The 72089-nt window shown below is 39.2% G+C and overlaps 1 protein-coding gene across 1 annotated transcript; it reads left to right on the top strand.

Annotated features, from left to right (window-relative positions):
- The first annotated feature begins 31061 nt into the window (after window positions 1-31061).
- Window positions 31062-58186, top strand: LOC118760014 (putative vomeronasal receptor-like protein 4). The gene is made up of 4 exons (XM_058670461.1): window positions 31062-31577; window positions 47556-47701; window positions 52058-52098; window positions 58009-58186. The coding sequence occupies exons 1-4, from the start codon at window positions 31103-31105 to the stop codon at window positions 58184-58186; spliced, it is 840 nt and encodes a 279-aa protein (XP_058526444.1). The 5' UTR covers window positions 31062-31102.
- The last annotated feature ends 13903 nt before the right edge of the window (window positions 58187-72089 follow it).

Genomic DNA, 72089 nt, shown 5'->3' with positions numbered 1-72089 from the left:
AGTCTCCACTTACGTTATTACTAAAAAATGTGAATTTTTTCCAAGCTGGCATTGGAATCTTAGCCAATGTCTTCCTCCTTGTTTTCCACATCTTCAAAATCCATTAGGTTCATAGATCATGTCCACTGATATAACCACCTGTCAGCTGGCTTTTGTGCACCTAGTGATGCTACTCATTACACTGGATATTCTTTCTGCATACATGTTCAAACTGTTGAATTTTCCAAATGAGTTGAAATGTAAGCTGTTGCTTTTACTGAGTGGAGTGATGAGGGGTCTCTATTTCCACCACCTGTCTCCTGAGCATCATTCAGGTCATTAGCACCAGTCCCAGCTCTTTCTACTCATCAGGATTTAAACACAAACTCAAAAATTATATTGTCATCACTTTCATCTGCATGTGGTCCCTCAACCTGTCTTCCTATAGCAACGGGATCATCTACACTGTAGCTCATTCCAATAGGACCAGTCTACTCAATGTCAGTAAGTACTGCTCAGTTTCCTCAATGAACTCAGGCATCAGAAAATATTTTTCATGCTAGAATCATCCCAGACTGTCTTCTCTGTAGGAATCATGCTGCTTATTAGTACATATATGGTGATTTTATTTATGTGGCCATCAGAGGAAGTCTAAGTACCTTTACAGCATGAGCATTTCCCCAAAAATCTCCCCAGCAAATTGGGCCACCTGTACTGTCCTAGTGCTGCGGAGTTTCTTTGTGATTGTGTATTGTTTGCATATCATCATCTCATCCTTCTCAGCTGTATTGTGGAACTATGAGCCAGTGTTTTTGGATATCCTGAGACTGGTGCTAAATGTCTATGCTACTGTGAGTCCTTTGGTGCTAATTGATTCTGATAATAGAATAGCTGTCCTTCTGGAAAAAGAAGTGATTGATTTGACAATAATTGTAATGCTGATGAAGCAAGTCTGAAAAGATAAAATCTATTGGTGAAATATATGTAAATATATAATTTCTAGTGTAATATAAATTTGCAGAATTTTATTTTCATTTTAACACGGGTTTTATCTTCACTTTGGCACTGCCCAATGTACATGTTTCCTAGTTCAATATTTTCCCTCTAATGACATTTCTGCCTCTTGTACTTTCCTAATTTTGAGTAGGAAAACATTTACTGAGTTTTCCCATATGAAAGTTATTTTGACTCTTAATCTTTAGGTCTTGTTAGTTCAGAAAGAAATCTAAATTTACCTTTGTTTGTTGAAAGCCTACTAACTAAATACCCAATTCTAGCTTTGCAGTGTATCTGTGATGATTACTATTTATTTTTGTTGTAATACTATATAAGCTGTGGCAAGTTTACTGTTGTTTTGTAGATTATTGTCTTTTTCTCTGATTTTTAAAAATGCATTTCACTGATTGACACAGTAAATTTCTAAATGCACAGATTTGTGTTTTAGCTAATTTTGGAAACTTAATAAACGTTTATATAATACTTTCTTTAATTTCTTTTACACAGTACAAATAAATGCTGGATTATTTAATTCCTTCTCAATTAAATTTGTCTATATGTAGGATTATAATTTCAATCACATTTTAATTTGGATTGATTTTAATGTATTTAACTTAAAATTACTGAACTTAAATGAACTTAAAATGAACTTGAAATTACAGCTCAGCAGTCTTTTTTAAGCATGATTTTATTTATTTAAAGTGAACAAATACAATTCCCAAGGAGGCTTTGGGATGTGAATTTTATTATGTAAGTTAATTTATTTCTTGTGTGAAAAAATAATGGATTTATTCTTATATGAGACATAAGTCAGCCTATGATGTTTGCAGTTGGTTATTTTTAATTCTTTTCCCCTCTCTAATCTGAATAATCCAAATGGATTGTTACATATCTGATGAATTTTACATGAATGGAAAACTTGCTTCCCTAATGATTCATTTGTTTTACCTATTCATTTAGAAATTCTCAAATGTTCCTCTCAACTTTTTAAGGCATTTTGTGAGTCTACTGAATTTTGAGTATAACCTTCTGGACCTGAACTTGTTATACTGTATAACATTCTCTCCCTAAAATCACACTTTCCAGAAATGTGCAAAATGGTATTTTCACCTAAGTTTTCTGTAATAGACATGTACATGTCATGAGAAATCCCTTTATAGAATTTGTGGCATTCTTCTCTTCTCCAATTTAGTAGAGTGTGAAAATCTGTAGAATGTGATTATTTTAATAGTAAAAAAGTAATTTTATATTTTTCACAAATTTCAATCTTAAAAAAATGTACATGTAAGCAGATGTCTCTTGTGGTTATATGTGACTAGATGATTGTTGCTGTCATTCAAGTGCCAAGAAAATATGATCTACTGGAATTTTGTGAGAGGTCTAGTAACAGATTTTGTACATAACATATCCTTATATTTAAACATGTACAGCTAGTTCCAAAATGTTGTCGGTTTACTTCTGTGATTAATTGGACACACTTTTAAATGAGCTATTTAACATTTGATTCACAACCTCTAACCACAGGATTGATCACCTTGGAGGAGGGCAGATGAGACTGTGATATTGCCAGTAAATGCCACTGTATCCTCCCTGTTGCTGACAAGAGAAATCTAATATCCTACCTGGGTGTTAAGAGTTCTTCCCATACTTCCCTGGTGCAAATATCACAAGCCACTTGCTATTTGCATAAGAAACATAGTTAAAAGAAATGAAAGTCCCCAGTGAATGAAACTAAGAAAATTTTCTGCAAATGCCAAAATTTAGTGGAGAAATGTGAGAAACAAGAGAAAAGAAAATGATATGACTTTCCCAAAGTAACATGATTTCAGTTTTATATTAGAGTATGAAACTATTACTGAAATGCATGAAAAAGAATTCCAGAAAATGATCATAAGATTACCACAAAATGAGCAGCAATGCATTGCTGAGCTGAAGAAATCCATACATTATGTGAATGAAAAAATATTGCTGAGATAGACATATGGAAGTGATATAAAACCGAAATATTGCAAATGAAGAATTCAATATATTTACCAGAAAATACAGTGGCAACCCTTATCAGTCATCTTGATGACACATTAGAAAGGCTATGCAAGCTACAGGGCAAATCCTTGCAAATAACGCAAACAAAAAAAAATTAGTGAAACTGAAAGTGATCTTCTAGATTAATGGGATATTATCATGTCAACAAATATAAATATCTTACAATTCTTGAAGGTGTAGAAACACAGAATTGATTACAAGGCATAGTTAGTGAAATGCTAGCAGCAAATATTCCTAATGCAAAGATCCAAGTATAGGAAGCATAATGAACCATTAATTGGCATAAGCAGGAATGTTTATTTTCATGTCATTTCATGGGCAAATTTTCAGCAATAAAGCATAAAGATTCTATAATGAGTGTGACAGAAATGCCAAATTGCATCAGAGGGGCCCCAAATAGGATTGAAAGCCGATTTGTCTTCATAAGCCCTACAACCCTGCAGAGAATAGAGACATAGTCCAGGTACTGAAGCAACTCTCAATCTGCAACTCCGAATAGAGCAAACCTCTTATTTGTAAGTGAAAGTGATATAAGGAGTTGCAAACAAACAGAAATTGAAAGAACTTGCCTCCATCCATCTACCCTAATAACCAATGCTTAAGAATGTCCTACATACAGAACTTGAGAGAATCAAGATGCCTGAATAGGGTAAGGCCATGATTAAACGGATTGAAAAACATTTAATCAGGATGAAACAGAGTGGATATATTACAGAAAATAGGAAAAGATAGAACAATAGCGGAGGGGTACCTGGAGACTGACAGACACAGCAAAGCAGTGGACACAACGGTGTGGTGTTGCAGTGGCTGATATTCCAGTGGCGCTCAGCTAATGGAGATCTGAACTCCACCAGTAACCAGGTGGGAACTCCAATAGTGGTACTTCAGGTGCCATGTTGTACACTGTGGCAATAGTTTTTGGACTACAGGGTACAATAGTGAACTGTGCATGTGCTGAGCTTGCAAGAACTCACTGAGGTCCATGGATTGCACTGGTCCTGCAGGAAAATAATACTGACTGTGGCATCATACGGGTCAAAATAGGTCTGTGTGGCACCCAGAACTAACGTTCAACAGGTTTCAGCAAGATCAGTGCCACCAACAACCCAGCTATATAGGACACTTGGTATCTAATCCTGGGACATGCTCCAACTGGAAGTGGGAGAAAGGTTGCAGAGCCTCACCACGGTATCACCACGGTATCACAGGAGGTGGTGAGTGGTGAGCCAAGAGCTGGGGCTGTGGAGACCACGGTGGAAATCTAACATAAGAACCCAGACCTGGAACTCGCTGGGAGTTGTAGCAGAAGTGGCTGCAAGCAAAAAGTTGTGTACCAACTGCAATAAGTAAAATCACATTGTAGACCTGTGGGTGACACAGCTTAGAAACCTGCCCCAAGGAGAACTCTGCTACCCAGAAGTACAATGATCAAGAGCAGAAGAAGAGACAAAGGCACAATGAATATTGCCGAAAACTCCCCTGCAAAGGAGCAAAACCCTTTGCCAACCTCAGAGTTAACTGAGGAAGACATTGAGAAAATGGGGCACACAGAATTCAGAAAGCTCATTTTAAAGATTCTGATCGAAAATGAGAAGCACTTACAAGAGTACAAAGAATTTAAAGAACAAACAAAGCAAATCAAGGCTGATATATCAGAAATTAAGAACACAGTAGAGCAAATTAAAAGTACAATGGAGAGTCTCCAAAATAGAATGAAGCAAGCAGAAGAAAGAATCTCAGAATTGGAAGATATTTCCTGTCATCAGGGGGAAGCAAACAAAAAGCTGGAAACAGAGCTGGATCAGGTCAAAAAAAGTATTCAGTAATTGAAAGACACTATTATGAGGCCCAATATAAGAGTCATGGGAGTTCCAGAAGGTGCAGAAAGAGAAGCTGAGTTTGCAAATGTATTTAATGAAATAATAAAGGAAAATTTTCCTAATCTAGAGGAAGAATTGAGAAACAAGATCCAGGAGGGGCACAGAACTCCCAACAGGCTTGATCAAAAGCGATCTTCACCATGACATATGATCTTCAAGCTCTCTTCAACTGAACATAAGGAAAAGATCCTTAAATGTGTACGTGAAAAAATCAATTGACATATAAAGGAATGCCAATTACACTCACAAGAGATCTCTCATAGGAACCTCTACAGGCAAGAAGAGAATGGAGTGATATATTCCAGATTCTAAAAGAAAAAAATATCCTTGTCAGCCAAGGATAACATATCCAGCAAAGTTTTCTTTCATCTTTGAAAATGAAATCTATTTTTTCCACAGTAAAGAAAAGTTAAAAGAATTTGCCTCTTCCAAACCTGCCCTACAAATGATACTTCAAGATGTTCTCTTGACAGAGAAGAATAGCACCCAACAAAACCAAAGGCAAACAGGAAGTACATCCCAGATATTAACCCTGAATGTAAAGGGCTTAAGTTCTATGAAATGTCATAGATTAGTACACTGGATTAAAAACAAAACCCATCTATTTATTGTCTAGAACAGACACACTTCGCCAACAAAAATCACCACAAACTATATCACATGGGTTTTGTTGTTTCCTGTTTTCATCTCTTGAAAACACTTTCTTCTGATTAAATCATTCAATGACTCATAGATCATACAATAGCATCATTTTCTGCAAGAAGGTTCTTGATTTTCATTTCTTCAGCTACACGTTAGTCATTTAATAGCATATTATTTAACTTCATGGTGTTGTTCTTTTTTCTCCCTGATGTTGATTTTGTTTTGTGGCTTTTCATTTAAGGGGATGTATAGTAGGTGTGTAATGGAGACTGTCATATCTAGTAACACATTGTTTAACTTCATATCATTGTAAATGTCTATTTTTCTTTCTGTTGCTGACTTTGCATTATGACTTTTCATTTGTAGGGGATGTACAGTAGCTGTGAAATGGAGACTAACATCCAGATGTGAGGATGCAGTGTGGTATGCATTTCTACTTCCAGACAAATATGGACTTACAATGAAACTGTTTACTGTATCTTGACAATAGGATGCTGGACTCTCTGCCATTGTCCATGCTTGCAATGCTGGACATATGACTGTGTATGAAGAACTATATTTTAGTAATTATATAGAGGAATTTGGTGTGGAGAAGGAGTTAGGGAGGGGATAAGAGAAATGCCAGGAGGCTATGGAATTGCATCATAAAATGATAATAATAATAATAAAATGTAAAAAAAGAATGTCCTACATACATAACTAGAGAAAATTAGTCATAATGAAAGAATGGGAAGGAAGAAAATCTCCTAGTGAAAGCAAAAATAAATCCAAAGTAAACAATTAATATGCAACAAGGGAGGAAAAAGTCACTATTTACCAATAATAATCTTGAATGTCGATGAACTCAGTTATTAAATTCGAAGAAATAAACTTGAAGAAAAGATTAAAAAACAACACCATGTGTATTTTCTGCCCACAAGGAACACACCTGGCTAACAAAGTTTCTCACAGACTTCAAGTGAACAATGGAAAAAGATATTATACACCAAGGGGAAGGAAAAAATGAGCAGGTGTGACCGTTTTAATAATAACCAAAATCAACATGTTACAAAAAATCTGTTTAAAAAGATGAAAGGCATTATATAACAATTAAGGTATCTATTCAACAGAAAGGCATATGATTCTTCAACAAATCAAAGCAGTATGTGAACATCCATATTCATCATCATACTGACTGGGATAAAGGAGGAAAGAATTTGAATTAATATCTGGAATCACTAAGCGTGTCCAGCCTCAATACTGCTATATAATGTACTAGAAGTCTTATACAAAGTCATTCAATAATAAAAAAAGATATCAGAACAGTGCAAATTGGAAAGAAAGAGTTCAAACTATCTCTGTTTGGATAGCGTCTCCAGGTTCCCAATTTTGATCAGGAAGTTCTGGCTTTTGTGGTCATTAGGAGAGTAATTGGCATGTTAAAGAACCCTTTGTATTCTGTTTGAGAGATCTGACTTTTGATTAAAAATACGTCTTCATAAAATGATGCTGAAATTCATTTGGAAACACCTGAGACCGTTAGTGATTAAAGCAATCTTAAACAGCAGAAGCAGAGCTGGAAGCATTGTCAGTCTTCAAGACATATTCAAGATAGCTGTGATCATAACAGCCTGACACTGGCCCAGAATGTCCATGTAGATGAACTGAACTGAACAGAAACCTGAAAGATGAGCGCATGCATACAAAGACAATAAAACTCTGGCAAGAAAACTGAAATTACTTCAGGGAGAAGGAACAATCTCGTCAAAAGTCTTGCTGAGAAAATTGTAACTATGTGTGCAGAAATAGCAAACACGTTCCTTACCTCCAACCTCTTATCTCAAAATGGGCTATGGTTATAAACCAATGCCCAGATACCATCAAATTAGTAGAGGAGATCATCAGGAAACTCTGCAAGATGTAGGCAGAGGGAAAAATTCTCTTGTAAAACACCCAAGAAGAACAGGCAATTAAACTAGAAATATGCAGTCCATATTGCATCAAGCTAGGAAGCTTCTGCAATGTAATAGAAATTGTCCGAACAGTGAATAGATAACCAAAAGAATGGCAAAAAATAACAAATTTTGCAACTCATGGAGGATTAATATCCAGAATCTATGAAGAGCTCAAGAAGCTCAACATCAACAAAGCAAACAATCCAGTTAAGGAATAGATAAAGAACCAGAGCAGGCAAGTTTCAAAGGATGGAGTGCAAATGGACAAAAAGAGCTGCAAGGATTGACTGTTGCTTTTAGGCTATATATATATATATATATATATATATATATATATATATATATATATTTGCAATTGGAGATTAGTTTGGTCTTTGAATATACTTACTCCAGAATTCTATGTTAGGGTCAAATTCAGCATGTGAAAATAGATCCAGGATTGGGAGTGGGCCCATTACGGAAACAGTGGGCACCTCCCTTTTGGGTTACTACCCCAAATGCTGACCATGAGAACCAGGACCAGGACAGGCATGGCTAGACAGAAAATGACACTCATCTGCATGTGGGTGGGTTGGATAGTGGGGCTGGGTGGGTTAAATTAGGCATCAATGCCCATTGACATGTATGAGAGCTGAATGAGATGCGGGACAGATTGGACCAGACTGCACTACAAGTTGGCAAGCATGGGAACAAGGGCAGGGGCAGCTCTGGTGGGGGTTATTATGGGTCATCCCAAATAGACTGCAGCTCCCACTGATTAATGTGCCCAAGTGCGAGGTGGGTAGGACTCAGCTTGGCTGCAATATCTATTAATTTACGTAGAGGACAGGGCTGGAAATAGAACTTACCCAACAACAGCAACAACCAGTGTGTACATAGCCTGACTGGGATGTCAGACTGTGCCAGACCCTGTATTGCCAAACACACAAGAATCAGTTATGAGATCTGATACCATAACGAAAAATGGAGGACAGGACAAATTGATCAACTATCTCAGCCATATCTTGGCAGTGAAAATCTAAGCCAATGGAGGCTTTAAGGTGGATTATGTCAGTCAGTGGATTCTGGAGAGATATCATCATGCTTGGACTGATGAGAGCTACAGCATCTCACAACTGTTGAACTATCAAAATCACTTGGGCAGAGCCCTCAGAGCAGTCCTCACATATTGGGGTCCCTGGGCATTGGGATGGTTGTGAAGCTGGGTCTGACTTTTGTCTTTATCTTCCCTTTTCCCGCGATACAGGGAGGTAAAAAGAGAATGTGGAAACAATGGTGTTTCCCACTCTCCTCTAGCACTTAACCCTTTGCAGCCTAATCAAGTATGTAAAAATCATCAAAAATATAAAGAAATAAGTAAAAAAACAAAACAAAACAAAGAACAAAATTACATGCATATTGTTAAGATAGAAAAGTGAGAGGGGCCTATTGGGGGTAACCAGGAAGTGATGGGTATGTGATTGATTTGTTGTTTTTATGGAATATGTAAGCTCTGTTCTCTGTATTAACCAATATTGTAATTATTGTCACTTTTATTTCATGCTTATACTGCAATAGAAGTGTGGTCTTCCTACTTTTCAGTTTTGGAATATCATGCAAATTAAGCCTGTGAAAATAATGCAGATTAAACTTATGTCTTATGAAAAATGATGAAGAGGGGCCTGGAGTCATGTCCTAGCAGCTAAAGTCCTCACCTTGAAAGCCCCGGGATCCCATATTGGCACCGGTTCTAATCCCGGCAACTCCACTTCCCAACCAGCTCCTTGCTTGTGGCCTGGGAAAGCAGTTGAGGACGGCTTGCACCCGCATGAGAAACCCAGAAGAGGTTTCTGGTTCCTGGCTTCGGATAAGCACAGCACCAGCTATTGCGGTCACTTTGGAAGTGAATTATCGGATGGAAGATCTTCTTCACTGTCTCTCCTCTTCTCTGCATATGTGACTCTGTAATAAAAATAATTACATCTTTTTTAAAAAAGGAGGAAAAATGATGAAGAGAAGAGTGAAAATGGGTCTGGAGGTGTAGCAGGTGTTGAGGGAAAATTTGTTGTGTTCTTGGGTTTATACTTACGGAATACACAAAATTTTTTCTTATTAGGAAAACAATTTTTACACAGGTATTTCAAAATATGCTTTTCAATGTAAGCATGTAGAGTTATTTCATAGCCAAACAACATTATATCTCTCCCACATACACACAATGTAGATGATTGAAAACACAGAAATTGGTGAATTGATTTCTTAAGGAAGTCTTTCAACATGTTACGCACATAGAACCAATGACTGATGTTAAGCCCATTTTCATGCAACTATTCTTAGAAGATAATGTGCCTAAAAGCCCAGTGTACTGCCATTAACGCACACTGATTCAGCCTGTGGTTTACTGAAATCAGGACTATGGTGGTAATCTCCCTGCTGTTGTCATCGTGTGCCTTAACGATGAGCTTACTGAACTTGCAGTGATGGTAAAGAGCACTAGCTTTCCATGGTGAATCAGGAAATAATAGAGAGGCTGGACAGCCCTTTGCTAACACTCTTGAAAGAAATACTGTTTCTCTAAAAATGTATTTGTTATGTCTGTCTTATTTCCCGCATAAGTGTCATCCAACAGAACTTGCTTTTATCCTCAACAATATTGTTCTGTTTGTTTTCCAGAGTGTTTGTAACCAGCCACCCATAGTCATTGAATACTTCTACTGTGATTGTGAGTAAAGAAATGATACCTGTTACTGTCTGTTAAATAATTAATGATGAAATGTAATTTGTTATATATTATACTCTCTCACAAGAGTGGAATCCTGGATTTAAACTTCTCGGATGACACAGTAAACAATCCATTTGCATGACTTGAAGAAATTGACTAACACCTCATCTTGTTAAAAAAAATGTGGTTGTATAAAAATTTGATATCCTTAAAATGCTTGTATAGCATACCGTAATTTTGCTAATTAATTACATAGTTGAAGATTAGCAGAATCTCATTTCTTCAATAAATCCTAATTACATTTTACAAGACCAAAAAGCAAAAAACTGTAAATGCAATGAACCATGTACAATATGAGACCATGAAATTTCATAATTCATTTAACATTGATTTTCTTTCAAGATATTTATGTCATTTAATATCATGCAAATCACAAATTTTGCGTGGATTTTTTTTCTTATTCTGAATCCAAACTAGTAGTTACAAACAATTTCATATATGGGAACTTTTAATATGACATTAAACAAAGATTATTCATAGATGTGTGTGAGATTATCAGATCACAAACCTATTTCTCCTTTACAAAGCTTCATAGATATTCAGAAGATTTATTATCTAAAGTGGATTTATCAATACACCTGATCTGTTTAAAATGTTTATCATTAATCCCATCCTTAAGTTTTTATGTCACATAGGCAACATATAGCCCCCCAGAACAAAATGTCTCGCGTGCCTGAGGACTTAAAGAAAATTGTGAAGCACTCACTGTTCTGCATGTTGCCATAATCATCCATTGCATACAGTCATAGAATGAATGACCTCTGCATGTGTATGTACTCACAGGGCATGACGACCAAGATTCTGTATCCAAATATGCTGAGCTCAAGTATTTAACTTGTACAATAGCCAATCCCGCAGCTGAGATGTGATTTTTTAGAAAGAGAGAAGCTTTCCTTTGGGCAATGTCTGGGTCATTCCTTAGAACTTCAGATTTTTGATTACCTGGATCATCACAGAGGTTTCATGTGTTTACTGACATGCACACAAATGCTTTGCTTCATGAGGCTGTATGGGTATGGCACAACGCGAGTGTGAGCTAATTGTGGGCAGTTGTTTTACCTAGGCAAGGAGGCACTGATTGCATCAATCATGAAGGTTGAATTATCACACATTTCATCCTGATCATAGGTCAGAGGATATCTACAACTAACTTGATTGTTACTCTGGGCCTTTGTCCCACATTCCCAACTCTGACCAAGCTCTCTGGCCCCATCCATCACAGCCTTCTGAATAACCCCTAAAGCAACAAACTTCTTTATCAACTGAGGGATATTTACTTTGTTTTTAAAGATTTATTTATTTTTATTGGAAAGGCAGATATACAGAGAGGAGGAGAGACGGAGAGGAAGATCTTCCATCCAATGGTTCACTCCCCAAGTGGCTGCAATGGCTGGAGCTGAGCCAATCTGAAGCCAGGAGCCAGTAACTCTTCTGGGTCTCCCACGCGGGTGCAGGGTCCCAAGGCTTTGGGCCATCCACGACTGCTTTCCCTGGCAACAAGCACAGAACTGGATTGGAAATGGGGTTGCTGGGATTAGAACCAGCACGCACATGGAATCCCAGTGAGTGCAAGATGAGGCCTTTAACCACTATGCTATCGTGCCGGCCCCCACTGAGGTATATTTCAAAGTTGAAACCCTATTAGAATTTCCTTTATTGCGAGGGAAATTGAGCATTTTTTTTCCTATTACTATTAACCGATTACATTTATTTCTTTAAAAAGTATCTAACTTTTCTTTCATCCATTTCTTAACTGGTTTGCTTTGTTACTGTGTTTATTGAGTTTTTTCTTTTTAATATCCTGAATATTAGCCGCTTATCTATTGTGTAATTTGAAGAGATTTTCTCACTCTGTTGACTGCTTTTTATTTGTTGATTATTTCATTTCTTTGTGTCCCATGTTGTTTATTTTGGTGTTGAATGTGTTTTATTTTGATGATTTTTCTGGCAAGTCTGCCTATCCTTATAGATTTTAGAGGATTTAATAAATTTTCTTCCACTAGTCTGACGGTTTCTGGGTGTAAGTTTAGATCCTTTATCTAATTGGATTTAATCTTTGTGTGTGGTGAAAGGTGAGGGTCTTGTTTTTTTACTTCTGCAGCCTGCTACCCAATTGTCCCAACGGCATTTGTTGAAACGACCATCTTTTTTTCTTGGGTTGCTTTATGTTCCCTCTTTGATGATTAGGTAAACAGAGGTTCCATAGACGCTATTGAGAAGGGCACATGTCAGGAAACTGCCAACAGCTCCTGTTGATGAGTATGTGGGGAAAATGTACCCTACTGGTGGGAAATGTAGATTGGAGCAACTACTTTGAAAGTCAGTGTGGAGAATACTCAGGCAACTGAAAATTCACTTACAATATGGTCCAGCGATCCTGTTGGGATTACATCAAAAAGGTGCACACAAAATGGATTTTAATGGATAGAAAAAGATGTTACATGCTAGCAGAAAGTAAAAAAACAAGCATGAAAAGTCATCCTAATAAAACATGATAGATTTTAACACAAATACTATTAAATTAGCAAAACAGAGAACTGTGTCGTGGTAAGAGATTAAATCAAGATAAAATGTAACTGTAGTAAATATATATGTTCCCATTGCTAAGGTACTTAGCTATTTAAAACAAGTGTAAGCATATATAAAGGCAATATAAACTGCAATACAGCAATAATGGGTGACTCGACGCCACATTTCATCAACTGGCAGACCAAATTGAGAAAGGATCAAGAAACAGGAGATGTGATTACACCATTGATATCTAAAGGACATTTCATCACAATGTTAAATCACTAAGGAAGACAGTATGGAAAAATCCTCCCTTTCCACTTTTGTGTGTTAACTCAAAGTAAATGAATTTAGCATATCAAAGAGTCAACTTTACTTTCATGGTTACAGTAGCTGAACTCACAATAGCTAAGAAACAATATGCACCAAGGTGTCCTTCAATTGTTGATTAAAGAAAGAACTTGTGGCATGTATGCAACATGGAATACTACTCACCCATTGAGACGAGGAGAGTGTGTCTTCTGCAACAAAATGGAATCAATAGATTTTCTGCTTAGTGAAACATACGAATCTCTCCAAAAGACAAATGCTTTATGTTTTCCCTGATTTGTCAAGACTAATAGAGTACACAAAAACTGTCATATGTATGAGTGAAGTGGGCAACTTGGGATATGACTGTTTTCTGCAGAACTTGTCTATAATTCTGAGGACCAATGATTTTTCTACTTACTAGTTGCTGACTGTTTTCTTTAATAGAGAATCATCATTACCAAGAAACAAAAAAAATACATTTTTCTAAATTTGAGAGAAAAAATGAGCAAAGCTAGAGTGATGGTCTTGGAGATGAAGGAAATAAGACACCATGGGAAGTATGGTACCTTAACATTTTTTGTGTGTGTATGGAGTAGACAAAATAATATGTGATCATCTTACGTAAAGAAAAGGGAAAAAAGGTGCAGGGCCTCAATGTCCCTTTGCTAAAACATGAAGAGTAGGTAAATGTGTTGAATCCTACAGTCCATAAAAAACAGAAAAAAAATTAATGTAATTTTAATCTTGTGTTCCCTGAGAACTATATCATAGGATTACAGTGATGGGGAAAGTATGCACTTGTTCTGTCATTCCTATCCTAGATTATCACTTTCTATCTGGAAATCGGTGGATGACAAATTATGTGGCAAATTCTTAAGAAATCTGCCTACTCTCAAGTGCCAAATTTAACACCACTAGAGGAGCAAAGGCTCAGAGAAATCTGTCCTAAGAGTCTTGACAGCATTTACTTCACAGATACAATAGCATGTGGCAGGGAAAAGCTTTCTACAGGTGTCAACCCAGTAAGTTTTCATTGTACTCCAGGATACTCAGCCAAACTCTACCAGTGTTGTATGTGGAATACGAAGCACTGATAATGTTCTAGCTTTTAAGTCAAATATTGTGGAAGCTTCGAGTCTCTTGTCTCTCCATGTAATGTTTTTTCTATTTCCTTTTAATTTTATGGTATAATTCCATAGGTTCTGTGGTTTTTCCATATCCACTCCTTAAATTGCCTCCTCCAACCAATACCCCCATATTATTACAACAGTATAGTGCTTCACAAGCATTCATAAGCCCATTATTCTGTTATTTAAGTGTGTCGTGACATTCCTGGTGCAAACAATGGCAGATACTCCAGCAACCTACTGTCAAGATACACCCAATAGCTTCTTTGGGGGGTCCATTTATAATTTGGGAGCAGAGATGCATACTGCATTGTTTTTCACATCTGGATGTCACTGTTCTATTATGCAGTGACTATACATTCACTTAAATGAGAATCCATGAAACAAGATCAAGGAATATATTTAAAACAAAAAATCTATAGCACCATGGAGTTAAGTAACATGCTACTGAATAATCAATGTGTTGATAAAGAAATGGAAAAGAAGACACAAAAGCTTCTGCTGCTGTATGATGTATGAGTCAGTAAGGAATTAACTAAGAATAAAACCTATTTTGAATGTATGAAAATAAAACTATCAACACCCATAGTTGTAGTAAAAACAGCAATGAAATGGTTATTGATCTTATGATTTGCATTAAAGTTACCTTATATCAGAAAGAACACATGGTATTGAACATTTGGGATTAACCTATTTCACTAAGCATAATGGTCTCTAGTTGGGACCATTTGGTTGCAAATTGAGTAATTTCATAATGGCTGAGTAATAGTCTGTGGAGTAGATGTACCACAATTTCTTTAACCACTCTTCCTTGGATACACATCTGGACTGTTTCCATGTCTTTGCTATTGTAGATTGTGCTGCTGTAAATACAGGATTACAGATCCCCTTCTCATATGCAGTTTTCATTTCTTTTGGGTATATTCCTAGGAGCAGGGTAGTTGGGTCATATGAGAGGTGTATTTGCAATTCTCCAAGCACTGTCCACACTGATTTCCATAGTGGTTTTACTAGCCTACTGTCTAGGCGGTAGTGAAGGAGGATACCTTTCTCCCCAAATCTATAGCGGCAGGTGTCATTAGTAGATTTATGAACGGAGGGTAATCTCACAGCAGTTAGGTGATAGCTCAATGTGGTTTTCATCTATATGTTCCTGATGGCTAGGGAGACTGAGCATCTTTTCATATGTCTGTTAACCATTTGAAATTGTTCTTTTGAAAAATGTCTATTCATTTCCTTTGTTTATTGCTTAACTAGGTTGTTTTTTGTCTCTGTGTTACCTTTTACATCCCTGGATTTCTGAAGCTCTTTGTAAATCATGGATATTAGTCCCCTATCAGTTGTATTGTGTACAAAGATTTTCTCCCATTTCATTGGTTGCTTTTTCACTTTGTTTCCTCTGCTGTACAGAAGCTTCTTAGTTTGATGTAATCCCATTTGTTTATTTTGTTTTGACTGCCTGTGCTTTTGGTGGCTTTACCAAGAAATTTTTCCCCATTGCTATATCTTGGAGAGCATTTCCTATAATATTTTGATGATTTATGTGTGCAGATAGAGGTCCTTGATAAATTTGGAGCTGATATTTGTATAAGGTGACAAGAGGGGTCCTGCTTCTTACCTCTGCAGGCTGTTATCTAATTGTCCCAACAGCATTTGTTGAAGAGACAAGATTATTTACCAGGATTATTTTTAGTTTCCTTATCGATGGTTAGTTGATATTGCATGGTCTCTTGTGTTTCCAGATGAACTTTTGTATCTTCTTTTCTATTCTGAGAACAATGTTGTTGGGATTTTGATTGAGATTGCATTGAATCTGTATATTACTTTTGGTAATATGGATATTTCAGGATGTTGACCTGCTGATGCTATAATATGGTAAGTTCTCCATTTTTGTTGTTTTATTCGTTTTTAAAATGTTTCATAGTTTTCATCATAGAGGTCTTCCACATGTTTGGTGAGTTTAATTCCTCAGTATTTAAAGTTTCCCTCCATTATTTTAAAGGGGACTGTGCTTACCATTTATTTTCACAGCCAAGCTGTGTCTCTTGGATTTTGTTGTTTTTTTTTTTTTTAATTTTCATTTCTTCAAAACAGTTATTTTTAAATTCTTCACTGATTCATAGTCCATTCAGTACCATTTTTTTCTTCAAGAGCGTTTTTCATTTTCTTGTTCATTTCTTCAGTGACACATGAGTCATTTAATAGCATGCTATGTAACTTCATGGTATTGTTAACTTTGATCTTCCTGTTTGTTTTGTTTTGTTGGTTATTATTTAAGAGAACATATATTAAGTGCGTAATGCAAACCTTCATCTTCAAATGTGAGGATACATGCAGTATTCATCTCTACTTCCAGATAAAAGATGGACTCTCAATGAATCTGTTATATATTATCTCGATAATAGGATGCTGGGCTTTCTGCCATTGTCCGTGCCTACAATGATGAACTTATGACTGCTTATGAAGAACTATACTATTGTAACAGTATAAGAATACTCAAAGTAGGGTGAAGGGATTTAGGGAACAGGTAAAGGAAATCCCTGACCCTATAGAACTGTATCATAAAATATGCGAATTGCATTAAGAGTTATGTAGGGCAGAGTTGATGCTTACTAAATGTACAAAATGGATTGATGAGATTAGCCAGTTAAATCTTTTCACCAGTAAGGCACGCAACAGCCCATGAGTTATTTATTAAAAATGTCAAGTAAATCCTCTTATTTTTGTATCATAGTGTCAAATAGCAGTAAAACAAACATGTTAAGATCCTTAATCTACTGCTATGTTTCACTGTAAAATTTTCTGTTCAAAATTGTTGAGACCGCACGTAAAAGTATCCTAATATTACTTTGGCTGGTATTTTCTAATTATTGTATAATATTTGGGAATGCAAATTTCATTTGAATGTCAACCACAGTTAAGCATGTGCCGTTTTTTTTTCTTACTCAGGTTTTGTAATTTGATAGAATTTTTTATCATAATTTAATAAATGTTTGCTTTATTTGAAAAAAAATAAAGTAAAAAAAAAGACATTTCTGGAAGACATGGAAGACAAATAAATAGCTTTGAATTCTAAAAAAAAATTGGAAAAGTAATTTTAGGATATAAAGTTCAATACACACAAATCATAAGCACTTTAATACCCCAAATGTAAAACAAAATATTTTCCTTACCGAAAAAATGTGTCTATTTTAGTTTGATTTTGGGTTGTGTTTACATAGAAGATGAGAAAGTTTGAGAATTGGGGACAGTGGGCAAGACCATTGTCTATACACTTTCTTTCTGTATCTTGGGAGAGAGATGGATACCAGGGGAGAAACCACACTTGGCCTCCCAACCACCTCTTTTCCTGTTCTTTGGGAAAAGCCACCTGATGTCATCCCAAAGTCCTCATACCAGAGCATTTCCAGAGGATTCTTGTCAAGTGCTATTGACAGTTTAGAGATGCTGTTGACATCATTGCTCCAAGCATGAGGGAATCCTTTCAAGCTCAGCTGACTGACATAGAGCACCTCTGAGTCTCTACTTGCCCAGATATATGCTGTCAAGCTTCACTATGTTAGTTGATCCATGTGTTCTCCCCAATTCCTCCTCAAGGCAATTGGTGCTGTGGCCCAGTCCTGCCCTGTCTACCACATCCTCTGCTACAACAATATTCACTAAATACAGTAAAGAGATAAGCAAAAAATTTATATATTACTTTTCAAAAGAAGAAACACTTTGGACCTAATCTTCACCCAACTGCCCTGGCATCCCAAATGTGTACTTGTTCCAATTCAGCTATCTGCTTATTGACTGGAAAGTAATGGAGGATAGCTCATGTCTTGGGGCCCCTGCACCCATGTTAGACATGGGGAATGAGGTCGTACTGTTAGAGTGTGGGTAAAATGTTATTGTTGGGCAGTGTGAGATTCCATTGTACTGAACAACTGTTACTTTGCTAGGCCAGGAGGCACCTGGACTTTGGGAAGATTCCACTTTAGTAATAAATCTGTTCTTTGCTGCCTTGCAACATTGTGAAGGCAAGGGCACAATTCTTCTCTGGTCTCAGGAACAGGAGGAAGATTAGGGTGTGAGAATGGGATGAGCCATAAGGATAGTGGGTATGGGAACAGAACAGGCTCCCTGTGCCTGAAGGCCCTAAAAGAACGAACATGTCTAAGGTTGTTACTTTTGATGTATTTCCCAGCCCCAAAGGGCCTATATAAGCTACTGTCTTGGGTTGTTCGGGGTCCGACTGCCCGGCTTGGCTGGCCTGCATGCCCCAAGTGCGGTCTGACCCCAGCATGCTGGCGCAATAAACTCTGTTTGCTGTTTGCGTTACCAGCGAGACTCTTTGTCGTTCTCTGGGGGTTGACTAGCTCACACCCTGAAGTCCGGGAGCTTTGGCCCGGACTCTAACAGTACTAATTCTTTTATTTCAGTTGATGCAGTTCCAAACATTGTGACGCATATTTGAGAAATGATCCATCAGATGGAAGAGCTTTTTTTTTTTTTTTTTTTTTTTTTTTTTTTTTTTTTTTTTAGTCTGGTTTCTGTAGAAATAGAAGAGTTTTGCAATAAAAATAAGATCGTGATTTTTTTTTAATGGAAATACTTGTGGCAAATGTACCTGCCAAAAAAAATGCTCACTATTAGTCATTAAGAAAAGCAAGTCAGCAATTCGCTGAGCATCTGGAGCAGTGTGGTTAAATGTCACTTGGATACTCACACCAAATACCTAAATTTCTTGTGAGAGCCCTGATTCTGCTTTGATTTCAGACTCTTTGATTAGGCTGTCATAATATGCCTTCTATTCACACCTCCAAATCCCCTATTGATAATTAAGAGCACGGTCATATGGTGGTGAGGTTGGCCTGATAGCATTAAAAGGAAAACCATGACAAAAAAAAAAAAAAAAGCAGAAAAATCATGACCAAGTATCAGCCCTGAGGCACAGCGGGGTCCCCTATGTGGCCAAACTCCCTGTGGTGTCACAAAGACACCCAGCTAGACTCTGTCTTGCAGTCACCATGGAGACCTCTCTGTGACTTAGGTCTCAGACCTTGAGCCTTCAGGCTACCTTCTCAAGTCCTAGAGAAATGTGGGAGCCTCACTCTGCACTTCTGTGTTTGTTGTCCTGGGACCTGGATGCCACTTGTCTGTTAGAGATGGAATGGTGGCTTGAGCTTTAGAGGCCTCAGACTTGTCATAATGGTAGATGAGCTCTGGCATCAAGTAGTGAAGGTGGAAGTTTCCCAACCTTCTAAAGAGGCTCCATGACAAAAAGAAGATCATGGTGAATATGGTGGTTTCAGTGGTAACACAGAGGAGGACACCATGACTTCTGGCTAGGGTACTGGATATTAATGTTCACAGTAGATAAGAAGGGCTCCTTATAAATCTCCCACACAGACAGGATGTCTGTTCAGGAGTGGGAGGATGACCTTGTGCCACAATGATCATCTGTTGGAACAGTTCAGTCTGACATTCCATGGAATGTTATGCTATGATGGGATTTGTATATGAACTTGTCTGTGTCTGCATGTGTACATGTGTGTGCAGCCTGGATTGGAAGGAAGAAATTTGTTATTCTATTTTTCTCAGGTGATGAAAACAGAATAGATAAAATATCCCTTTGTGTTCGAACATACTATTGTAGGAAATCAGGTACAAGGGCTAAAAGGCAAATATACATTCTGAGGATGATGGTAATTCCTAAGGAAAAAACAAAGCATTTATAGGGGATGAGAGGGAGGAAGATATCAACAATGAATCTGGATTCTTTTTTTTATTATTTTGATAATTTTTACATAGTTGATTAGGACTGAAAGGATCAAGGGCTACAGGAAAGTAGACAAGACCGTTGTTTCCACAATTTTTTGTGTGTCTGGGGTAAGCAGGGAGATAAAGGGAGAAGCCTTACCTGACCTCCCATCCCATCCCAGCATCCCTGACACAGGGCTTGCTCTGATGGCACTGCTCCAGTGGTTATGATAGTTCAACAGTTCTGAATTGCTACAAATCTTGCCATTCCAAGCACAATTAAATCTCTTCAGTCTCCACTGGCTGACATAGTCCAACTTAGGGTATCCATTTGCCCAGATATTCACTGCCATCACACAGCTAGGGCAGATGATCAATTTGTTCTGTCCTCCATCCTGTGTTGTGGTACCAGGCATCCTCTGCAGGCTCCAATGGACTGCTATTTCCTCCATGTGTACTTGGATATGCTGTCCACTGTTCTATCGGAAGCTCTGAGGAGGCTCAGCTTTGACACATGCACTCCATGGTCAGACCATGGTACCTGCAATTCTCTTCATGATTCAGGTTCTGAGATCAGCAGTTCAGCTGGAGGGATCCCCTAAGAAACTTTGTCTAAGTGAGCCCATACCTGATAACTGTGTGTGTTTGCCAGTAGAGTGTCCAACACAATCTATTCCCCAATCAGATTATGCATATGTTGATGGTTGCATCTACTGGATCATTTCTGTTTCCAGCCCTGTCTTCCACACAAACCAATGGATGTTGCAGTCAAGTCTGATTCTGCCCAGCACACACTTGACCCTCTCACAAATCAGTTGGAGCTGCAGTCTAGTCGGGATGACTCCCAATAACCCCACGAGGTCTGCCACCTACCCTGGTTCCTGTGCTTGCCAGTATGTACAGCAAATTTGTCCAGTCTGTCCCACATTCCATTCAGCTCTTATACATGTCAATGGACATTGAAGCCTAGTCCAACCCAATCAATCCTACTTTCCAGTCCACACATGTACTGGCAGGTGCCATTCTGTCTAGCTATGCCTGCCCCCGTCCTGGTTTCCATGCTGTCCAGTGGGAGTGGTAGCCTGAGAGGGAGGTGCCCTCTTTTTCTGTACTGGGCCACTCCCACTCCCAGATCATGCTCTCTGCAGGTTGTTTTGTGGTATAATTTAACAGAATTAAGAACCAGTGCCAGCCTCTGCCTGCTGATGCTAGAGCAAAGCTGAACCAACCCTCAACCACTCAAATTTTTGTGTGCACAAGTAGGAACAGTCAGCCCAGCCTGGCTTTACCCTGATCTACCTCACATGAGGAGCACAGGTTTTGTAGCCCTGCCAGGTCTGGTCTAGCCCCTTCCCAACTCACACTCTCCAGTTGGAGTGGCAGTCCAGCAGGGGAGCACTCCACGTTACCTTTCATGGCCTTTTCCCCTCCTCCACTGGTTCTCACGTGTGCTGACTGGATGCTGTGGCCCAGTTTGGCATGTCTCACCTCGGCATTTGCTAGTGGGTGCTGTACCTTGGCCTGGTCCACCACCAATTTTAGGTCCCCTTGTGGGTTACAGCCTAGCCTAGCCTATTTGGCACCCTATATTAGCCGTAATGTGTACTTTTATGTGTTGTATCTGAACTTGGCCCAACCCACACTCTGTACTGGTGCTCGGATTCACCAGCAGGTGATGTGAACTGATTTAGCCTTGTCCACCCCAGACCTGTACCAAATGTATGCCTGTGAGTACCTCTCCGTGGCCTGGTCTGGGCTGCTCCCTCTTTTGGTTCTTGCACTTACCTGCAGGGATTGTGTCCTGATACAGGGTTTTCCCAAGCTCCTCCATCAGAATCTCTCCCTATGCCAAGTCTTGCACATGCCATTGAGTCCATGAAGCAAACCTACTTAGTCCACCACCTGTCCTGGCCTTCACCCCATTCTGGTTCCTATTGTTGGATGTTTCAGACCAGCGAAGGCTTTCCCATACCAAGAATGAGCTCACATATGGCTCAGTAGGGGCAGAGATTTAGTCTAGTCCGTCCCACAGCTACGCTGGTCTTCCAGAACACTAGCTGGTGCTGGAGTCTAGCCCGGCTTGGAGTGCCCAGCCCCAGTCAAGACTTCTGTCAAGGGACAGTTCAGCCATACCCAGACCAGAACACAGCCCCTATTCTGGTCCCCACATTCACCAGGGGGAACCCCAACTCAGCCAGGGTGTTTTCTTAGCTCCCTATCCAGGTTTGTTCCCAGCCATAGATCTATCACATGCCAGTGGTTGCACTGACTCAGCTTGGCATAGCCACTCACCTGTCTTGGCCTTCGTCTTAGATGCTGTGTCCTGGCATCCTTGGCGCATGCAGACCAGTAGGTATAAAAGCCTATCCCAGCATGACCTGTGTTCCAGCTGGATTTCTGTTCTTGCTTGTGAGATAAGGTTTGCTCGGCCCTATCCAGTCTGCCCCCTTCCATGAACCATCCACACATTAGTCAGCCTTTGGAGCTATTATGCCCAGCTTGCCCGACCCCCAGGCCTGGGCCATGTGATCATCAGTGATCCTTGTCACCCACTAGGGGAGTTTCCCCAGTTGCCCCCATTGACCCACTCCCAGAAACAGATCTCATACAAGCCAATGGGTGTTAGGCCAGTGCCCAACATAGTCTGCCCTTCCATTTTGGCCTTGTATGAGCTGGTGACTGTTGCAGTCTGGCCCATTCCACACCCTGTTTTAGGACTCACATTTGGATGCTGCTGCCTTGACCTGCCCAGACTGTTGTTATCCATGTTATTCCAGACTGTTCCTTTATCCATGAGTTATTGCAGGTTCTATGGTCACACATAGATCAGCCCATCACTGCTCCAGCTCTTGAGCTAACCAGCGGGACTTGTATTTCCACGGGGTTTGGATCACACATCCCCCACAGAATCTACCCCAGGAACTGATTTTCTCATGTGCTGATTAGTGTAATGTACCTGCCTAATATGAGCCATCCCCTGTTCCAACAGTCAGTCAGCTACTATTATCCAGCACTGTGAGACAAGCCCCCAGCCATAGCTTTCATGTGGACTGGCATGTGGTAGTAGTCAGAGATGCTCTATGCTAACAGCCTATCTGTTGACTCCCATGTGGGCTGGCGAATCAGTCTGGTCAAAATGGATCTTATGGTCTCTCCCCTCCAAACCACCAGGTCTCAGTCCTCACACTTGTCAGCAAGTTCTATAACCCCGTTGCTGGGCATCACAAAGGATTCATTTTTCACCTATACTCACATTGGCCTTATCAATGGATGTTCCTATCAGCAATAACATACCCTAAAAACCCTAGAGCTTGGTGCCGGGCAGCCAGAAGGCAGAGCCTGACTCAAAATAGGCACTCTGGCTGCCCAAAGCCGAAGATTCATTCACCGTGTGGCAACAGAGACCATAGCCTGAGTCCCAAACATTGGGTCTGGCCTAGCTCAGGCACCCCCTGCAGGGGGGATCCTTTCATCCCAGCCCCACAGCCAACCCAAGAAATCTGGATTCTTGTAAATAGTGTAAATATTTTCCAAATTTCCTTCGTAGCTTACAATTTCTCAAATCCCATGTAGACTCTGTTCATGTTATTAAGTTGATTAACTCTTGCTTTGAAGCAATCCAAAAAGTCAGCATGTATGGATTTTCTTATTCTCCTAAATGCAGAAGTGGAAGGAGATAGAAAATTCTCTAGCAAATTTTCGTATGTGATATCTGAGACCACACAGGCCTGCTGAGGTCTTGGCCACACCTTCAGGTGGGTGGCACCAGTATTGCCCACTCATTTCCTAACTGATTAAGAGACCACCAATGGGGAACATCTTACCTGTAAGTTCCCTGCCCAACAAGGAGGGGTCAGGGAATGTTTAAAATCCCAAGATGCTTCCTGAAACATTTGGTGTCTCTCTCTCCCTCCTACTCCCAGCTTTCTCCTCCCAGCTTTCTCTCCAGAGGTGCTTTCCCCTTCCCTCTCTCTTTCCTGCTCACCTGGTCCCTTTGCAAAGAAACTTTTCAGTCTGCAACAGATTCTCGGCTTTTTATTTCTATACTAAGCTGAGCAAAGGACCCACGGGGCATTTCTGGTACCACTATCTTAGAGGCTTCCAGTTTATTTCTTCACATACCTTTAGTCAATTTTATTCATCCAATTTCCCATGATTAAAAAGGAACTTCATGTAGTTTCTGGATTGTGGATTTCCCTGTTGTTACCCTTGCTAAATCTTTACTCTCTGCTCTGAATCTTCCTGAGATCCTATTAATTGGGTCTCTTAGGCACTGACATGTTTTAGATTTAATTAATTTTCTTAATCTTAAAATAAGGAACAAAACCAAAACAAACCTGGCTGCGAGTTTAGTGGAATTTAGTAAAAGTGTAGATACGTTTGGGAGGGTTTCCATCATGGTGCGACTGAGTTTCTTCAGACCCACCATCCTTTTATTTCATTACAACTTGATGCAAACAGCTTTTAATAATTTTTATTTTGATTTGTATAACACACATTAGCTGTTCTGCAAACTTAGATTTTCAAATAGGCTTTGCACTGAATCAGAACACATTCAAATTCATTAAAAGTTGTCTTTTAGAAATTGATGTAGAATTTCATGAGTATTTGTCCATCTGAAATGCATAATACTTTGAGGATTCATTAAGTCAAGTTTTTCTTAAAAAAATTATGTAATTTCAGATTTTGGAGAAAGACAGCAGATATCATTTGAAACCTAATTTTAATGAAATTTATTTCCTTTTAATTTCAAAACATAAGTATGGTGAGCAAAATTCACAATATAAGCATAGAAATATTTCACATCTTCATGCCATTCTCTTCCTACTTCCATTTATTATTATTTTTAAATTTTTTACCTTGGCATAGTTTCATTTCATTTTGCTGTCACAGACTTAAAACTCCATTGTGTAAAAATTTCAACAAATAGGACTTGACACAATGAGTCAATGGCTAAATCCTCATCTTGCCAAAGCTGAGATTCCAGCTGGCTGCTGGTTTGCATTCTGACTGTTCCACTTTTTATTCAGCTCCCTGCTTATGACCTGGGAAAGCAGGAGAGGATGGCACAAAACCTTTGGACCCTGCACACAAGTGGGAGACCTGGAAAAAACTCCTGACTCCTGGCTTTGAAGCAGCTCAGATTTGGCTGTTACACCCAGTTAGTGAGTAAGCCACAATATGGAAGTTCTTTCTTTTTTTTCATAAAAATCACCTGCAATTGGGCCCGGCAGCGTGGCCTAGCAGCTAAAGTCCTCGCCTTGGAAGCCCCAGGATCCCATATGGGCGCCGATTCTTATCCCGGCAGCTCCGCTTCGCATCCAGCTCCCTGCTTGTGGCCTGGGAAGGCAGTCTAGGACGGCCCAAAGCTTTGGGACCCTGCACCCGCGTGGGAGATCCGGAAGAGGTTCCAGGTTCCTGGCATCGGATCGGCGTGTACCGGCCCGTTGCAGCTCACTTGGGGAGTGAAACATAGGATATCCGCCTTTCCAATAACAATAAAATCTTTAAAAAAAAAAATCACCTGCAATTACAATAAAAATAAATCTGAAAAGAAATTTCAAGAAATAGCAATTAGAAAAATCCTACTGTTATTACTAAAGAGAGAAGACACAGTCTGCAATAAATAATCAAATGTCAGGTTGGCATAGTTGTTCTGGGTAGATTACATCTGTTTTGTACACTGAATATTGCAACATATCCTTTCACTAGATGTTCTCACTGCACACTCATTCATTGTGGCAATAATCATTCTCGTTTCTATTGAAAGCATACCTGCAAGCATATGTCCTAAGGTTCCATGTATTCTGGAAAATTCAATTTCTGTTTGTGTAGGAAGGCTTCAGATTGATGAATACAGTTTTCTGTTTGGCAGTTCCTTTGTGTAAGGACCTGGGCTATTTCTCTGCATTCTCTTCCAGCTTGCAGGGTTTCTGATGAGAAATCAGCTTTTGGTCTAACTGGGGATTCTCTGAAGGTAATCTGGCATGTTCTCTCAGACATTTTAAAAGCATTTCTCTGTTCTAATGCTAACAGTTTGACTTTAGTGTATTGAGGTGAAAGTTCCTGTTTTTGGTGTCCTTTTTTTTTCTATTCTCATTAGGGAGGCTCTCTGAATTTATAGGCCTCCTAATCCAATTTATTTTGCCATACATTATGGTCTTTATTTAATCTTGAAACTTCAGTTTTCATGTTCCCCCCCCCACCCCGGCTCTTTGTTAGACTAAAATAATTTCAAGGATTTGTTTTATTCTGTCTTAGGCAGTTTTTCTTCTTCCTATGATTCTATGGAGACTTTGTATGTCATTTTCTATTCAGATTGGATTATTCATTGTTAATATTTCAGACTAAATAATTTTCATAATCTCAAACTTTTGCAGAATCTTTCATACATATCACCTGCTGATATCTTTATCTCAACAATTTGTTTCTGTGTGCCTTTTGAGCAATCCTGTGATGATTGGTTTTCATTCATCTTAAATACTTCAACAATCTTCCACACTTCTAAATAGTGCTCAAGAAGTGAGAGTGCTGGGTGACCCCAAAACTGGACATAGGCAACCTCTTTTGTCAGCATGAAGAGGGCAATGATTACGATTGAAATTGTAGTCACAGCTTCACCTCCTCTTGCGACATACCAGAAAATTTTTGTCTCAAAATGTTGAAAAATGTGAAGAATCATATAACAATAACTAACATCATTTTGTAAAAATTACACATTGCCATTAATCATATAGAATAAAATATTCACAAATTTATCATGTGTCAATACAAACAAAATATTCTATTTTTGAATGTGTACTTGCATGTGTGTACTGTACCTGCTTGATGTAAGAAAGGCCTATTATCATATATATTCATATGTTGTATCAGGTACCTATTCAACTGGTATCAATTTTTACAGTGTCATGATAAAATCCTTCAGAAAAATTATAATGCTTTCTATTTCCCAAAATTTATTTATTTATGTCATTTATCACTTTTTTTTAACATTTTGAGACAAAAGTTTTCTTGTATGCTACCTTTCTTTTTTTTAGATAGAAAAGCAATGAAGAGACAGCAGTTCCTGGATATCATCTAAAAACCAAATGGAGCTAATTAATAACTATCGAATCTATAGAGTGTCTCGCACCACAATTGTAGGCACATATTATTATCTTGAGTATATGAAAATTCCTTTAGAATAGAAAATAGCAAAAGCCAAAAAGCAAATATCACAAATTTCAAAAAACAAAATTAGAAGTTACACCACATGTCTCTTCTGGCACAATGCTATCAGTCTGGAACGTTGCAACCTATGAAACACTAGATATTACGATATTATACTAGATATCACACAACCACAAAGAATAATGTGTCAGTTGCCACAAAATCCTGCTGTCCTACTATGTACCAGATAATCTTGTAGGTGTTATGGACAGAACAGTAAAGAAAACAGACACAAACCAATACTTTCTATTATTGACAGAACAGTTTTTACATGTGTTATCCTTTCTTGAACTTTCCATCCTAGTCTTCCCTTCCAATGTGATTAATGATGTATATTCAGTTAAGACATTTGAAGTAATTTCATTTCCAACAATGATTTGTTAGATTATTTTGCCTGGTATATCTCCTTGGGAATCCAGCAGTAATGCAGACATTTTCATGCAATAACGTTCTAGCTTTCAATGAAAATGTGAAATGGCAAAGTTGTGAGGATGCTCTCAGCCATCCTAAAGACCTATATTGTTCATTGAGTAAAGACATAATGATATTAAAAATATCATTGATATTGAGAGGGTGCCACATAGCATAGGGTAGTAATTTGGAATTGAAAAATGTTACTTACACGACATAACATTTCAGTTAGACTCAAAGGATACATTTAGGTGATTGTAAGGTGATCACACTGAATAATATATTTTATAATTCTATTTTGCATAAAGGAGAGATTTTTAGAGGTGGTGGTATGATATTTGACCTAGTGTTAAAGTCCTGGTTGGAATATTGACTCCCTGTATTTAAGTGCCTGTGTTAGAGAGTCTTGCATATGATTCTGATTTTTGCTTCTGAGTAATATAATCCCTGGAAGGTAACAGTGGAAGCATCATGTAGTTTCGTACTTGCCACCCACAGAAGCCATTTGGATGAATTTCTTGGGTTACAAAATTATGCAACCTCATCCTGAAACATCAAAGTCTTCTGTGGGAGTAAAAGATGGATAGAACCTCTATCTTTCTCCATGGATTTCAGGTTCTCAATGAATGCATTCATTTACACATAACTGCATGTACACAGGCATACATTTATATAGAAGTATGTTTCACCAAAAAATTATACATTGGGTAATGAGGGACATGGTAATCCTCTTGACTGAATAATTAAAATTAAGGACAGCAGCAGCTTTACACCATGAGCCTGACAAGACAAACTTAGCATGTCTATTTCCAAAGAAGTCTCCATTTTAAAAACCAGCTTTCATATATGACTGGGATGGCTGGTCCTCACACAGCTCACATGGGTAACTGTACCATAAAGAATTAATTATGGTACATGAAAGGCCCATAAGAAGGGAACAAAGAGGCTGTCAGTGTGCAGGTGAGGATAAGCTTATGATTAACAACAACATACTTTCAAATCAGGAAGCACTGGATTTATAAAGGGGATCAAAGATGTAGCTGTTTCACTCAGGTTAGATTTAACTTTAGGTAAGTTACAAAATGTGGTGGTTGCTGAGTATAGATGCTGGTCAAGTTCCTGTGTTTCTGAGTGCTTGGAACAAGGTGATTGTCAGTAAAATTGGCAGAGAAGATGCAGAGTGATGTGGCACAGCACACAAGAGTGGGTGTGGCATCCTTGACAAGCCATTTGAGCTTTATCCTCTGTGCTGTTGAAACAGATTCTACCCTTTCTGTCCCAGGGAACTGCATTATCATGGAGAGGGAGAATGCAGCTTGCATTCTGCTACCAATTCAGATACCCTGGGTCAGGGATGTTTCTCATTGGGTAAAATGTCCTTTCTAAGGAGCAATGGGAGAGGGGATTGTTCCTGATTTACAGGTGCTTTTTTTCCCCCTGAGATCCACACAGTAGAATTGGTTCGGATGTCATCATGAGTCTCCAGGACAGGAGGACTTGTTTGAGAAATCAACTGTGGTTGTACTTGTCATGAAGTCAAGCTTACTGTTTTTCTTTTGTCTGTTAAGAACTGAGATCAACCTGCCCAGACAGGCCTGCCTTGGAGATTTGCGTGCATAGGTGAGAAGAGTGGAACCCAGATGCTCTCCATTGATGTCTCTCAGAAAGCAGGAAACTTTGAATTTTCCCTTGAGTGGATACTCTTCTAAAGATGACAGGCCAGAATTGTCCTGCTTTTACAAGTGAAGTGAGAATAGCCAGCCTTCAGGGAGATGAGCTGGTACAATCCCCTCACTATAAACACATCTTGAGGATTTAGTTCACTATGGATTCACATCAGATGCTTAGCTGGGTGAGTGTCTTTCTCTGTGGCTTCTGGGTTGAAACATTTAATTTTTCTATGTAATGTTAAGAAATTTTTGGCTCATGATATCAATGTTAGATGAATAAATTCAGCATTTTTATGAATTATAGAAGCACCTGTGTGAAGAGGTTTGCGAGATTACAGTTGTGTTCATTTGCTGACTCAAATTGCGATTGCATATATTATTAATTGGAATATATTTACAATTAACTTCATTGATTTCAATTTGCTCTAATTGGATATTACACAGCTGCACTGACTCAGCATGCTTTGGTGATACTGTATAGCGAAGGTGAAGTTCATTTAAATTCGAGCCAATGTTCTTGCTCAGGGAATCGTAGAGCAGAGGGCACTTTTAAATTTTTCGAAACTTAGTAACTGACAGGTTGCTTTACCTAACACATTCTTCTTTTAGTGGTTTATAGGTTGGCATGTGTGAAACATTAAAAGCGCATTTTCATTTCTCTTTCTTCTATGTACGTGATTCTGTTGGTTTTAGCAATTCACTGCTAAGGAGTATACGTTGTGCCACAAAACTTGCAGTTTATGATTTCCTATGAACTTATCTTGTTGCAGTTTTCGTTTCCTACTTTTCTCTGCATTTGTTGTTACCTCTGTTTTTTTTTTCTCAATGGTGCTATGAACACAATTTTTGCGATATTGCATATTTTTAGCATAATTCTGTATTTTTTCATTTTTCAACTTTAAACAATGTTTCCAAAGAACAGACAGCACATTGTAGTTATTCAATGCTGTTGGATCCTTATTCTCTTTATTCTTCCAAAATTTGTCCATCTTATTAAGAAAAGCATTTGAGTGGACTTACAATAGTGGAAAAGATGTTTACTGCTTGATTCTGCCAGCTGATTCAATTTTGTCAATAAACACACATGTGTGTTCATCAAAAGTTCTTGTTACGTTTTAGTGTTGTAAATGTCAAACATCTTCAAATGCTTCTTCCTATAAATATGATGAAGCTTACGAGAACATCAGGCAAATATTGCTGTGGTGTCATTAATTTGTTTTACTGAATGCCTCATAATGTATGAATATTGCAAAATTGTTACATATTTACTGTAATTAGTGTAATAGATTTTTTCTTCCTTAAGGGTATTACTAAATGAGTTGCTCATAATCATTCAGATATGGAAATAGACAATCATTTGGTGAGTTTGAAGGTGATATAAAATTCTTTTTTTCTTTACTAGATTAAGCTTTGGAGAATGTTCAGCCTTCATTTAATCAACAAAGCATTGATTTCTACCTCAACTCATGGCATGCCATGTTGTTGTGGAAGGGTTTTGTACTTCTGCACTTTATTTCTGAATGTGAGTGGTTTTTATTCATATACATATGCATGTGCACATACGTACTTAGAAACTTTTCCACATGTTTGGGAAATCAAATTAAAAATATTATTTTCTTGCAGAATTTAAAGACTGTAAAAGTTTTAAAAATTATGTATACTGACAAATTTTCACATGCTTTTTTATAAGTAGCACAGAAGTTTGACTACCAATAATTTTTACTTAACATTTAGAGTTTATTAAAGCAGTGGGTAAAATAGAAAGTATAATTTTTGCATGATTTGTATATAAACACAAAAATTTATGTTGACATGCGATCTCTGTTTTGTTTCATAGAAATGTGAAATATTTTCAAATATGCTGAGATGAGCAAAATATCCAGTAATGTTATTACTGAAAAATGTGTATGTTTTCCAAGCTGGCATTGGCATCTTAGCCAATGCCTTCCTCCTTGTCTTCCACATCTTCAGATTCCATCAAATTCATAGACCTAGACCAACAGACATGATCATTTGTCAACTAGCTTTTGTCCATAAGGTGATGCTACTTACCACTCTAGATATTTTATCTGCAGACATGCTCAAATCCATTGGATTTCCAAATGAATTAAAATGTAAAGTTTTGCTTTATGCAAGTAGAGTATTTAGGGGTCTCTCCATCTCCACCACCTGTCTCCTGAGCATTGTTCAGGTCATCACCATCAGTCCCAGCTCCTTCTGCTCGTCAAGATTAAAACAGAAACTCAAAAAACATATTGTCATTGCTTTCTTCTGTATTTGGTCCCTCAACCTGTCTTCCAATAGCAACATGATCATCTATGCTGTAGCTCAATCCAACAGAACCAATCTACTCAATGTCAGTAAGTACTGCTCAGTTTCCTCAATGAACTCTGTCATCACAACACTATTTTTCATGCTTGCATTGTCCCAGAATGTTTTCTTTGTAGGAATCATGCTGCTTTCCAGCATGTACATGGTGATTTTCTTATGTAGCCATCAGAGGAAGTCTGAGTACCTTCATAGCATGAGCATTTCCCCAAGAATCTCTCCAGCAAAACGGGCCACCTGTACTGTCCTAGTGCTGGTGAGTTTCTTTGTGATTATGTACTGTGTGGATAGCATCATCTCAGCCTTATCAACTGCATTGTGGAAATATGACCCAATTGTCCTGGATATCCATAGGCTTGTGGGAAATGTTTATGCCACTATCAGTCCTTTGGTGTTTATTATTTCTGACAAACGAATAGTTCCAAAAAAAGTAATTGATATGTGCCAAACATTTCAAGAGTTGATAAAGAAAGTCTGAAAGATAAAATATATAATTTGCAAAATATTCAGCAATCCATGATTTTTTATATATAATTTTTTATTACATTGTATTATGTGACACAGTTTTGTAGGTACTGGGATTCCGCCAAGCCTTCCCCAAACCCTCCCCTGTGGTGGATTCCTCTACCTTGCTGATGTTAATATGATATGAATACAAGGGATTTTATTAATATCTCCTTTAATTTCATTTTCCACTGCCAAAATCTATATGCCTATCTTATTTAAAAATTTTCTATATATTGAAATTTCCTCCTCTTCTGTTTCCTTAACTTCGTAAAGGAAAACATTTTCAGAATGTGCTCATAAGAAGCTCTTTTTGACACCTAAAATTAATTCTTACTTACAAAGAAATCTAAATTCACCTTTGCTTTTTGAATGGTTAGCCACTATATGTGTCCAATTTTTGGTTTAACGACACTATATCTGCTATATGATAATTTTTTACCTCTATTTTGATACTGTATAAGCTCTGGGAATTTTTTTAGATTCTTATGTCTTTCTCACAAAGCCTTTTTCCTCCTGGATGGTACACATTGGAGACATTATTTATGTTTTTATTAAATTTTAAATTATTGCACCCATCATATCTGAAGTCCACATCTTGCTGCACATGGGAGCACATATGTGTGCTGCACCATTTCCCAGGAACCCCATTTCTGCTTCCTGCTTCTGGTCTGGAAAAGCATTTGAGGAAGGCACAAAGCCTTGAGCCCCCACTCCCACATGGGAGACCCAGAAGAATCTGCTGGTTCCTGACTCCTGGCTTCAGATAAGCTCAGCTCCATTCATTGAGGCCACTTAGGGAGAGAATCAGTGGACAGAAGTTCTTCCTCTCTTTTTCTTTTTCCTCTCTGTGTATCTGACTTTCCAGTACAAATAAGTAAATATTAATAATAAAATTTGCTTATTGACACTAACTTTTGGAAGCTTATACAATATAAATTTTTATTATAATGTCTTTAACTTCTATGTATATTGAGGAGTATAATTTCTAGTGTGTTTTAACTTACATTTAATGTAATGTATTTACCCTAAATATGCTTAAAATCACAGTTCAGCAGTCTATTTAAAATCATTTTATTTCATCACTGCACAGTAGCTTAGTGGATACAGTTCTCACCTTGCGTGTTCCAGAATCCTATATGGGTGCCAGTTCATGTACTGGCAGCCCAATTCCCATCAAGCTCACTGCTTGGTGACTGGGAATGGAGTCAATGATGGCCCAAAGCCCTGGGAACCTGCACCCACATATGAGACTCTCAGAAGGATCCTGACTCTTGCCATCAGATCAGCTCAGCTCCAGGCATTGCAGCACCTGGGGATTGAATCAATGGATGAAATTTCTTCATCTCATTTCTCCTGCTCTCTGTATATCTGACTATCCAATAAAAATAAAATATATCTTTAAAACTGATTTTGTTAATATGAAGTTAGCAAACTGGATCTGATCTCATGAGTATTATGTGATTTATACTGAATAAATTCACTATGTTTCAGTAATTTAGTTTTATCAACTATGCATTTGAATCAAATGGTTTCATATTATTTTATATCGATTTGCTATATACATTTTGTTGATGTACCTGGTTTAAATACCACTCCCAAGTTTATGTGATGTGGAATTTTATTGTGTTAGTTTATTTATGTGTGGAAAATGATGTATTGATTCTCAAGTGAGGCAGATGTCAGCTTTTAATATTTTCAGTCAGTGAATTTTAATTCCTTTCCCCTCTCCAATCTTTATAATCCGAAATAGTTATATGATATTGCTGATAAACATTATATGAATGATAAACTTGCTCATTAGTTTAATCCCTTCTCCAGATAATTTATTTGGTTTACATTTTCATTTGGATGTCCTCAAAATCCCCTTTCAGCTTCGTTAGTCATTTTAGTGAATTTAATGGCTTTTGAGAATTTTAAATTTCTAAACTAGAAGTTTTCACTCAATATAATATTTTCTCCAAAAAAACACAATTTCTGGAAGTGTGCAAATAACATATGATGTTCTGAAATACACAAGCATATTTCAAGTGAAATATTTTTTTCATTGCAACATATTTCCACGACATGGACTAAAGTACAATAATCTGTAGAATAGGATTGTTTTCATAATATGTAAGTAATTTCACATTTTACACAAATTTATTTTGTGTTACATTGGAGTATTAAGCAACAGTGTTGGCTTTATTCATATGAATTCAGGATTTTATCCTCAACCATCATTTCTCTTCACAAGGACTCACCCAGGTGAGGAAGAGCTACAGAGGTAATATCACTGAGAAGGCCACTGCACTTACAGGTAAAGGAGGGGGCTGAGACCAAGTGGTTGGGTGGAAGGAACAAGAGGACCTTTAATGGCCAGGTTGAATCACTTGTATATGTGGGACACCTGAGTTGGTGTAGTTAGCACCACCACTACCATGCACTACCCAATGACACACGTGAAAGCTAACTCTAGGGTCTTAACTGGCAGGACTAGATCACAGTAACCAACAGTGAGAGTCTCGCCCCTGTGGAACTGCAATCTCTGCTGCCATGCACAAGATCTGTGGCTGGTAATAAGACTGGTTGTGAGCTAAGAGAAAGCCCCGAATGGGTTGGAGTTCTAATTGGTGAACACAAAGCCTGGAATGGAGGCAGCATTGTAGCCTGGACATGGTTGCATTCTTCCTTGCAATGGGTGTGTTCTGGGTCTGGTGAGCCCCAGAATGGACAGGGCTCCATCACCCACTGATATTCATGTGAGCAAGGCAATAATATAGAAGATACTGGACTAAGTCTTGGCTCCCACTCAAACATATGAAATCTGTGTCTGTAGGTAGATCATTTGTGACTTGGCTGTAGCACCAAATAGTACAAATCAGAATTCTGATTGGGCCATTTGTGTAAGGACAGTTTTCTTTCCACAAGAAGAAGTGCTAAGTCAAACCTTGCCAAAGACCCTCTGGTGTCTGCAAGATCTGACACTGTGTGATTTGAAAGAGATGCCTGGAGGACTCCTATATCAGGACACAGTTTCTGCAGATGAGTGCAAGAATCACAGCTCTGAGCACCCAATAAAATGCCAGGTTACATTACCCACCAGACGCAATTGCATCAGGTCAGCGTGTGAGTTAGGGTGGGCCAGCTCATAGCATACATATATATATATTTAAAAATGGAAAACAAAATGATGTTCCTCTTCTACCTGTGGCACCAACATCCCATATTGTCACTGATTATGATCCAGATCCCTGCTTATGGCCTGGAAAATAACAGGATGGCTCAAGTCCTTGGGCACCTTCACCAACGTGGGAGAACTAGAGAAGTTCCTAGCTCCATGATTTGAAGTAGCTTAGGTCCAGCCATTGCAATCATTTGGCACATGATCCAGTGGAGTGTGGATCTCTTTCATTTTCTCTCCTTCTCTCTTTCTCTCTTGGTAACAATGTCTTTTTAAATAAAAATAAAATATTGTTTTTTAAATAGGAAGATGCTTGTGGGAAATAAACATATTTTAATCTGCTCACAAACAGCCTTTAGAAAAATGCCATTTAAAACCTCAGTAACTCCTGAGCAGTTGGTGCTGTGGTTATTAAATGTCACTTTGAAACTCATACCCCATATCAGAAATTCTGATTGGAGTTCTGAGTCTGATTTTGATTCCAGATTCCTTGATTAGGCTATCCTAATATTCCACTTATTCACATCTACAAAGAAGCTATTTATAATTAAGGACAGGTCCACATGCTCAAGCACCCTAAGCTTATATTTCCTGCAAATCCAACAAAACCACTAATGAGACTCAGGAGTGTGCAATTTCTCACGTGCTCACTTCCATTCTTTCTATATCTTAGTGCATTTATATACATTCTAATTAGTGTATGGAATATGTCAATCCATTAATATTTCTGTAAGACTTGTTTCTAAGTCCAATAAAAGAGTGCAATATATACCGAAACATGAAGAATAATACCGAGAATTTTGTTGTAGAATAGCATTTTTATTTGTGCTGCTCCAGTACTCTGAGTACAAATATCTTGTTTTTCTTTCTTTCTTTTCTTTTTCTTTCTTTTTCTTTCTTTTTTTGAGCACATATATGTTTTACATGTCTGATTGTTGAAGATTTGCTACTCAGCAGTCAATGTAGTGCCTTGGTATTAATTATGTCTGATCATGTCATTAAAATGACTGGAAAGGTTATGAATTTCAATATTAATTGGTGGAACTGCAGCCATCAGACTGCAGTAGAGAAATATGTGATCAATTTTATAATCTGAAGGTGAGGTAAGCCTAGAATTAGGAAAAATATGAGTGGTCCGCCTTGTGGCATAGCAAATTTCCAAGTTGTTCTAACACAGAGCCACAAACAAGCCAGCCAGTCCCTGTCCCATAGTCACCAGGGAGGCCTCACCGCACACTCTCAGGTATGACATCTTGAACTCCCCAGTTGCCACCTCAAGCCAGACATTACAGCTTCCCTCCAAGTTGTAGATGAGTTTAGCCTGCATAAACACTCCACCATTTGACCTGTCGGGCCTGCAGTTTCAGAGAAACTCCTCAGATACTGGAACCAACTTTGCAAGGGGTTTCCAGCATGCAACACAGATGCACATGCAATTATTTTGTGAAAATCCCATTCTCTGTTACTGTTTTTTTTTTTTTTTTGTGCCAGGACCCAGATGTCACATGTCTGTGGATGGTGGACAGTTGAATGTCCCTTTTCCTTTGAAGCTGTTGTTGTAGGAAATGAGCCATGAATGGTCAAAGCAAATACACCTTGTGAGGATAACGATGATTCCTAAGGAAAAAAGAAAAGTGTTCGTAGGGGATTAGAGGGAGGAAGACAATCAGAAGAAACTGCATTCTTCTGTGTAGTGTGAGAATTTCCAAATTCCCTAAATCCCATGTGCAATCAGTTCATGTCCTTCATGTTGATGATCTTTTATTCTGAACTGAAAAGAAAAGGAATATCATATGCATTTCTTATTCACCTAAGCACAGCAGTGGAAAGACTCTAAACTTCAGTGTGTGCAGAATTTAGGATATGAAGTCTCTGAGTCCTCAAGCTCATCCCTTGAGCTCAACACTTTAGTAAATTTTATCCATCCAGTTTCCCACAATTAAAGAGGAACTACTTATTATTGGTAGAGAATCCCTCCATTGTTGCCCTTGGGAATTTTTACTCTGTTAATTATCCGATATTCCTTTCATTGGCTCATTTACTCACTGATATCCTTTAGTTCTTATTAGTTTTTCTTAAAATAAGGATCAGAAACAAAAGCAAAACATGTGAATTTCAATGGATTTTTATGAAAAATTTAGGAATGAAGTTTCTTCTTGATTGTCTTCTTCCCTCTGATTTGCTACAAACACTTTTCTCAACACAGAAGAGTGTTTGTTGCATCTTTAATAAGCCATTTAAGCTTTGCCCTCTATGCTGTTTACACAAATTCTACCCTTTCTGTCCAGGGAACGTATTACCTTGGATAATGGAAATGCAATCTGTATTCTGCTACCAATGCAGATGCCCTGGATCAGGGATGTTTCTGATTGGATAAAAATATCTGTTTCTAAAGAACAGTGAGAGAGGGGATATGTTCCTGATTTACAGGTGCTTACATTTAGAGGTGCTTACTGTGTCGCTGAGATTCACACTGGAGAATTGGTTGGGATGCCACCGAGAGTCACCTGGACAGTGGTGCTCACTTGAGAAATCAGCTGTGGTTTGTATTTGTCATGAAGTCAAGCTTACTGTTTTTCTTTTGTTTGGTAGCAAGAACTGAGAGCAGACAACCTGCCCAGACAGGCCTGCCTTGGAGAAATGAGTCCACAGGTGAGAAGAGTGGAACTCAACGGCACCCCACTGATGCCTCCCAGAAAGCATGGAAGTTCAAATTGTCCCTAGAGTGGATAATTGAATGACTCATAGAAGGTTCTTGATTTTCTTTTTCATTTCTTCAGTGACACGTTAATCAGTCAGTAGCATGTTATTTAACTTCATGATGTGGTTAATTTCTTTTTTCCTCCTGTTGTTGATATTGTTTTGTGACTTTTCATTTAAGGGTATGTATAATAGCTGTGTAATGGACACTGTCATATCCAGTCATGTTATTCAGCTTCATGGCATTGTAAAATTTTATTTTTATTCCTATTGCTGATTTTGTATTGTGGCTTTTCATTTAAGGGAAAGTACAGTAACTGTGAAATGGAGACTAACATATTCAGAGGTGAGGATAAAATGTAGTGTGCATCTCTACTTCCAGAGAAAGATGGACTTACAATGAAACTGTTTACTTTATCTTGACAATAGGGTGCTGGACTCTCTGCCATTGTCCATATCCGCACTGATGAATATATGACTTTGTATGAAGAACTATACTTTAGTAATGATATAGCAGAACTAGGTGGGGGGGGGATTGAGGAGGGGTTAAGGGAAATCTCAGGAGCCTATGAAACTGTATCATAAAATAATAATTATAAAAAATTAAAAAATAAATAAGGTTAGGTAAACCATTTATGCAAATAAAAAAAAGATTAGCAGAATGGATTAAAAACCAGACCCATGTATCTGTTGAATAAAAGAGGCATATTCTACCAACAAAGATACACAGAAACTGTAAATGAAAAGATTGAAAAGGACATTTCACACCATTGGGAGAGAAAAAAAAAAAGGAGCTTGTGTAGCCAGTGTAATATCAGATGGCATACACTTCATCAGGAAAAACATTGAAACAAATGCAGTGGGACATTTTATGATGATAAAGAGATCAATCTACCCAGAAGAAATAACAATAACAAATGTATAAGCATAAAATATTAGGGCACCTAACTACATGATACAGATATTAGTGGACATAAATGAAGATACAGATTCCAACACAATAGCAGTGGGGACCTTAGCACCCCATTAAACTCTATGGAGAGACTAATGAAAAAGAACCTCAGGGAGGAAGCAACAGATCTCACATAGACCAGAGAACAAATATACTTAATCTATATTTATAGAACTTTTTATCCCATGGATACTAAGTACATACATTTTGTCATCCGTACATGGAACATTTTCCAGGATATATTCGTATTATTGCTCAGAAAACACGTCTCAGCATTTAAAAAAAATTGAAATCACCGTTAGCAACTTCTTTGGCCACCACAGAGTCAAATTAGAGACCAGCACGTCAAAAAAAAAACTCAGAAAAATTGTAAATGCTTGGATGTTAAACAACATGCATAAAGAATATATCAAAGAAGAAATTAAAGCATTTCTTGAAATCAGTGAAGACTCAGACTACTTATGAAAGCCTATAATGCTGCCAAGGCAGTGTAAAGAGGCAAATTTATCGCAATCAATGTCTATATTAGGAAGCAAGAAAGGCACAAGGGAAATGACCTAAGCACACATCTGAAGAAGCCAGAGAAACAACAAAGAAATAGTGCCAAGAGCAAAAAATATATACCAAATAGATCAATGAAACAAAGGGTTATTTCTTTGAGAAAATAGATAGTATAGATACTCCACTTGCCCAAATGATCCAAAAAGAAAGAAAGACAGAAAGAAAATTAATTGAATCAGAGATAAGAAGGAAACATTATAACAGTATCCACAGACATACAATGTATAAACAGAAATCACAGCAAATAACTATAGCCCAACAAATCAAAAGATTTTCAAAAGATGGGTAGATACCTGGACACATACCATCTACTAAAACTGTGACATGAGACAACAGAGCAAGGTAAACATATAATGTGGATGGACAATGAATCAGTAATTAAATTTCACCCAACAAAATAAAATATGGGACCAGACAGCTTCAGTAGAGGCAGGCAAGAATTTCCATTATTGTGTTGTTACACAACATAGTACTGGTATCATATCATATCATATCATGTCATATCATATCATATCATATCATATCATATCATATACAATATAACACTGCAGCTCTTAGCCAAAAAAAAAAATCACTCAATAAAGAGTCTTCTAGAATATGCAAAAGAGTTTGGTAGGTGGCAGCATATTGATATTGATATTGATATTGATATTTATTCTGTCAATGACCTAGGTGTACACAAACAACTTCAGGGATGAAAAAGAACTAGTCAGTATGGCATCATTAAAAGTATCAGAGAAGACGTAAAAATATCCTGGGATTCAACTCACTAAAAACCTAGAGGAAAATCATAAAAAAGTGAAAAAAAATAGAAGACTTTAAAAATAGAGAAATATACCTTGTCCCTTTCATCTTATACAAAATTCAAATCTAAATGGATAAAGGATCTAAGTCTACACCCAGAAACCATAAAAGTATTAGTAGTAAATGCAGGGAAGAGTCGACAAGACACAGTCATAGGTAAAGTCTTCTTAGAAAAATGATCAAAAAGCAGTCAAGGCCAACATGAACAAATGGGATTACATCAATCTAAGAAACATCTGAACAGCAAAGACAACACAAAGTCTGTAGAAAGTAAAAAGCAATCAAGAGTGGAAGAAAATTTTTGTACACTGCACAATAAAGGAATAATATTCAGGATGTACAAAGAACTCCAGAAACATAAGAACAAAGCAATCCAGTTAAGAAATGGGCAAAGAATATGAGCTGACACTTTTCAAGGGAACAAATTCAAATGGCTAAGAGACATGAAAAATGCTCAAGCTCCCTAGCAGTAAGGGAAATAAAATAAAAACCACACTGAGTTTCTACTTAACCTCACTGATAATGGACTCCATATACCAACACCTGCTGGTGAGGATGTGGAAAAAAAGAGGCAGCCTACTGCACTACTGGAGGGACTCTAGCCTGGAGAAGCCACTATGAAAATTGGTGTGGAGAATACTCAGACGATTGAAACTTCAGCTACCATGTGTCCCAACAATCCCACTCCTGGGAATATATTCAAAAGAACAGGTACATTCACACAAGAAAGCAACCTGCGTTTCTGTACTCATAGCAGCACAATCAATGATCACAAAAACATGGAAACCACCTAGATGGCTAGTGAAGGAGGACTGGATAAGGAAACTGTGGTCCATTTATGCTGTGGAATACTACTCAACCATTTCATTATTTTTATAATAACATATTTCCCTTTGTTAGCAAATGGTCCCAATTTCAGACCAATATATTCAATGAAATGAGCCAATCCCACAAGGGCAAATATTATATGTTCTCTCTAATATAAGAGAACTTCCAACAAAAATACAGAACAAAACATAATGATAAATAAACATGCACTTGTAATCTCACCAATGAAGGACATAATGAAGCAGAATACCAGGAATCAATGAAAATCGACAGAATGCTTCTCCACCACTGAATAAATGTAGACCTGCAGTGAAACTTCTCAATGTACATAGACAACAAAATATTAAATTTTCTACCACTGCCGCTAACAATGTTGTCATGACCCAGGCAAAGAGCAAAAAGTGGGAGTCAAGATTACACATGAAAGACTATTTTACTACAAAACACAGGGGATGGTGGGCGTGGATAGGAGAGGATTGATGGAGAGTGTTGGCAACGCTCGCGTCACTGTCACCGTGTACCCCGAGCCGAGCGGAGGGGCTAGGGTTGCAAACAGACAACACACAAGACAACACAAGACAACACGCAGAGGGTCACTCTTGTACACAGAACGCCAACTTTATTCCAAGTATCCTGCATCTTTTATAGCCTGCTTAGTCCCTCCCAGTATTATCCCAATGTTCAAGCGACACCTAAGCTTCCCTGGGGGTATCTTAACAAAAGGAAAGTAAGGAAGAGGGAACTTGCAGTCAAGCCAGGGGCTAAATGCATTAGGCCAAGATTTCTCACTGTGTTACCTCTTAGAAACAAGCTAAGCTGTGGAGTTAACCCTTGGAGACCGGGGCCTACAGGAGAGAGGAAAGAATCCGTACTCCTGAAAAATGGAAAAATGGAAGACACAAAGTAAAAAAGAGAGAGACTAGTTGACATAACAGATTACTTTGGTAAACTTTTTGATATAAAATTAACACAAAATGAACAGCCTTTGCATATACCAAAAATTGCATTCCTGATAAAGAATTCTAAGATCAGTCTAATTCACAAGCTGGAAAAAAAAACGAAATACATAGGAATAAATTTAGGTAAGGATAGGAGGGTTCTCTGTGATGAAAACTAATATACAGTAAAGAGAGGAACAGAAAACACCAAAACATGGAAAAATCATCCACATTTTGGGATTGGTTTATTTAATAGCAACAAAATGTCCATATAACAGAAAGCAATGTATAGATTTCATGAAACTCCTATCAAAATAATGAGGAATGTGTCAGTTGTAGAATAAAACTATGTTTAAATTCATATAGAAATGCAAGAGACCCCAAGTAACTAAAGCAGTCTCAAGCAGTAAGGAAGACACCTGGAGACAGCATGAAGCCAGGCTTCAAGATGTAGTACAAGACAGTTATAAACAAAATATCCTGGTACTAGCACAGAAATAGACAATAAGATCAGTGGTACAGAATACAACTCCGCTATTAATGAAAAATTAAGAAGAGATCATTATAGAGGCATATCACAACCCCTACACTTTAACCATACATCTATGTATTTTTGATTTTATAAAACAGCTATGAAATAATTTTTTTTTAATATTCAAGACTTTTCAGCTATGTTTTTATATCCTCAATGGGTCACACAGGTTTACTTCTTGTCTAATAAAAATAATTTTTCTATGAGTTTCTTATTTAATCATATACATTATCTACATTTGTTGTCAATAGATGTTCCTTTTCATAAATCATACCCTTTGGACATTAAGGAAAAATCAACAATGAGATTTCAGAAACTGGGTGAAACTAATAAGTGAATGTGTACCTCACATCTATTGAATAGAATGATGCTGATAACGAAAATAAGAATCAAGATTGCATCATGACATTAAGAGCACTGTAAGTTTTCATGACTATAAAAGTGGGGAAATGGGTCTCCAGTTCTGTTTCCATATTTTACCTCCTAGTGGTATTTTTTGTATCTTGGTCAGTAGCAATAACTTTACCTCTTGGGCAGATTACAAAAACATCTATTAAACATTAAAGCTCCTTGAGTTGCTTTGATATACAATAATAGATTTGGTTCTCCAATATTATCAAAAAGCATTCAGTTAATTTCACAGAGAGTGGAACATGTTCTCTGTCATACTAAGGTTGTGTTCTGGTGGCCTCCTGTCCCTGGGTGGGTGTATCTGCTTGACTTGCAAGGTAATAGCAAAGCAAAATGCCAGAATGAATAGCATCCTGTGAAATGGTCCCAAGGCAACTTGGTAAGAAGTTTCCACAGGTTTCCAAAAGACAAGGTCTCCTGATTGTCACACTCTGTTTTTACTTCCTTTTCTGAGTGAGGATGGGGCAGAGGGCTGTCTTATATTCAATCATGATGGGGTAAAATTTCTCAGACCATAGTATTAAAATATAGTGAATGAAATTTGCTTAGCAGAGTGTATTTATTTAAGCATTAAAGAATCAATGGGGCCCGGCGGCATGGCTTAGCGGCTAAGGTCTTCGCCTTGAATGCACCAGGATCCCAAATGGGCCCCGGTTCTAGTCCCGGCAGCTCCACTTCCCAACCAGCTCCCTGCTTGTGGCCTGGGAAAGCAGTTGAGGAAGGCCCAAGGCCCTGGGACCCTGCACCCATGTGGGAGACCTGGAGGAGGTTCCTGGCTCCTGGCTTCGGATTAGCACAGCACCGGTCACTTGGGGAGTAAACCATCTTTGCAATAAAAATAAATCTTAAAAAAAGAATCAATGAAATGAGTCTCACAGATATCAAAATGAGAGGAGAGTTAAGGAATTTTATTTACAGGCTAAATATGAAGACAAAATGAATACAGTGTCTTTTTAGATATAGTAAGAATTCTGTTTCATCCAGTGGGAATTCCTAGTTAGAGGCTGATAATTAAATTTAATTTTTGTCACTGTTAACATTAGTGTCTAATCATTTATGTATAAACCCATGGTGCTAGAATTGTTTCCAAGTAAAACTTCCACTAACTATTGAGTTCCTTTTTTCAGTTTAGTGTTAAGTTTATGATTATCAAGTAAATTCAAATTGTTATATTTTTAAAAATGGGGGTTGTGACACAGTGGATTAGTGGCTAAAGTCCTTGCTTTGCATGCATGGGATCCCATATGGGTATCAGTTTGTCTTCTGGCTACTTTACTTCCCGTCCAGCTCCCTGCTTCTGGCCTGACAGGACAGTTAAGGATGGCCCAGAGCCTTGGAGCAAAGTGCATTGTTCCTACATAGGAGACTGAGAAGAGAATCCTGGCTCCTGGATTTGGATTGGCTCAGCTCTGGCCATTGAAGTCACTTGGGCTAGCTGAGCCGGCATAGTAGGCACGGCGAATGTCCGAGCAAAAAGCACTGACACACGGAGATCATGATGGTGTTAGAAGTGCTGGGAGCAGTCTGTCCCCAAGCCTCTTTATAACCATATTATATCCTCTTTCCCCCAAGCCCATTAACAGGACAATAGGACGCCAATGAGTCTGCAAAGGCTAGGTGCTACTGCCTTAGGCCTGATTCCTGAGTGCTCAGCTAAAGGAATGTAAATCAGCTCCTCAGCCCACAACACTTGGGTAGTGAACCAGTGGATGGAAAACCTTTCTCTATGCTGCTCCTTCTCTCTTTATATATCTGGCTGTCCAATAAAAAATATTTTTTGAAAATAAAAATAAAAGAAATTAAGGAGAAGGAATTTTGGGATAAGAGAGGTTATCATTATGCAGAGTGTTATGTTAGGAGATTAGGTTATTAGGGCGCATTGCCCTTGGAAATACAGAATGGCAAATTCTAAAATGCTCTCACAGGAGCATACAATATGGCAAGGTGACCCCCCTGCTTGGATTTGTATGTGAATGGCCACAGCTAAGGGAACAGCTTATGGTGATGTGCACTGCTGGTCAGTAATTGTTGGCATTATTGATCACCATGGTATTTTTGCTAAACGATTAGTCACAAATCTATGGCCTTCTTAATATGTACCAGATACTCTTGTTGGTGCTGGATCCAAAGCAATAAAGAAACAGACAAATCAACCTTTTCTATTGCTGACTGAACAATTTTTTCCTGGTATTCCATCTCAAACTTCAGTCCATCCCAGTGTCACACTGCAATCTGATTAATAATGTACATACAGTTAAGCCATCTGAGGTGATTTTGTTCCCAATTGTGAGGCTTGATATGATCTATGTGGGAGGCAAGATCTATTTAGGGATCTAGTGTTAATATGGAAATTTTCCTGCTACAAATTTCTTTCAATGATTCTGTGAAAAAAACATAACAGTGAGGATTCACTCAGGAAGCCTGAAAAGGGTGTATTTTTGTCCCTTCAGCTTTGGAAATTATAACAAAGGATATAAAATTGGTTATCAGAGGTTGCTAGGTGACACAGGGAAGGAATACAGAAAGGAAAGATATTGATTGAAGGACACATCATTTCAGTAAGACTAAATACACACATCTAATTGAATCATTGCACTTAACAGTAATCACTCCCAATAGTTTAGTACGTACTTCAAAACTGTCAATGAAATGCAATTTTATTGATGGAGGAAAGTGTTTTGGATTAATGGTGAGAACCTTGTTGGAATACTAGCACCCCTTATTGAAAATGCCTGTATTAAAATCTTGTATATGATTCCGATTTCTGATTCTGGCTAGTATAATACCTGGAATGCAACAACTTAGAGATCTAATAGTTAGGTCCTTGCCACACATGCAAAATATCTGGATTATGTTCCTGGATCACAGTCCATCCAGACTCAGTGGCAGCCATCTCCAACTTCTGCAGACGACAGTGAAGCGAAGCTCTGTGTCTTTCCCTGAGTGTCTCTGCTTCTCAAATGCATGCATACATATATGCATATATACATGATACCATATATACATTTTAGTGATATGTATTTCTGAAAAAGATATACATTGGGTAGTGAGCAATAAGGTAATCAATTTCACTTAATCATTCTATAATAAATACATGAATTAAATTATATCTTATAAAAATAAACAATTATTGGACAATAATGAATTTATAAAGTGCTAAGCAATAACAGTGAGTTCCTCAGAGAATCTTAAATATCAAGGGAAATCTTAAAACATATGTTGTACTGTCCTTGAACAGCCACACCTGGAATATGGTATAATTTAATAGGAAAAACATAAAAACAATCTTTTTAGCACATACATGAATTGCATCACAAGCAATAGGAAAAGTTTTACTTCATTTAAATTAAGATTTTCTCCTTGCTCTACATTATATTATTCTGAGTTTCCTATGCTTAATGCTTCAATAGATTGTTAACACTGAATTAATATAATCCTTAAAATATGTAACTAGTGAATTATTTAGTCAATTTTATCCTGAATCCATGCTATGTTGAGGGTGCACATGCATATTTATGGAGCAGTTTCCAGTGCTGACACAGCAGTGTTTGCTTTATTAGAGTATGCTTTTGAAGGAAGTTCACCAATTGTTTAATTAACTATGCAATATGTCCTTTGTTAACTCATGCATGTCTTGTGCTTGCAGAAGAAGGCTTTTGTTCTGCCATCCATTTCTGAATATGAATTGTTTAATATTGATATATATATATATATGCATGTATACATTTTCAGAGTGTATCTCAAGAAAGGTTAGAAATAGAAAATGAAAAATCAGATGGCTTGGTTGCAGAGTTTTTCGATATCAAATTGAGGGATTTTTCAAAGGATTCAGTAATTAATATAATGACAAAATATTTGTTGTGGAGAGAGAAATGCAGAATTTTAAATTCCAGGAAATTCTATTAAGCATTCAGGGCTCCTTATTTTAATAACTGGGTAAAATAAATATGATGCTTTCTGATGGTTTCCATGACAACAACAAAGACCAAATGTAACATGAGGTCTATCTTTTGTTTTATAGGCATGTATAATATCCTCAGTATGCTGAAATGAACAAATTCACCACTCATGTTATCATTAACAAATGTGTATCTTTTCCAAGCTGGCATTGGAATATTAACCAGTGTCTTCCTCCTCTTCTTCCACATATGCACAATCCACCAGGTTAGTAGGCAAAGGCCCCTTGCTATAATCACCTGTCACCTTGCTTTTGTTCACATAGTGATGCTATTTACTTATCTGAAGACATGCTCAAGACGCTGAATTTTTTGAATGAATTAAAATGTAAGATTTTGATGTACATGAATAGAGTGACACAGAATCTCTCTATTTTCACTACCTGTCTCCTGAACGTCATTCAGGCCATCACCATCAGTCCCGGCTCCTTCTACTTGTCAAGATTTAAACGTAAACTCACAAATTGTATTATCATTGTTTTCTTCTGTATTTGGTGCCTCTGCCTTTCTTCCAATAGCAACATGATCATCTACACTGTAGCTCATTCTAAGAAGACTGATTTACTCAATGTCAGTAAGTACTGCTCAATTTCCTCAGGGAGCTCCATCATCATGGTACTATATCTCCTGCTTGTGTTGTCCCAGAATGTCTTTTTTGTAGGAATGATGCTGCTCTCCAGCATGTACATGGTGATTTTCTTATGTAGCCATCAGAGGAAGTCTGAGTACCTTCACAGCGTTAGCATTTCCCCAAGAACCCCAAGAATCTCCCCGGGAAAATGGGCCACCCATACTGTCCTAGTGCTGGTGAGTTTCTTTGTGATTATGTATTGCATGGATGGCATCATCTCATTCCTCTAAAGTGTATTGGGAACATATGAACCAATTGTCTTGGATATCCAAAAGTTTGTGGTAAATATCTATGCAACTATCAGTTTGGTGGTGTTAATTAGTTCTGATAAAATAATAATTGGCGTTCTGCAAAATACAGTTGAAATGATAATAGTCTTGGCAAGTTGATTAAACAAATCTGAGAATGCAAATTCTTTCATCTGCTAAGTAATAGAAAAATCTAATATTTTAATCTAATATAGAAACAGTATTTTACTTGTATTTTCAATTTGTATCTTGTAATTTTTTTGCAATTTGAAGCTCCAAAATTCTGTATGCCTCTCATAATTCAAACTTCTCCATGTAATGAAATTACATTCTATTAATATGAATGTCTTTTTGACATCTAATCCCTGAATCTTTGTAGTTGAGAAAGTAATGTAAATTTCAAATTAGGAAATATGTGAGCTTTGCTCACCTGATATAAAGAAATTAGTTTAACAGCTACTATCCATTCTATGATATAAAAACCATGCATTCATACTGACAAATAAATTATTGAGTAGATAAAGCAGTGATGGCAGAGACATTCTGTTTTGTAGAGCAAATAATATGAAAAAACAATTTCTTCATCTCTATGATGAAGGCAAAATAAAATTAAGTCATGCTGACAGAATGTATCTTAACGGTGATGTGATAACAGTTTACCGAAACTATGTTTCTCCCCAATTCCCATCCGTATAGTATATACATTGAAAAAAATTCACAAATTCTAGTGGAGACCAACCCACAAAGTTGATGAACATTATTTTTAAAAGTTACAAGGTGCTGGGGCAAGATAGTTAAATAGATGTGCCTAGGATTCACCTGGTTTTCCACAAGAAATAAGCAAAATGTCAACTGGAAAGCTGGATTTTCAGCACATGCCTGAGAAAGAACACTGGAAACCAGCAAAGCAGCATTATAAAATCTGGCAAGATGGTTTGGAGACAGCAAAATAGGCAAAACCATTGTGCAACCCAGATCCATGGTTGGTGGAATCCTGATTTCAGGGAAGGGTAAAGAGCAAAGCTTCGGCAAATGACCTCTCTATAAACAAGATATATTGGCAACTCTAGATTCAAGAGTAATCCTCAGTTGTCAGTAAGAACCTGGTAAGGTCAGGTATTTATCCTTTCCCTCTTCTTATCATTTAAGTCACTATCTCTTATTATAATGGCCCAGGCACACTGTGATCCACTAGCAAGGATTCCTTGATTCCCTCAGAGATTTCCAACCAGAAGAGGCCAGCACTGCATGCCTGGTTCATTCCAAGCAGTAATCCTGCATGAATAGCTGCAGCTTCTTAGTCTGCAGTGTCTTGCAGTCCTTCACCAGTACTGCTGCCAGTGCTAGCCCTACAGTTCTGACTTTAGTTCTCAGTAACTAGGAGGCTGTGCATCGAGCAAACTTCCAGAACCATTGCCACAGCTCTGGCTCCTGGCCCACTGGTGAAGTTTGGAGTTCTGGGAATATAGCAGCCCAGAACTTGTATCTCTGGTATCTCCCTCCAGTAAAGACCGGTGTGTGTACCCACTCCTCTCTCCTAACACTCTGACATCCATTGGTAGCAGCTGGGAGTCTGTGTTTCAGCCAAACTCTCAGCTTTCCCCAAGGACAAAGTTCCTTGTTGCAGGGATAATTAAGGCACTGCTCTCCACCTAGCACATGCTCTGAGCAATATATTGGGTCCTGGTCTATCAGATATCTCCACTGCTACCTTTGACAGAGGCAAACCAAGATGTAGGAATAATATATCATCCAACTGAAAATGAAGCCAAATTGATAAGTGAACACATATCATTTAGAAAAATCTCTTTACCATGCAGGCCATCCTTTAGAAGTGATTGAGATAACCGATCTATTAGATATCAATACAGGGATACAAAAATTTTGAGAGGAATTATTTAGTCTTCAAAGGAAGAGGGCAATTCTTTAGACATTCCAGTGAAAACTTACAGGAAGTTCCTGATGAAAAATTGAAAAAAAATTATTATAAGTATCGTCAATGTGATACAGAAGAATACATGCATTAAGTTGAAGAAATTCCGGGGAAAAAATGCCTGATATGAGTAAAACCTGAAAAATATGAAGACATATTAGAAAACCTATTTAAATCAATTGCAAGATTCAGTTGAAAACTGAAACAATAGATCAGGCCAAGTAGAAGAAAAGAACGTATATGAGTATGAGTAGGAAATATTCCAGTCACACAGACAAAAATATAAACACAGCTTCAGGATGTGTGGGAACACCATGAAATGAAGAAAACATCAATTCTTTTGAACCCCTGAAAAAGATAGAAGCTAAGGTTGAAGAAGCATAGAATAGCAGTATATTTTTCAGCAGACATTTCACAGGGCAGGGATAATCAGGATATATTGCTAATTCTTAAAACAAAGCAAAATTAAGCAACAAAACAGCAAAACAAACAAAGAAAAATAAAACCAAACCAACTGCCACACTTTATGGAATGAAGTTTCCTTCATAAAAAAATAAGGAAAAAAATGGGTAATTTCCAAGATAAGCATAAAGGAAATTCATCTCGACCACATAAATAAGCCTTGGAGAAGATTCTGCAGTGAGTTTAACATAGAAGCAAAAGAAACCATCTTGAAAATGTAACAAATGAGGATAAGCAAAAAGACCTTTAAGACAGTTTAGTATAGTTTCTTATCAGGTCAAATCTAAGAGTACAACAGAAGGCTCATCCACTATGGTCAAGTGGGATGTAGCCAAAGGACACGAGGGTGATTCAAAATACAGTCAATGGGCCAAGCACACTGGCTCAGTGATTTTATCCTTGCCTGGCATGCAACAGGATCCCATATGGGCACTGATTCATGTTCTGCCTGCTCCACCTCCCATCCAGCTCCCTGGGAAAGCAACAGAGGATAGCCCTAGTCTTGGGACCCCACAATTTCTTGGTAGACACAGAAGAAGCTCCTGGCTCCTGGAGTCAGAATGGCTCAGCTCCAGCCATTGCAACCGCTTGGGGAGTGATCCAGGACAAAATAATGTTATGTATCCTCCTCTTTGTAATTCCGCATTTATAATTAATACTAATAAAATAAATCTGCTTAAAATGATAACTAGTAAATAACTATACTATATAATATCAATACAATGAAGGCTATCAATTAGATTATCTTCTCAATTATTGTAGAAAAGGCATTTGATGAAATTCCTCATCTATTCCTGCTTAGTGTCCTCATAATCAAAGTTACAAGTCCTGTGTAAAAACTTCAGTAACCATCATGCTGAATAGGGAAAAAGCTGAAAATATTTCCACTTAATGCTGGAATCAAACAGAATGCCCTTTCTCTCTGCTTTTTTCCAATCTAATAATTTTAAGAAAGCCACATGGCAAAAACAAACAGAAAAAAGATTAAAATACATATGAATAGGAAGAAACATAATTATAAATTTTACTTTAAATTTAATTTAACTTTAATTTTAATTTTAAATTTTTAATTTTAAATTTTGGTTTAATTTAAAAAGGAAATGAAACTATTCTTTAAAAAAGGAATCCTAATGATTCTACCAAATTTTTTTTAGATTACATACGGGCTAGTTAAAAGTGTTAGAATATAAAACACAAAAAAGAAGTATTTTGATACACCAAATGCATAAAAATAACTTCCTGAGAAAGAAATGTTAAATCAGTTGTGTTCTAAGAAATTAAACAGACACATATACACGCATTGAAAAGACTGTCTATTTTTGGGTTGGGCCGAGGCCCTGGAGGATGGGATGACGGGGGCTGCCCCAGGAGGATGGGCGCCTGGGGGAGAAGCTGAGACTGTGGAGAAGGCTGAGCCTGAGAGCCCTGCGGCAGGACTGGGAGTGCTGCAGCAGGCGGTGACCCTGCCCGAGTCCTAGGGTGGTCCTGCCCTCCTCCCTTCCCGGCCTGTGATGTGCCTAGTCTTGCAGCAGGACGGTGTGGAAGCTTGATATGCACTATAGTGATGTTCTGAGATGCAAACACAGAGCTACCAATCCATAACCCTAACGTCATGCACGTGACAGCTTTACGGCACCAACAGTGCTTCCGAAGCATGTGAGGGACCCTGGTGGTGAGAGACCCTGACCCCTTCCCTGGCACATCCGGCACCAGAGGCGCACGTCCACATGGTGGCACATGGATTCTGCCCTGGAGCCTTGCATGCTGGGTCCCCCGGATTCCTTCACGAGGAGGTGACTTTTAGGGAAGCCTGCTCGGCGCCTTCCAGGCGTGCTGTCGATGTGTTCTTGTGACCTTGACGTTTTGCTTTTTGTCATGAATGTGTTCAGTGTTCACAGATGGTGGTAGAAGGCAGTTGCACACTGCAATGGTAAGAATTCCAAGCACTTTTCGAAGGGCATGGAGCCACACAGGCCTGAACTGGTGTGGTGAAGACCTGCTCGGTTCATTCTTGGCACAGGATCCAGGAGGGATACCAGGGGTATCATATGCCTCAGTGTGTGACAGTCCTGGGGACCAGTCTCACACACCCCAACTTTAACATCTGCCCAGCACGAGGTGTTTCTGCTGGACTAAATTCAGGGGGCTGAGGGGGAAATGGGGCTACACTTAGACAAACAAGGACAGTATTTCCCAGGGAAAAGGAGGATATTTACTGATTAATAGGGCCCCCCAAACCAGAATATTTTAATGGACTGTAATAGAAGTACTGAAAGCAAGTATGTTCCAAGGGTCACTGCCAAATATCCACCCAAGAGTGGGCTAAGATTCCACGATCAGATCAACTTTATCAAAGGATTGAAATATTGTTCAGAAAAGCCTAGCTTTCTGCCCATTGGTTGTGACTTAAATATACTGTGTATCAACAAATGTTTATGAAAATTAGGGTGTCTTCTTATAGTTGACATTGAAGTGCCCCCATTTTACAATGTAGTTTTGAAAATTTTCCAGGTCAAGGAGTTTACAATAGTACAACGTTTAATTCACTTTAAAAAAAAGCAATAAACAACCATGGTTTAAAACCCTGCTAATTTCCAGTAGGAGAGCTGAGAAGCTGGCACACTGGCACCTGCATGGGGCCTTTTCCCCAGATTAGCATTTTCTGACCTTCTCAGGAACTTTTCCCCTATAGAAATTACACTTACTCTCAAAATTGATCTTTATTTTGATCCTAAGTTTAAGTTGAAATGCATTTTATCAGGATGTTATGAGTTTTTTATGAGTATCCTTAATTTTTAAGTAAGGATTATTTGCAAAGAACAAAATGAATAAAAATCAGCATTTCCTAAAAAAAAAGAAACAGAAGTGTCCATTTTCATGGATTCTTGAAGAACTAACTTTACTAAAACAACCAAAGCTGAGAACATCAAATTACCTGATTTCAAGATATTTACCAAACTTTCTAATAAAAGTAACACAAACCCAGACACATACATTATTGGAACAAATAGAAATCCCACTAATGAATCAATATAAATGTTTCAATTTAATCTCAACAAACATTCCTAGAACATGCACTGAGAAAGGAATCCACCTTTCCTAAATGGTGCTGGAATGCTGGGTATCCACATGGAGAACACTGAAACCTGACCCCCATGCTCCACCTTCAATCATTTAAAGAATGGATCAAAGGCCTGTATGTAAAATCAAAAACTTTGAAACTACTAAAAGAAAACACAGAGAAGACACATAAGGACTTTTGTGTCAATATAGATGAGCTTTATGGATAAGACATCAAAGGAGTAGGTAATAAAACCAGAAATACACAGCTGGGGTTACATCAAATTATGAAGGGTCACCACCACAGATGAAACAATACAACTGTGAGAATGTCTGAAACTATTTTTCAACATAAATATGAGACTAAGGATTAGCATAAGAAAATATACTCAAAACAATTCAGAAACAACAAGATTCCCATAAATACAATTAAGAAATGATCAAAAGATTTATGTGCTTTTTCTTTAAAGAGGAAACCTTAGGGCCACTGGTATCCCATACGGGCACTCGATCCAACCCAGCTCCCTGCTTATGGCCTTGATAGCATCAAGGGACAGTTGAGTTGCTTGGGCCCCTGCACCTTATGCCATAGACCTGGAAGAAGGTCTTGCTGGCTCCTAGATTCAGATTGGCTCAGATCTGGCCATTGCAGGTAATTGGGAAGTGAGCCAGCAGATATTAAGATACCTCTCTCTGTCCTCCTTCAGTAAAGATTTTCAAATAAAGCTAGAATGAATCTTCTTTTATGTAAATGGAGATACCTGTGGCAAACAAATGATTTATGGTGTTCCTTATCAGCCCTTAGGCAAGGCAATTCAAAAGCTCCATGAGGGCTGGGCATTTGGTGTAGTGCTTAAATATCACTTGAATACTCACACCCCATATCAGAATTCCTCCTTCTGATTCTGAGTCCTGATTCTGATTTTGATTTCAGGCTCCTTGATTAGGCTATGCATAGATGCCTTCATTCATACCACCAAAACCCATACTTATACTTAAGCACAGGCCCATGTGTTCAAGCACCCATAGCCTGACTTTCCTGCAAATCCTGCATGCCCTCACTGCACGCCACTAGTGAGATTACAGCAGTGTGCAACTTCTGATGTGCTCACTTCCCACATTTCTAACTCTTCATATAATTGAAGAAATTCTAATTGGTGTATAGAACATTTCTTCTCTGTTTTTTTAGGATTTATTTATTTTCATTGGGAAGCTGGATATACAGAGAGGATGAGAGACAGAGAGGAAGATTTTCCATCCAATGTTTCACTTCCCAAACAGCGCTTAGCCAATCTAAAGCCAGGAGCCAGGATCTCTTCCAGGTCTCCCACGTGGATGCAGGGTCCCAAAGCTTTGGCTCTCCTTAACTGCATTCCCAGGCCACAGGCAGGGAGCTGGTGGGAAGCAGGACCGCCGGGATTAGAACCAATGTCCATATGTGATCCCGGCACGTTCAAGGCTAGGACTTTAACTGCTACGTTGTGCTGGAACCCATTTCTTCTCTTAATACGACTATAAATCCTACTTTTGTTTGGTACACACAACTATATTATTAAAACAAAATGGTAACAACAGTGTGTGTTAGTTTATTGAAATAAGCATTTTTAGTTGTGCTTACCCGGGACTGTGAGAACAAACCTCTTACATGACAGGTGGTTGGAGATGTGTTATTCAGCACTGGGTGCAGTGCCTTGACCTTTAATTACATTTGTTTATGTTGTTAAAACAGACAAAATTAAGTGAACTTGAATATTAATTCACACAGCAGCAATAATCACACAGGGGATAGAGAAACGCTTAATTTTGTGATCTTAAGGAGAGATCAAACTGGTAATGCTAGAAGAAAAAGCCACGTTCAACTTCTAGTCCTTTGGCACAGCCAGTCTCCTATGTGTCCCCAAACAGAGTCAGAAAAATGCCTGTGATTTCACAAAGATGCGTGGCCAAACCCTGCACTGCATTCATCATGGACACCTCTCTGTCAAGTCTCAGCCTTTGAACCCCCAAGCTCCCTTACCAAGCCCTGGAGACTTCTGGGAGCCTCACTCTGTGCTTCTGTCTTTGTTGTGCTGGGACCCGGATGTCACAAGGCCATGGGTGGTGTGGACTCTTGATGCCATCTCTAGAGGGCCCAACTTTTCATGACGGCAGGTGAGCTGTGGTGTTGGAGAGTATAGGGGAAGGTCCCTGACCATCTGACAGAGGCCCAGTGGTACTGAGGAGAGAACCGTGGATGTGTCACCTCAGTGGTACCACATAAGCGGACATGGTGATGTCCAGTTCAGGTACGTGGTTTCAACATTCCCCATTTTTCCCTACTTTTATCATTATTTCTGCTCAGAATCTTCCTGAGATCCTATTTATGTGTGCTGCTGACATAAATTCCCACTTGTTCTTATTAGTTATTTTGATCTAAAAAATTGAACAACATAAAAGACAAATCTTACTATGAATTTAATTTTACTATGAATTTAGTTGAAATTTTTGTTGTATTTGGGAGGGTTGTCACTATGGTGATATTGAGCCTCTAAAGAAACACCTTGCATTTATTTCGTTATGATTTGATACAAATAAATTTTAACAACTTTATTTTGATTTGTATAGCATACGTTAGATGCTTTTCAAACTTAGATGTTCACTTCTTTGTTACAGTGAATCAAAATGCCCTTAAATTCATCAAATATTTCTTTTTACTAATTTATGTACAATTTGATTCTGTGAATGTTGATGTTGTTCTGTGTCTTAAACACACGTTGCCTTCAGTTTTGAATAAAAGCAAGTGTTTTGTCAAAATATTTACATGTTTTCCACCTTTGGTTCTTTTGAAGGGGATCTTTAGAATTCTCAGAGAAAGAGAGTGGATATCATTTGAAATCTATTGTTAATGGGATGTGTTTCCTTGCAGTACTTAAAAACTTGTATAAAGTGAGCAAACTTCACAATACAGATTTTGTAGCATAGGTATTTCACATCCCACCATCCTCCTTCCTACTTTCGTTAAAAAAAAAAAAAATTTAAAGGTGGTAGACATTCATTTATTTTGCAGTTATAGGCTTACCACTCCATTGGGTAGATTTCAATAAATGACAAAAAGAAAAACAATTTAATCGTTCATCAATAGAACAGATGATGTCAGAAAGAGTCAAATGTCAAGTTGGCAATGCTGCACCTGTAGATTACATCTGCTTTTCACACTATGTATTAGTTACCGTATCTCCTTTTACAAGATCTTTTACCTTCACATTTTTTCATTATGACAATCATTCTCGTTTCTTTTGGTAGCAGAGTTGCAGGCATAATTCCTAAGACCCCATGCATTCTAGAAAATCCAATTTCTTTTGTTTAGGAAGGTGTCTATTTCAGATTGATTAATACAGTATTCTGGTTGGCAGTTTCTTTGTTTAAAGACCTAGGCTATTTCAGTGTTTTCCCTCCTACCCATGAGATTTCTGATAAGAAACGTGGAGATAACTTGACAAGAACTTGATAAGAACTTGAAGATCTTCTGCAGGTAGTCTGGATTGTTCCTCATGGACATTTTAATTTTTCTCTTTTAATATTGAGAGTTTGACTCTAGTGTGTTATAGTGAAGGCTGTTTCTGTTCATGCTTATTAAGAGTTCTGTGTGCTCCATGTACTGAAGTCCCCCCCATATTTTCTCATCAGGGAAATTCTCGGTTGTTATACACTTTCTAAGCCATTTTATTTTGGCATACTTTCACGAAATTTCAAGATATATTTGTTGGGTCACTTAAAGGTATTTCACTAGTCAGTACTTTTCAGTTGTCATGACATTTTTTTCCAGTTTTTTGTTAGAATAAAACATTCCCAAGGATTTGTCTTTTAACTTAAATATTTTTTTCTTCATGAATCCATTGAAGCTTTGCATGGCTTTTTCTATTCAAATTAGAATACTCGTTGTCAGTATTTTGTTTGATGTATTATCATAACCTCAAACGTTCGCAAAATCTTTCGTCCATACTACATGCTGGTATCTTCATCTCAATACTTGGTTTCCATGTGCTTTTTGAGAAATCCTGCGATTATTATTTTTTCATTCGTTTCTAGGCACTTCATCAATCTTTCACAATTGTAGTAATTAGGGTCTTCCTTGTCATTTTTCCCTTGTTTTCCTGTGTTTATTTTATGCTCTTAAACATTGGCTTTCTCTGATGTTTTTTATCTTTGGACTATACCTCTGTAATTTGTTGGAGTGACTGTGCTTACAATGGATAGCCCATGTCTGCAGGGTGTTCTGGTCAGTGTTCAAGTGAAGTGAGATTCCTGGATGACACCAAAGTCGGCCAAAGAGTCTCTCTTTTGTCAGCATGGGAAGGTAATGATCATGTTTGCTATTGTCGTCAGAGCTTCACCTCTTCTCTTTCTAAGTGATCAATGTATAATATCAGCTCAGAGTGGTTATAACAACCCACACTATGCCAGGACATGTACTCACACAAAAGATCTGTGGAATTGTCTGTGTATTCAGATAGCCAGCAATATACACCATGCGCTATTCTAAAGTTATTCCCACAGTCTTTGCATCAGACTGTCTTGAACACATTTATGAATCTTCACTCAGAGCCACTAGTCTGCCCGGACTGCAGAAAGAAGCGTTCTCAGTCGCCCTGTGTTCCCTCCTCACGGTGAGGCGGGCTCCTGCCTTCTGAGGCCCTCTGAGCCAAGCTCTGGTGGGAGCCAGTGCCCCACTGTTCCCCGGACGCTGAGTGGCCAAGATTTGGGGATTCCTGTCCCGGTTTGATAACGTCCTTCCTGTCAGCCTGGCGTTCGACAAATGCACAGCCTGTTCTTCCAAAGTTCTGGACCAGTATGAATGGGAAGGGTTTGACTTCCTCGCGAAGGTGTTTAACTCTTCACATTCCTTCCTGGAAGACTTGACCGGCCTCACCCTGCTACACCAGGAGACCCAGGCGGCCGAGGCACGGTGGTCTTTGTGAGTTTGAAAGTTTGCTGAAGTGAGGGTGATTTTTTTTTTAAGATTTATTTATTTTGAGACTCGCAAGATGGCCAACATAGGAGGAAGACTGTGAGGGAGCTCACAGACAGAGAGGGCTAGAACGTGACAAAAGCGTAGGTGGAGCAGCACAGAGCTACAGGGAGAAGAACGTGAAGTTCCCTGGACAGTGTGGAGCCAAAAAAATCCACACAACCCGGAAGAGCAACCAGGGAAAAACAAAACAAAGGGCAGGGAAGACGGCTTTCCGCTCCTGACCTGCTGAGTCACCTTTGAGTGTAGCCGCTGAGAGCCACAGTCGACCCGCAGACCTCAGGACCCACAGATGCTGTGGCCGTGAGGACCAGCAGTGATCAGGACCCGCTGGCACCTGCCCGCCCTAGTCGCCAGGACCCGCCAGGACCTGCACCCGCTGCAGACATCAGGACCTGAAGTCATCAGGACCTGTTGGCATCCTCCCACCCTAGTCGCCAAGCCCCGCCAGGACCTGCACCCACCTGCATCCGCCGCAGTCTCCAGGTCCCATCGGGACCCGCCAGGACCTGCACCGGATGCAGTCGCCAGGAGACACACCCGCGGCGAGGGTTCCCACCAGAGGAAGAGGCAGACTGCAAGAACCTGAGATTTGAGTGAGTTGGGTGAGGACAGTGGTGGGTTGGAGGCTCCAGGAGTTGGCCCCCCAGGGGCATGCACAGAGCCTGAACACCCTTGGTGCTCATCTCCCCGCCCCTCCTCCCCGAGACTCCAGCGTCTAGGGACACAGGGTGAATGCCTTGAAACTGCCAAAACTGTGTCTGGGAGGTGACGCACAGTGGTCCTGTGTGCTGAGGAGAAAGGCAAAAGGCACACTGAATACTCCCCCGTGCCTTTGCGGTCTGGCACTCAGCTGGACGGTGCTATCCCACAGGAACCCGAGCTCGCCTCTGGGCTGGGCAGTCCCGTGTTAGCGCTGGGGCGGTCGGTCCCCTGCAAGCGTGGGGTGGGCGGGCCTGAGCAGGAGGCACTTCCAGAGAGCACCTGGAACACCCCACGCCCTATAGTCCCGTGCTTGGGAGACGCACCAGGAGGGCACTACAGACCCGCGTGCAGGAGGGGTTTCCAGAGAGCACCTGGAACCTCCATGACTTACAGTCCCTGGCACTGGGGACAACCAAGAAAGCACCTAGAATCCTCCGAGCCCTGTGATCCCGAGCACAGGGGGTGCGCACAGAAAGTGTCTTCACTCCCCCACGCCCTGTGGTAGCATAACTGTAGGGGACGAGCTGAGAGTGCGCTTTGAATCCGCTGGGCCCTGGAAGTGGCACCCTGAGGTCCAGTGTTCTGGAGACGCACCAAAAGTGCCTTGAAAATTCCCACACCCTGCTACTCCACGCCTGCACACTCCGATCTCAACGGGATAGTGCTTGGAGACCCTCAGCACACTGGTGCCTAGGTCTCTCAAAAAAGAAACACTAACACAATGGGAAGAAATACCAGAAAAGATAATGATCCAGATGAGAGAGCCAACACCCCACCAATAAAGGATCAAAAGCCAATGTCTATTTCGGAGATGCGAGATGAAGACATAGAAGATCTACCAGACAAGGAATTCAAAAAAATAATGGTAAAATCTGTCAGAGACAATGAGAAGAATTGGGAGGTCTTCAAGGAATTCAAGAACCAAATAGTCACAGAAATATAACAAATGAAAAGTAAAATCCTTGACTTAGAGCACAAAATTGAGAGCCTAACCAACAGAACAAATACAGCAGAAGAGAGGATCTCTGAAATGGAAGACACACAAAACGAACATACCCAGTTCATTAAACAGCTGGAGACAAGTCTGAACAAAGCCAATAAGACCATACAAGAAATGAAAGACAACCTCAGAATATCGAATATTAGGATTATTGGCCTTCCTGAAGGAGCAGAAAAGAGTCAGGAATGCAAATGGTGCTCGACGAAATTATACAGGAAAACTTCCAAAACACTTGGAACATGAACCCAGCCCAAATCCAGGATGGTCAGAAGATTCCCAGCAGATATGACCCAAAGCGATCTTCACCCAGACATATGGTGCTCAAGTTCCACTTCAACGAAGACAAAGAAAGAATACTGAGACAAGTACGAAGCAGAGAAAAGATCACATACCGGGGAAAACCAATCAGGATCACTGCTGACTTCTCTGAAGAGACCTTACAAGGAAGAAGACAATGGACAAAGATCTTAGAAATCCTGAATCAGAACAACTGTCAACCAAGACTATTGCACCCAGCAAAGATCTCATTCGTATTTGAGAAGGAAATCAGATACTTCCATAGCAGGGAGAAATTAGAAGAATATGCCAGCACAAAACCAGCTGTACAAAATCTCCTTAGAAATGCACTAAATCCTGAAAAAAAGGAGGTGAATCATAAGCAAAGATGGCAAACAGGAAGGTCTCCCAACTAAAGTCCACACAAGGAAGGGCAATAACACAGATATCAACACCCACAAAAATAAGTATGGCAGGGCAAAATCACAACCTCTCAATTTTAACTCTTAACACAAATGGCCTGAACTCACCAATCAAAAGGCTTAGATTAACAGAATGGATTATCAAACAGCACCCAACTATCTGTTGCCTACAAGAGACACATCTAACCAGAAGAGATTCTAAGAAACTGAAAGTGAAAGGTTGGAAACAGATATTTCACGCCAATGGATGAGAAAAAAGGCTGGGGTAGCTGTCTTAATTTCAGATGATGTGGACTTCAATCTGACATACATCAAAAAGGACAGGGAAGGACATTATATATTGGTGAAGGGACTGATACATCAGGAAGTAATTACCATTGTGAACATATATGCACCAAATTCAAACGCACCTAGCTACGTGAAGCAATTACTCACGGACTTAAGGGGAGACATAGATATGCACACAATAATAGTGGGTGATCTTAACATCCCGCTAACAACAATAGACAGATCAACAAAACAAAAACTCAACAAAGAAACAACAGAGCTCATACAAACAATACAACAACTGGACACTGATAGATATTTATAGAATTTTTTATCTTAAGGCCACAGATTATACATTTTTTTCAGCAGTGCATGGCACCTTCTCCAGGATCGACCACATGATTGGACACAAAGCAAACCTAAATAACTTCAAAAAGATAGGAATCATACCATGTACCCTCTCAGACCACCACGGAATGAAGCTGGAAATCAGCAATTCAAAATGCCCCAGGAAATACAGAAACTCTTGGAGGCTGCACAGTATGCTATTAAATGAACAATGGATCAGAGAAGAAATTAAAGATGAGATCAAAAAATTTATGGAAACCAATGAAAACTCTGACACAACATTCCAAAATTTGTGGGACACTGCCAAAGCAGTGCTACGGGGTAAACTCATCACAATTGGAGCTCATGTCAAGGCCCAAGAGAGGCGTCAAATACAGGAACTAAACACACACCTCCAGGAATTGGATAAACAGCAGCAGAAGAGCCCCACACACAATAGGAAACAAGAAATCATCAAAACAAGGGAGGAAATTAATCAGATAGAAATTTAAAAAAAGATACACAAAATCAATGAATCAAAAAGCTGGTTTTTTGAGAAGATAAACAAGATAGACACCCCACTGGCCCGAATGACAAAGAAAAAACAAGAGAAGGCAAGAATTAACAGCATCAAAGATGAAAAAGGCAACATAACAACAGACACCGCATGCATTAAGGACATAATTAGAAATTACTACAAAGCACTGTACGCCAACAAATCAGAAGATCACCAAGAAATGGAAAAGTTCTTAGACTTCTACCACCTGCCAAAACTTAGCCCAGAGACAACAAACGACCTGAACAAACCCATAACTGAAGCAGAGATTGAATCAGTGATTAAAGACCTCCCAACAAAGAAAAGATCAGGCCCAGACGGCTTCACTACAGAATTCTACAAAACATTCCGAACAGAACTGACCCCAATCCTCTACAAACTCTTCAAAACAATAGAAAAAGAGGCAACCCTCCCAAACTCATTCTATGAAGCCAACATTACCTTAATCCCAAAACCAGACAGAGAACTAACAGAGAAGGAAAACTACAGACCTATCTCTCTGATGAACATTGATGCTAAGATTCTCAACAAAATCCTAGCCAACAGAATTCAAAAACACATCAGACAGATCATTCATCCAGATCAAGTAGGATTCATCCCTGGAATGCAGGGATGGTTCAACATTCGGAAATCCATAAATGTGATACACCACATCCAAAAACTGAAAAACAAGAATCACATGATAGTATCAATAGATGCAGAAAAAGCTTTCGACAAAATCCAACACCACTTCCTACTAAAAACCCTAACCAAGGTAGGCATAGATGGAAAAATCCACAACATAATCAAAGCAATATATGAAAAACCCAATGCCAGCATCATACTGAATGGAGAAAAACTGGAACCCTTCCCACTGAGATCTGGAACAAGACAGGGATGTCCACTTTCTCCACTACTATTCAACATAGTCCTAGAGGTACTCGCTGAGGCCATAAGACAAGAAAAAGAAATCAGAGGAATCCAAATGGGAAACGAAGAAGTCAAACTCTCACTATACGCAGATGATATGATTCTTTATGTAGAAGAGCCAAGAGACTCAATACAGAGACTGCTAGAACTTGTACGAGAGTTTGGTAGAGTGGCAGGGTACAAAATTAATGAACAAAAATCAACAGCCATAGTGTATGCGAACAGCCCCAAGTTGGAAAAAGATTTAACCAGCAAGATACCATTCAAAACAACTGAGAAAAGTATGAAATATCTGGGAATAAATGTAACCAAAAATGTAGGAGACTTATTTGAATAAAACTACAAACTACTTAAAAAACAAATTGAACAAGACCTCAAAAGATGGAGTAATATCTCATGCTCCTGGATAGGTAAAATCAATATCATTAAAATGTCTATACTGCCAAAAGCAATATATACATTCAACGCAATCCCAATCAAATTGCCCAAAACATTCTTCATGGAACTGGAAACAATGATCCAAAGGTTCATCTGGAAACACAAAAAAACCACGGATAGCTAGAACCATCCTGAAGAACAGGAAGTTAGCAGGGGGAATCACAGTTCTGGACCTCTGGACATACTATAGGGCAGTGGTTATCAAAACAGCCTGGTACTGGCACAAAGAGAGGAAGATCAATGGAGCAGAATAGAAACACCAGAAGGGAGCCCAAACAGGTACAGCCAAGTAATCTTTGACAAAAAGACAAACGACAATCCAGGCAAATGGGAAGGTCTGTTCAATAAATGCTGTTGGGACAACTGGTTAATAGCCTGCAGAAAGAAAAAGATGGATCCACATCTCTCACCATACACTAAGATCAGATCTAAATGGATAACAAAACTAAACCTACATCCAGAAACCTTCAAACTTTTGGAACAAAATGTTGGAAACATACTGCAACACTTAGGGGTAGGCCTTCACTTCCTAAAAAAGACTCCAAAAGCAGTAGAAATCGAGACCAAAATAAACCATTGGGACCTCATCAAACTAAGAAGCTTCTGTACAGCTAGAGAAACAATCAAAAAAGTAAAAAGGCAACCCACAGGATGGGAGAAGATCTTCGCACAGAATGGGAGAAGATCTTTGCACAGGACATAGGTGATAGAGGGCTAATATCCAGAATATACAAAGAGCTACAAAACAACCAAAATGTCAAAACAAACAAGGCACCCAAGAAATGGGCATGGGAAATGGGCAGACACTTCACAAAGGAACAAACCCAAATGGCAAATAAACATATGAAAAAATGCTCAAGTTCCCTGGCAATAAGGGAAATCCAAATTAAAACATCAATGAGGTACCACCTAACACCAGTAAGACTGGCCCACATGAATAAAAGCACCAACAACATTTGTTGGCGAGGTTGTGGGGAAAAGGGAACCCTACTCCACTGCTGGTGGGGCTGCAGGCTGGTACAGCCTCTATGGAAATCAGTATGGAGAATATTCAAACAACTCAAAATCAACATACCGTATGATCCAGCAATAGCACTCCTAGGAATATATCCAGAACAATTGTTTTATGAGAAACCAACATGCACTCCTATGTTCATAGCAGCACAATTAGTAATTGCAAAAACATGGAAGCAACCAAAATACCCATCAACAGAGGATTGGATAAGAAAGCTATGGTTCATCCACTCCATGGAATACTACTCAGCTATTAAAAAAACAAAATGCAGTTCTTTGTGGCCAAATGGGCCAAACTGGAAACCATAATGCTAAGGGAAATGAGCCAATCCCAAAAGGTTAAATACCACATGTTTGCCTTAATTTAAGATGATATGATGTTATGTATAACATCTTATGTTATGAATGTTATATGTTGTGTATAAACTAAAATTGAAATGTAAGTGAGGTGGTCACAGAAGGTGGCTAGGGACTCGCATTTACTTTTAACATATTGGTTACTCATTACTATGTAAATTAATTCCATAATGATGTAAATTTTTGCTGATGGTATGTTGGAGCTTTTAATTGACTGGGATGATACTCTGCTGGCTCTGTCTTCAGACCAGAGAGGGTATACCTAGGAAGCCGTTGAACTTGACTGGACAATAAGATGCTGGACTCTATGTTTGGTATACGCTTGCAATGGGGGAATCTCAACTGAACTTGATCTGTGGTTATGCAACAAGGTGGAGGAATCCACCATGGTGGGAGGGTTTGGGGAAGGGTGGGGAGAACCCAAGTACCTATGTAACTGTGTCACATAATACAATGAATTAATGAATTAAAAATAATAAATAATAAAAAAAGAAGCGTTCTCAGCCTAGCTGCCTGTGAGGACTCTGCCTTGGCAGATTGCCCCTAGGTCTTTAGAAAGGTGGTGATATGTGCTGTCTCAGAGTTCCAGGTGAGGGCCACCTCCTGTCTCACCACCAATCCAAGACATAAAGTCAGTAGGCCAAACATGAAATTTCATGTACCTACACAGAGACTGGCATGCACATATGCACAGCTATACAGACACTGCAGCCTCCTCAGCTACTCCAGCTTTGATGAGTGAATGTGGAGTCTGTCATCACTCATCTGTGCCCACCCACCTCCACCAGAGGAATGCCTTCTCTGTGTTTGGAGTGGATGCTGTTTAGATAATGGGGGATGATGAACACCTGGGATTCCACTCCCTGTATACAACACATTGTGGTGTGTTGTGTTGCTATTCTCACACATTTCTAGGAATGTTCATATATTCATTTTGCTTTCTCCTGACACCTTATTCAGCAGCAAGTGTTCCTTTTCCGTGTGATTGTATATTATCTGCAGTTTCTTGTGTTCCAGCTTGATAACTGTGTGAGGAAAGATAACTCTTGACTTCAAGTTTTTGAATATTCTGAGATTCGCTTTATGTCTTCATGTATTGTCTATTCCAAAGAAAACTTCATGCAATTAAAACAAGAATCAGCATTTGCAACCTTGGGATAAAATATACTGTAGATGTAAATTAGCTCCATTTTGCTTTTATCTAGTATTGAGATCTGTTGTCGCTTTGTTGATTTCTGTCTACTTCAAGTTTCCATTTATGAAAGTAGGGTCCTGAAATCTATGAGTCTATGTTTTCCTCTAAATCAATTGTGTTTTAAAGAGCCAGGCACCTGGGCAATGGGTTGTATTTACTATGCTCACACATTCCTGCTAACTAATCCCTTCATTCAATTATAAATGCCATAAATGTATTAGAAATCTATTTTGTCTGATATTGGGATGGGTACTGTTGATTTTTTTCACTTTCCATTAGCATGGAATATTTTTGTATCCTTTAATTTTTAGTATGTGTCTTACTTTCTTGGTGATCTGTTTCCAAAAGGCAGAAAATAGCTGAGTCTCACTTTTTAATTCATTAAGACACTCTGTATCTTTTAATTCAATAAAATAAGTTCAATAATAAAATATAAAATAACATAAATGATTGACATTTCAGTATAATATTGTTCAGCTTTTACTTTGCCCACCATTTTACATAAATACTGCTATTTTTTTTCATGGCCTTTTCAATTTTACAGGAAATTAAACTTTGGTAAAGTCTCAGGTTATAAAATGAATTAAAAATGAACTGTCTTTGTGTACCAAGTTTTATGACTGAGAAAGACGTTGTAAGATCAGTCGCATTCACAATAGCTGAAAAAAATTAAGTGCAATGGGATAATTTTATCCAATGATGTGAAGTAGCTCTGTGACAAAAATTATAGAATAATAATCGAATAAAGAGGAGACACAAAAACATGGAAAAATATTCCATGTTCATGCATTGCTTGAATAAATATCATCAAAATCTCCATATTACTGTAAACACTGTACAGGTTAAATGCAATTCCAATCAAAATATCCTTGACATACTCCTCAGACCTACAAAAATTTATGATAAATTCATGTGGAGATGCAAGAAACCCAATAAAGCTGAAGCAATCTTAATACTAAAAAAGCTTAATACTAAAAAAAGCTAGAAATTCTACTCTAATAGACTTGAAGACATGCCTTAGGCCAGTTTTAAACAAACCATCCTGGTATTGGCACAAAAATAGACATGAAGATCAGTGGGACAAAATAGAACTCCATTATTAATAAAAAGAAAAAAAAGAGCTAAGTATGTAAGGATAGCCATGTCTGTATCATTTCATCATGTATCCTGGCATTTTACATCATATTAAACACATATGATGCATAAGTCTGTATACTTACAAGTTTTGGGGTATGTATTACTATGTATTTCCAATGAAATAACTTGAATTTATTGTTTACAATTTTTCTGTGAGATCTCTTATTTCAATAGATTTCTGCTTAAGTGTTTCAATTGTTCTGAAGTGTTGTTGACTCCATTGCTCCATGATTGAGGAAATCCTTCTAATGTCCATTGGCTCACATATCTCACCTTAGACTTTCCGCTCACCCAGATATTTACTGTCAAAGCTTGACTGGGAGAGTTGTCAAAACTGTTCTACCTTGTATGGTAACAGATGTTCTCTCCAGGCCTCAATGTTCTTTCATGTCTCCTATATGCATCTGGGCATGGTGGCCATGGCCCAGGCTTTAGCAACTGAGGAGGCCCAGTTAGACACATGCACTCCACAATCAGAACACAGATCAAGTGATTTTCTTCATGGTTGGAGTTCTCAGTCCAGTGGTCAACTTGGAGAGGGCCCCAAAGAAACCATGCTAGAGATGAACCCATTCCTGATTCCAGTGTGGATTAAACAGTACGGGTTCACTTTCAGTCCATCATCCACATCAGCCTACACATACTGGTGGTGTCAATTCCCTGCTCATTTCTGTCCTAGCCCCATCTTGTTGGCAACGCCTGCGTCGCCACGTACCCCGAGCCGAGCAGAGGGACTAGGGTTACACAAAAGACAACAAGATAACACGCTGTACACAGAATGCCGATCGATGATAGATTGATCTTTATTGCAACTCCAGGCTTTCTTTTATACTCTGCTTAGCTCCTCCCAGTGTTTATCCAGTCCTCAAATGGCCACCCTAAATCCTTCGAGTTCCTCCCAATAGTGGCCACCCTAAATCCCTTGAGTTCCTCCCAGTGTTTATCCAATCCTCTAGTGGCCACCCTAAATCCCTTGAGTTTTATCCAATCCCTTGGCAGATAACTTGACAAATAGGAAGCAGGAACTTGCAGTTAAGCCAGTGGCTAGATGTATCAGGCCACAATTGCCAATCCTGTTATGCTCTGAGAAACAAGCTAAGCTGTGGAGTTAATCCTTGGGAGACCGGGGCCTGCATGTCTCCCTTTTTTTGTTTTTTTAATGGACGCCTGTCTTAGGTTGTCCAGCAGTCAGTTGACGCCTTACCCGTCATGGGGAGCCCCACCTGGGGAATCCCTGTCTTAGGTTGGTCATCAGTGCTGCCAGATCTTACCCGTCTCTGGCTGCCCATCAACCATGTTCAACCAAACATTTTCCACAGCTAAAGCCATCATGGTTTGTCAAATAATGACCTGCTCCCAGGCTTGTTGCCTGCATAGGCGGCAAAGAAGAGTAAACAGTACTGCAATCATGGCTATGACCATCAGCCCCATGGCCAAGATTCCGCTTTGTTCCTAAAACATCCATGCTGCCAGTTAAATGCCATTTCACAGGGGTAACACATATGTGATGGTAAATCAGGGAGCAGCTGGAGATCTGCGTTTCTCATGGGCAGGATACCAGGAAGTTGCGCCACTGCTGTCAGGGTCTCCTATCCTGCAAGAACATCATTAGGAGTGGGATCATGCTGAGTTGGAGCCAAGGAGATTTGCCGTGTAAGTCTCTCAGGAACCCATCTAGGTGTTTCTTCATCCTGGGGAAAAACACAAACGGAGCCTCGCCCCCACGTTAGTACTGGATCTGGTCCTCGACATTTATTTGTGGCCAGATCTTTCCATTTTACTTGGCCTTTATTCTCATTAGCAGGGCGAAGCCAATGGCGCCCTGCAGGAGCTACATCATTAGTGACAGTTAAAAAATTTAACACATAGATGGCAGATGCCAGTAGGGAATGGGGTGAGCTGCAATGCTCAGCCACATCCCCCTTCTTTATTTTTTCTAGATAAACTTTAAGGGTGCAGTTGGCACGTTCAACAATGGCTTGACCCTGAGGATTATAAGGGATGCCTGTTTTGTGAGTTATATTAAAATCTTGGCAGAACTTCTCAAAACCTTGGCTAACATAGGCCAGTCCATTATCGGTCTTAATTTGTTTGGGGACCCCCATATAGGCAAAGGCCTGTAAACAATGGGCTTTAACATCTTTTAATTTCTCTCCTGAATGAGCGGAGGCATATATTACATGGGAATAGGTATCAACTGAAACATGCACATATTGAAGTTTTCCAAAAGAAGGGACGTGGGTAACATCCATTTGCCACACATGATTGGGCAATAACCCTCTGGGATTAACCCCTAGGGATGGGACAGAACAATATTGAGCGCAGACTTCACAATTGATGACAATCTGGGTGGCTTGTTCTCTAGTCACCTTAGCATGTAATCTCAGGGAAGCTGCATTGAGATGGAACTTTTTATGAAGGCGCACTGCCTGTTCATAAGGGTCCATGGTCAGGGATATGTGCAACACCTGAGTCAACGAATCTGCCCATGCATTACCCTTGCTTAGGGGGCCAGGCAAGGAGGTATGCGCTCTTATATGCCCAACAAATAAGGGACAAGTGCGCTGCCAAATCTGCTGCTGTAATTGTAAAAGAAGCAAATAAACTGAGGAGGTCGGGGCTATATAGGCTGCGGTTTCTAAAGGTAAAATAACATGAGCCACATAGCAGCTATTTGTATATAAATTCAGGGGCTCATCATGATAAATTTGAAGGGCAAAAAGAACAGCGGCTATTTCGGCGGCTTGAGCTGATTTGTGAGAGATGGAAATAGCCCGTTCTTCATGTCCAGAAACTATAGCAGCCTTGCCTTTAGCCGACCCATCAGTAAAAACCACACGAGCTCCTAATAGGGACCTCCAGATGTTGGCAACGCCTGCGTCGCCACGTACCCCGAGCCGAGCAGAGGGACTAGGGTTACACAAAAGACAACAAGATAACACGCTGTACACAGAATGCCGATCGATGATAGATTGATCTTTATTGCAACTCCAGGCTTTCTTTTATACTCTGCTTAGCTCCTCCCAGTGTTTATCCAGTCCTCAAATGGCCACCCTAAATCCTTCGAGTTCCTCCCAGTAGTGGCCCCCCTAAATCCCTTGAGTTCCTCCCAGTGTTTATCCAATCCTCTAGTGGCCACCCTAAATCCCTTGAGTTTTATCCAATCCCTTGGCAGATAACTTGACAAATAGGAAGCAGGAACTTGCAGTTAAGCCAGTGGCTAGATGTATCAGGCCACAATTGCCAATCCTGTTATGCTCTGAGAAACAAGCTAAGCTGTGGAGTTAATCCTTGGGAGACTGGGGCCTGCACCATCTCATATGCAAAACAATGGATGCCGCAGACAGCCCAAACCTCCAGACCCCACACTGAGTCTTCACATACACACACACACACACCAACCAACAGAAACTGCAGCCTAGTTACAAGGATGCCTCAAAATCTCCCCATACCTTCCCCCAGCTTTGGTTCATGTTCATTCTAGTATGTACAGAAGACTAGTCCAGTCTGTCCCACATCCCATTCGGCTTCTGCACACAACAATGAATACTATAGCCAGCCCAAACAGCCCCATTGTCAAGCCCACACTTATCCTTGTGGGTGATACTGACTATTCATCCAGTTTCATCCCTAGCTCTGGTTCTCATGCTCTCCAGTGGGAGATGCAGCCCATTAGAGGGATGTCCACAGTTCATATATTTTGCCCACCTTCAAGCCTTGGATCTTACATGTTCCCAGTGCTTCTGAAGTCAAGCTTGACAGAACTTTGTCCCATTTCCAGCACTTTCCAGTTGATGCTGTAGCAGCGCCCAAGATGCCTGCACTTACTCTGGCTCATACATGCACTAGTTAATCTGATTCCTTAGTCCAGTCTGGTTCTCCTCCTAACCGAATTCACATACAGGTAAAGGAGTATTGTAACCTTGCCCAGCCTGGTTCACCCCTAGCCCCAGCTCTCACTCTTATCCCTGGGAAAATGTCTCAGCTGGGGAGCACCCACTGCTCCCAAACCTGTCATGGCACCCTCCTCCTCACAGGGACCTTACAAGTGCTGGTGAGTTCCACATCCCATGCCGGCATGGCCAGCATAACCTCAACACTCACTGGGGGAATCTGTATCTGACTCAGCCTGGCTTGCCCACACATCCAACTGATGTTGGCATGTGCAGCAGCCTTGTCCAACCTGGACTGCCCACAGTCCTGGTCTTAATGTGAACTTGCTATAGCTGTGGCACAACCTGGCCTGTGCTGCATGCTGTCGTGTTTTTCACAACTGCCAGTGGGTGCTGAGCTGGCCCAGCCTGGTCCAAGCTCAAACCTGAGGCACAATTATGCTGGTGGGTGCTGTAACCTGGCTTGGTCTAGGCTTCTCCTAGCTTTTGGGACTGCAGCCGGCCAGAGGTGTTTCCCAAGCTCCTCTATAAAGTCACCTCCCAGTCATAGATCATGCGGTTCATGGTCCAATGGACTTGGCAAAATTCCTGTCCCAGGGGGTACCAGTGGTCTTAGCCAGCTAGCCCGCACCTGTTCCATCTCTTACTATTGGACACTACAGCTTAGTTCTGCCTGGACCACACTCAGACCCAACTCTCACATGATTTAATGGTTTCTAGGATCTAGCTCAGCCTGTCCTATAACAACTCTGACTCTTACAAACACCAGCTGGTCCTAGAGCCCAGCCCTGTTTGTTACACCCAGACCGAGTCCACACCCATGCTCAGGATTTCAGAAGCCATATCCAGTCAGATTGCTGCCCTGGTTCTGGCTCTTTCTCACTAGAGCCCAGCCACAGTGTACTCTTAGCTCCATCATCAGTCCTGCTGCCAGCCATAGATCTTGCACATCCTGAGAGCTGTCTAACTCAAGCTGGGACAGGTGATGCTCAGCCTTGACTTTTGCCTTTGAAAGCTTCAACCTGGCCCTTCATGTGTGCCTCCAGCCACAATTCTTGCTGATGAGTGCTGCAGCCTAGCTTGTCCAGCCTGCCCCCTCTGGCTTTCAAATAACAAGGTAGGTGTGATAGCCTAGCCAGGCATGGTCCACATCCCATCCTGGCTCCTGTGCATGCCAGTGTGTTGTTACACCCACTCCCGTAGCCGGCCCACAAACCTGCAGAACAATTGGAACAGTTTTGCCTCGCTAGATCAACACCCAGCCCTGACTGACATGCTCCACATCGGGAACCATGGCCTTCAACAGGCCCACTCACAGCCCAGATATCATGTGTGCCAGCAGGGGATAAGTCCTTAC

This window comes from Ochotona princeps, chromosome 11 (assembly GCF_030435755.1).
Source record: "Ochotona princeps isolate mOchPri1 chromosome 11, mOchPri1.hap1, whole genome shotgun sequence".
Classification (NCBI taxonomy): domain Eukaryota; kingdom Metazoa; phylum Chordata; class Mammalia; order Lagomorpha; family Ochotonidae; genus Ochotona; species Ochotona princeps.
This window is presented reverse-complemented; position numbering and strand designations above follow the sequence as displayed.

Excerpts from the sequence above, each read along its gene's own strand:
- LOC118760014 (XM_058670461.1), top strand. The coding sequence starts at position 31,103 with ATGTTATTACTGAAAAATGTGTATGTTTTCCAAGCTGGCATTGGCATC. Across the intron at positions 47,702-52,057 it reads CCCATACTGTCCTAGTGCTG|TGTTCACAGATGGTGGTAGA; the intron begins GTGAGTTTCTTT and ends GAATGTGTTCAG. Across the intron at positions 52,099-58,008 it reads GGCAGTTGCACACTGCAATG|CCTGGCGTTCGACAAATGCA; the intron begins GTAAGAATTCCA and ends CCTTCCTGTCAG.